Raw genomic sequence first — 72,089 nt, 5'->3', positions numbered from 1 at the left:
AAAAGACAGATCAAACATCTGACCAGGAGAACTGAAAAAAGCAAACAAAGCAGGCTTCCTTTTAACTAGACAGGGTCAAAATCTGCATGACACTTTTTTGGAATGGGAAAACATCCCAAACCCTTTGTTCATTTTCAAGGCACCTTTCCTAGCAAGTATAATTATCCTAGAAAGCCTCCCCCCCCCACCCACCCTTAACTCTGGCATGTATAAAAACTATCAGATCCGCATTGTGAGATTGAGCAAGTTTACAGGTTTTATAGCTCTCTTTTCTATGCCAGAGAATTTTATTGGTCTCTTGGTCCCTATGTTCTTAACTCAGCAACTTGTCTGAGCATCATAGATAAGAGACATATTAAAAGCTCTGGCAAGGAAGAAAATTTTAGATTTTAATTGCGCCATCAAAAATTGATCAAGGGTGTTTCTGTTGCAAGGTCTTCGTACGTGAACTCAGTAAACAACAACTTTATCTGGGACACTTATAAAGCCCCAGACTTTCTCCTATTGGACTCCATTTAAGTACAAAGATGAGCAAAACTAAAAGTATTTATTTCATTTTATAAGTTTGATACATCAGAATAATCTAATCTGGGTTTCACACCTGTGATCATTATTATTATTTCATAATTCTACTCCTGGCAGGATCAGTGCCCAATTTTCCTAGGTGCTGTACAACAGACACAGACGAAGACATTCCCTGTCTCAAAATACTTACAATGTAAGGACCCAGCCCCACAAGCACCTACACATGTGACTCGAATGAACAGTCCCATTGACTTCAATGTTACTCACCAGTCTGCAGAATCAGGCTGTAAAAATCCTGTGCCTTTGGGATGTGTTCCTATAGCTTACATATCATTCCCCGTATTGATTACAGGTCAGAGGACATGACTGCTCTGAGCAGAACAGTGCCGTCAGGGGGGGGCTCACTGAGGACAGCCACCCCAATCTCTAGGCTCTGTTGGGTTCTGTGGGAGGCCGTTCCAATTCCCACCTTATCTCAGTGCATTACAAACTCTAATTGCTTGTTCTTACATCTCAAGTGCTAAATTCAGGCTCCAAGTGCTCTAGACCCATGCACAGTAACATCAGCATTCATGCAGGCCCAGACCCTGACCAACCACCCCCAGGCAAACTACCAGGAACCATCCACACAGGCCACCATCCAGAGAGGCCCAGCTCACTGGAGACAGGGGGCTGTAGGTGCTCAGACACAGAGACGTGCTCCCAAATGCCTCTTGCAGGGCACAGGTCACAGAGGACCTGTCCAGTTTGTGGCCTCCACACACCAGAGAAGATGAGAGTGAGGCACACAAATTTTGCCCTGTAATTTCCCTTTATGGCCACAGCCTGTAATATTCGGATTTCTCTCAAATCTTCCCCCAAAAAGGTCTCACAAACTTTATACAGGGAGAATCTCATCAGGGCCGGCTCCAGGCACCAGCTTGCCAAGCAGGTGCTTGGGGCGGCCACTCCGGAGAGGGGTGGCAGGTCCAGCTATTTGGCGGCAATTCGGCGGACGGTCCCTCACTCCCGCTTGGAGCGAAGGACCTTCCGCTGAATTGCCGCTGCAGATCGCAATAGCGATCGCGGCTTTTTTTTTTTTTTTTTTTTTTTTTTCCGCTGCTTGGGGCAGCCAAAACCCTGGAGCCGGCCCTGAATCTCATGCACAATGAACCCTAGTGCTAACCTAAAGGCAGCTGATGGCAAAATGTTCACAGATTTCTGGGAATCAAAGCACTCAATAAGAATATTCATTTTCCATTGCAAAGATGATTCAGCATCAGGACATTTCCTAAATGTGAATGGTTTATGCCCCCCAAAGTATTTTTCCTGATGTATCAGATGGGCGGGTTTTCATAAAAGGCCTTTGTAAACAGCATCATCTTGTTCAGGCACTTTAGAGCCTTTACAGCTCATTGAGTGAACCTGGCTGCAGGATGGTTTTCTGCAGTTTTGGTTATAAAGCAAAAGGGCCCAGAGACGTCATAGGACTGTCTGCCATTGAGCTCAGCAGAAGCAGAACTGGGCCCTGCCCCAAGCAGAACTGCCTAGAACCTGAGACAGGAGGAGAGCCAGAGACTCAGCGGAGTCCACCAGGGACTTGTTGCCGATCTATTTAGCATCGTACACTAGCAGGTGGCAGCACAAACCCTCAGGGGAGACAGACACCGACAAAGCTGATTCTGACTGAAATCATTTGGATTCTTTACCCCAAGTTTTCCTCTTCCTCGGGGCACCCACCGAACACGGAACCCAACGTGTCAGCCAGAGGAGACTCTCCTGCATTGTCACAGGTCACAGATGTACCAGAAATGACTGAAGATTAAAACGAACAGACCCTCACACTTGGCTGTTTTCATCCTCCCGGCAACGATCAGTTCAGAACATGGCTCCTCTCATGCCACGTGCCCAGCACCCTACGGTGCCTCTGGCGGGCGAGGGGCAGCGGGACCCAGGAAGCAGCACAGGCTGCTCCTTCCCTGCTGCAAGTGCCACTAAAACGACAGAGGGTCCTGTGGCACCTTTGAGACTAACAGAAGTATTGGGAGCATAAGCTTTCGTGGGTAAGAACCTCACTTCTTCAGATTGCATCTGAATTGTAAAAACCACTAGCCACGCCAGGTCTAACTGTGATTTAAACTGTATATTATTAAACAAAGTGAGTGCATGCATATACCTGTAGTTGTAAATCTTTCTCAGTGGATTTGGTTATTGTGTAAAAGCAAATGGATATCTACTGTATACTTCTATGTAAGCTCATATACACCTCTACCCCGATATAATGCGACCCGATATAACACGAATTTGGATATAATGCGGTAAAGCAGTGCTCCGGGGGGGGGGGGGGGGGCGCACTCCAGCAGATCAAAGCAAGTTTGATATAACGCGGTTTCACCTATAACGTGGTAAGATTTTTTGGCTCCCGAAGACAGCGTTATATCGGGGTACAGGTGTAATAGCTTCTTATCAGGAACATGCACATAGGATGACCATAAAGCAAGCGTGAAAAATCGGGACACTTTTTTGGGGGGTGGGAGTGTGGCATAGTAGCATGTGTAAGACAAAGCCTATAATATCAGGATAGTCCCAATAATATCAGGACTTCTGGTCACCCTACATGCACATGACTCAATAGCTGGGCAAAAGACTATCATGTGGTCTGGTATCTTTCAAAATAGGAGACACCAAAATCTAGATGGAATTATTGGTTACATTTCAAAATTATCTGAATCTGGAATATGTATTTAGAACAGGGGTAATATGAAAACATATATTTAGATATATAAATTCACATTAACTATTCCAGGCGTGAAAAAGGCTAACACAGTTCTAGGATGCATCAGACGAGGTACTTCCAGTAGAGACGGGGAAGTGTTAGTACCATTGTACAAGGCACTGGTGAGATCTCACCTGGAATACTGTGTGCAGTTTTGGTCTCCCTTGTTGAAGAAAGATGAATTCAAACTGGAATAGGTGCAGAGAAGGGCTGCTAGGATGATCAGAAGAATGGAAAAGCCACCTTGTGAGACGAGACTCAAGGAGCTTGGCTTGTTTAGCCAAGCCAAAAGGCGGCTGAGGGGAGATATGATTGCGCTCTATAAATACATCAGAGGGATAAATACCAGGGAGGGAGAGGAGTTATTTAAGTTAAGCGCCAATGTGGACACAAGAACAAATGGATATAAACTGGCTATCAGGAAGTTTAGACTTGAAATTAGATGAAGGTTTCTAACCATCAGAGGAGTGAAGTTTTGGAATTGCCTTCCAAGGAGAGCAGTGGGGGCAAAAAAACCTATCTGGCTTCAAGGCTGAGATTGATAAGTTTATGCAGGGGATGTTATGAGAAGACTGCCTACAACGGCATGCAGCCGATCTGTGACTGCTAGCAGCCAATATCTCCAACAGCCGGAGAGGGGACACGAGATGGGGAGGGTTCTGAGTTGCTACAGAGAATTCTTTCCCAGGTGTCTGCCTGGAGGGTCTAGCCCACATGCTCCGGGTCTAACTGATTTCCATATTTGGGGTTGGGAAGCAATTTTCCCCCAGGTCAGATTGGCAGAGACCCTGGGGGGTTTCGTCTTCCTGTGCAGCACGGGGCACAGGTCACTTGCAGGTTTGAACTAGTGTAAAGGGTGGGTTCTCTGCAACTTGAAGTCTTTAAACCATGATTTGTGGATGTCACTGACTCAGCCAGAGGTTCGGGGTCTGTTACAGGAGCAGGTGGAGTCTGGGACCTGCAACGTGCAGGAGGTCAGATTAGATGATCACAATGTTCCCCTCTGACCATAAAGTCAATGAGTCTGTGAGACTCCAGGGAGTGGAAACCATCCCTAATCCTATAATTCATGGTATTGAGGGCCTGGCTACTGAGAAGCAGAACACCATTTACCATGTGCACGACTTTGCTACTCTGTCTAATCAAACACAAGTAAAAATTAACAAACTAGTTGCAGTAAAAAATATGAAGGCAAGCAAAAAACGGTTTCATAAAGAAATTATTTATACTGCTTATGGGAGTATAAATAATAATAATAATAAAGAACAAGTTAAAAATCACTTAGAAAAGTTAGATGCCTGCAAGTCACCAGGGCCTGATGAAATGCATCCTAGAATACTCAAGGAGCTAACAGAGGAGGTATCTGAGCCTCTAGCTATTATCTTTGGAAAATCATGGGAGACGGGAGAGATTCCAGAAGACTGGAAAAGGGCAAATATAGTGCCCATCTATAAAAAGGGAAATAAAAACAACACAGGAAACTACAGACCAGTTAGTTTAACTTCTGTGCCAGGGAAGATAATGGAGCAAGTAATTAAGGAAATCATCTGCAAACACTTGGAAGGTGGTAAGGTGATAGGGAACAGCCAGCATGGATTTGTAAAGAACAAATCATGTCAAACCAATCTGATAGCTTTCTTCGATAGGATAACGAGTCTTGTGGATAAGGGAGAAGCTGTGGATGTGGTATACCTAGACTTTAGTAAGGCATTTGATACGGTCTCGCATGATATTCTTATCGATAAACTAGGCAAATACAATTTAGATGGGGCTACTATAAGGTGGGTGCATAACTGGCTGGATAACCGTACTCAGAGAGTTGTTATTAATGGTTCCCAATCCTGCTGGAAAGGCATAACGAGGGGGGTTCCGCAGGGGTCTGTTTTGGGACCGGCTCTGTTCAATATCTTCATTAACGACTTAGATATTGGCATAGAAAGTACGCTTATTAAGTTTGCGGATGATACCAAACTGGGAGGGATTGCAACTGCTTTGGAAGACAGGGTCATAATTCAAAATGATCTGGACAAATTGGAGAAATGGTCTGAGTTAAACAGGATGAAGTTTAACAAAGACAAATGCAAAGTGCTCCACTTAGGAAGAAAAAATCAGTTTCACACATACAGAATGGGAAGAGACTGTCTAGGAAGGAGTACGGCAGAAAGGGATCTAGGGGTTATAGTGGACCACAAGCTAAATATGAGTCAACAGTGTGATGCTGTTGCAAAAAAAGCAAATGTGATTCTGGGATGTATTAACAGGTGTGTTGTGAGCAAGACACGAGAAGTCATTCTTCCGCTCTACTCTGCTCTGGTTAGGCCTCAGCTGGAGTATTGTGTCCAGTTCTGGGCACCGCATTTCAAAAAAGATGTGGAGAAATTGGAAAGGGTCCAGAGAAGAGCAACAAGAATGATTAAAGGTCTTGAGAACATGACCTATGAAGGAAGGCTGAAAGAATTGGGTTTGTTTAGTTTGGAAAAGAGAAGACTGAGAGGGGACATGATAGCAGTTTTCAGGTATCTAAAAGGGTGTCATAAGGAGGAGGGAGAAAACTTGTTCACCTTAGCCTCTAAGGATAGAACAAGAAGCAATGGGCTTAAACCGCAGCAAGGGAGGTCTAGGTTGGACATTAGGAAAAAGTTTCTAACTGTCAGGGTGGTTAAACACTGGAATAAATTGCCTAGGGAGGTTGTGGAATCTCCATCTCTGGAGATATTTAAGAGTAGGTTAGATAAATGTCTATCAGGGATGGTCTAGACAGTATTTGGTCCTGCCATGCGGGCAGGGGACTGGACTCGATGACCTCTCGAGGTCCCTTCCAGTCCTAGAATCTATGAATCTATGAATCTATGTTACATGGTAACTACCATAACCAACTCATTAGGAAACATAGAAAAAGGAAAATGGCTTGACCTTATTAGTGATGAACAGTTAGGGCAATACAAGTTAGCTGAGCATGTAACAAAAATATGGGTAACTGGCAACATATTGAAACTTGCAGACAAATTCCCTTTTAGTACCAGTCATAATTTGGGGCTAGTGACACCACATGCTAATCAAGGAATATGTTGTTAACAACAATCTTGCTCAGTATCTGGTTCCATGTACATTTCTTTTGTGGTATCACTACCAATACCGGATCGTGACACAGCAATATTTGATAAATTGGTTACTGTCCATTCGGTAGGTTATCTGGACAGCAGCATTTAGAAGAAAGAACTGGATCTATGTCAACTACCGGTGTATCACTCTGCAATGCAAACATGAAGAGCACCACACACAGCTTGTTATGCCAGGGATGTTTTTGATATCGCAATCCCAGTGTGTGGCCACAGTGGCTCAGCCTAGTACAATGAGACAGAGAAGCTAGCCGCTCTTGTCTCCTGCCCGGGAAAGCTTTCCAAATGGTGACAACCACCTATAAGGATGGACAGTACTGTGTAGTAACTAATTACAAGAAGTTTATATATGAGGCCTCACTTGTAATGCCATTACTCCAAATTTCTCTTTTACTCGTCGTGTATGGAGCACTATGGGGCACACGATAATAAAGCCAATCCCAGTTTTCCAAAATGGATCTATTACCCAAAGTGAGCCCCAATACCAGGATGAAGTTGAAACTTACCTACCAGTTTTAATCTGCATAATAATCACTTTACATTTTAAAACATCACTAGACAAAGGAGCAACACACTTTATTCAGATTAGCCGTGACATGCACAAGGCACAAAGAGCCTTGAATGACATTAGCCATGATGGGGATCTTGAAATAATAATTTCCCACCTTTGAATAAAAAATGCATTTAAGGCTTTGCTTGTCTTACAAGGTGTATTAGTTTTAGCTGTGTTAATTATGTATTGCCACTTACGCCGTTTGTTAACACACTTTAAATGGCATACAAAGGCCTTCATCACTAACTCATGCATTAATTTGGCAAAGGTATCACCTTGACTATAACAATCATCAAGGCGACAAGTGGGCGGGGGAGGACTGTTGACTAATATATGCTGGCTAGTACATAAATAGATATATTAATAATATGTATTATCCACGCCCTTAATATTAGTATGTATTAAGCACCAATAAACTTAAGCACAAATATTCTAACAGTGATATAGCCTAATCTGGCCTATCCCATCATCCTGTTCACTTCTGCTAATATCCCATAACCCCTTGCATTTGCTGAAGTGACCATTTGGCACAAGCAGAAAGGAAACTTGTTAAAATCAAGACCATGGTCAAGATACGTTTGTTCTAAATCTAAGCTAGGGAAATACCTTCACTGACCAGTACCTGGAATTCTAGTATCCAAACCAAAGATAAGGAGGAACACAACAGCAAGTTAGGGAACAGGGACAAACTGATGGGGTAACTTGTAAAATCATCATATAAGTAACACCAGCTGAAATGTGTATCTTGGGGAGCCCACCTCCTGCATAGGGTAAATGTAATATCGCTGTACAGGATGGCTCCATAGAGACCAGTATCATATTTTTTCCTGTACCATACTAATAAACCTGATTGACATCGCTTATTTGGTCTCTTGAGCATATTTCATAATGAACCAAAGTGTAGTGAAGCAGTTGACTGTAAAATTTATCAACACTAGCTTCTCAGACATGTGTGCTCTTCCAGTTTTGGTGCTACACTCACACACATTTGAAAACACATTTGAGCCCTATGTACCCTGAAAAGAAACTGTTATAGACAAAAGGAGAGAACACTGTATGATACATGTAATGATGTGTACTTGCAGCATAATATTCAGCCACTAGATGTCTTTATATGCCATGAAGAATTGCAAAAAGATTATGGTCCTTGGTGATCAATAGAGACAATGCTGGGACCCAAGCTATGTGGAAGCATGTTTCTATAGTTGTAGTTGTTTTCTAGAATAAACACAGGTGTTTAAGGGCTGTGATTCCAGATGTCATGAATCATAGAATCATAGAAGATTAGGGTTGGAAGAGACCTCAGGAAGTCATCTAGTCCAACTCCCTGCTCAACGCAGGACCAACCCCAATTAAATCATCCCAGCCAGGGCTTTGTCAAGCCAGGCCTTAAAAACCTCCAAAGATAGAGATTCCCATTCCAGTGCTTCACCACCCTCCTAGTGAAATAGTGTTTCCTAATATCCAACCTAGACCTCCTGCACTGCAACTTGAGACCATTACTCCTTGTTCTGTCATCTGCCACCACTGAGAACAGCCGAGCTCCATACTCTTTGGAACCCCCCTTCAGGTAGTTGAAGGCTGCTATCAAATCCCCCCTCACTCTTCTCTACTGCAGACTAAGCAAGACCAGTTCCCTCAGCCGCATCACATAAGTCATGTGCCCCAATCCCCTGATCATTTTCATTGCCCTCTGCTGGACTCTCTCCAATTTGTCCACATCCTTTCTGTAGTGTGGGGCCCAAAACTGGATGCAATACTCCAGATGTGGCCTCTCCAATGCCGAATAGAGGGGAATAATCACTTCCCTCGATCTGCTGGCAATGCTCCTACTAATGCTGCCCAATATACCGTTAGCCTTCTTGGCAACTAGGGCACACTGCTGACTCATATCCAACTTCTCATCCACTAATCCCCAGGTCCTTTTCTGCAGAACTGCCACTTATCCAGTCGGTCTCCAGCCTGTACCAGTGCATGGGATTCTTCCGTCCTAAGTGCAGGACTCTGCACTTGTCCTTGTTGAACCTCATCAGATTTCTTTTGGCCCAATCCTCCAATTTGTGTAGGTCACTATGGACCCGATTCCTACCCTCCAGCATATCTACCTCTCCCCCCAGTTTAGTGTCATCTGCGAACTTGCTGAAGGTGCAATTAATCCCATCATCCAGATCATTAATGAAGATATTGAACAAAACCAGCCCCAGGACCGACCCCTGGGGCACTCCGCTTGATACCAGCTGCCAACTAGACATCGAGCCATTGATCACTACCCGTTGAGCCCGACGATCTAGCCAGCTTTCTATCCACCTTGTAGTCCATTTGTCCAGCCCATACTTTTTAAACTTGCTGGCAAGAATACTACCACACAAGGACAAATGTATGTCTGTATATCTCAAATAGTTGACAAACCAAGTGTTCTTGGTTTGTTGTGGAGTTGCAATATAAGGATAATTTTAACAATGTCTCAGCCATTGTTTTAACACACAACATATCTTCATCATTCAAAATAGTAACAAAGAAAATACATACAATTTTTCAGGAGATATAATTTGAAGCTCATCAGTCTTAACAGGGTCACTCTTTGTTAACCCAGACATAAACTTTTTCCAGCTCCAAAATTCTTCCAAAATTGTGCATATAAAGCAGGTAGTTGTAAAATATTTTGCAGTCTGTGTCCCTTAGCATCTGGTGACATCAGTTGATCAGTGCAATATCAGATACTTAGGATTCCTGCCATTAAAATCTCCGAGCAGATCACTGGTTTATCTGCACCTTTGAGGATATTTTTTAATTGTTTCTTCCACTGAATATATTTTTGTATCATTTGCACTTATATTAATTCATATCAGCACAATAAAATAGCCCATTTTTCATAAAGGCAAAGGAATAATGTAACAGATGACAGTGCTTGTAGAAACAATAGACCAGACCCTCAGTTGACATAGATCAACATAGCTCCACTGAAGCCAATGTAGCTACATCAAATTACACTGACCGTAGGTTTCAGAAACCAACTGAGCTACTTCAGGGCCCCCCAAAATATCATATTTAAATATTTATGGCCCTTTTTTCATAACAAGGCTACTGCACATAGGAACGCACATGTGTGGGGATGGATCTGTACTTCACACCCTATCTACTTCACGCGGCAGCCTGGAGAAAAGGTTGTGGGGTAAGGAAGAGGCGGGTGTATCCCCTTCTTTGAGCAGTCAGGAAATGTACCTGACATGCCCGTAACACAGAGAGCAGCATATGCCAAGGATTTAGATTTACTCAGAGATTTCTCATTCTTTACTCTTGCAGCTCAGATTTTACTCAGATTTGCATGAGAGAGAGGGGGAAAAAGAAACCTGGGCTGTTTCTCCTTGTGAAATATGCATGGCTTCCTGCTCATGAATTAAATAGCAACAATTAACTGAACTTCAAAGGTCTGCCCGTTGGGGCGGGGAGGACTGGCACAGAAAGAGTTGCTGCAGTTCAGTTGGCTTACAGCTTTGCAGAGGTTAGCCGGGGGGTGGGACATGGAAAGAGGCTAGAATTCATTTTGGCATCGTTTATTGTCGGAAGACAGGATACTGGGCTAGATAGACCTTCGGTCTGACCCCGTATAGCCATTTTTTGTTGGGGGGGGATAGCTCAGTGGTTTAAGCATTGGCCTGCTAAACCCAGGGTTGGGAGATCAATCCTTGAGGGGGCCATTTAGGGATCTGGGGAAAAATCAGTACTTGGTCCTGCTAGTGAAGGCAGAGGGCTGGACTCAATGACCTTTCAAGGTCCCTTCCAGTTCTAGGAGATAGGATATCTCCATTAATGTATTATTATTTATTTATCTGTTTTTTCAAATAAGGTTCATAGCCCCTTGTGCTTGTCACCTAGCACTGTGCATCAGCCTACAAACATACCTGATCGACAGAGGTAAAAGTCTATAGGCCTCATTCATAAGGAAACCTACATGGTTAAACTCACATCTACACCAATTCCATGTTACCCAACCCTGCACTATCTTCATTTGCCACCACGCTGCCCTCAAAAAGGGCGGGGGGGGGGGGGGGGTTGGGAAGTAGGGGCTCTTGAGAGGAAGAACTGGCCAGTGGCAAGGGCCCACAGCGTAGGACTTTGGAGTCCTGGGGTCAGTTCCCTCCCCTGCTGGAGATTTCCAGTGTGACGTTAGGCAAGTCACTTAGTCCCTCAGTAAATAATATCCCTGCCCCACGGCAGCGTGAGAGGATAAATTCCTCATGATGAGGTGACCAGACACTATGGCAGGGGTTCTCAAACGGGGGGTCGGGACCCCTCGGGGGTCACGAGGTTATTACACGGGGGTCGCAAGCTGTCAGCCTCCACCCCAAACTCCGCTTTGCCTCCAGCATTTATAATGGTGTTAAATATATTAAAATATGTTTTTAATGTATAAGGGGGGGTCGCACCCAGAGGCTTGTTATGTGAAAGGGGTCACCTGTACAAAAGTTTGAGAACCGGTGGACTGTGGGGACAGCAGTTGTGTAAGTATCTAAGAGAGAACAATAAACATGCTGTCCGGCTCATCCAGGGGGCCTAGTCCTGCCTTTTGCTTTGCTAAATCTCTGTTTCGGTAGAAGGGGAGATGACAGAATCACCTGAAACAAGCCAGGCAGCTCAATAACCCTAGACTGCCCGGCCAATATGACCGTGGACTGGCATCCGAGATCAGCATTTTGACTGAGATGTGAAGCCAGCCAGACACAAGCTGATATCGAGCACGCCCAGGGGTTTTGTCTGTGTCTTTGTTGCATGCTTCCAGGCTGAATGATGTCCTCGTAGCACCTCATTGGCTGGTTCTTGAAAAGTCAACTTCGAGGGACAGTGGCCAAGGACACAGGGAAATGTATCTGGTTTTCACACATCAGCTGTTGTCCGCACAGCGAGCAGAACACGCCCAGGGAAACCTCGCCAGCACCCAAGGACAGGCTTTGCTGAAAGCGCTCTCTCTCTGTGCTGCCTTGTTTGCTAGGCACACACCCACAATGCCTGTGTGAGATGGGGGACGCGCCGTTTAGAGTAAAAGATCCAGCACACACATTGTTCTGGGAAAATACAGTCCTCACTTGCCAGCTGGGTACACTGCATGGGCTGCACAATGGAATCATGTCACAGCTCTGAAGAGTCAGGGCCGGAGAGACCAGCAGGTGCCTGCCCTGGGCGCTCTCGCTACCAGTGACGTGCATGCAGTGTGCTGAAAGCTGCCACAGGACCAGCCACAAAACTGACCCTGAAAAGCCACAGAATTCAAAGCACCGTCAGGAAAAAGTCCCTTCCAGAAATACAACTACAGAGCAGGTGTTCCTTGTTCACAGTGCTACAGCACCGTACACAGAGGTGCAAAGTTTCGCAGGTTTGCGACTGCAGTACTTTGGTTGATTACTACACAAATATGGCGATTTTCTGAAATATTACGGTGGTTGGTGCTTTTCTTTTACTGTACAAAAGGTAACAGAAAAAGCAGAATCAAGATCCCCCCCCTTAACGTCCTCCAACATTAGGGTTACCATTCGTCCGGATTCCCCCAGGCATGTCCGGCTTTTTGAGCTAAAAATAGCGTCGGGGGGAATTTGTAAATGTCCGGACTCCCACCCCCATGCAGAGCGCGCACGGCTAACAGGGCAGCCGGCCGGATGGTGCCACTTACATGGGGCTCCGACAGCCAGAGAGAGCCCCTCCTCCCCTGCAGCTGAGATCACTCCCTCCCTCCCTGCATTCGCAGATCGCCTCCGGCAGTCTGGAGCTCCTCCCCCGCTCCTCCTCCCCTGCTGCCCAGCCTGCCGGGACGAGCGGCAGGGTAAGGGGGCCAGGGGGTCGGAGAAGGGGCAGGGACGTTCTGGAGGGAGCAGTCAAGGGGGGGGTCGGGAATTCAGGGGGGGCTTTCTGGGGTGGGGTGGATAAGGTTTTGGGCAGTCAGGGTACAGGTAGGGGGTAGGGTCCTGGGGGGCAGTTAGGGTGGGGGGGTCTTAGGAGGGGGCAGTTAGGGGACAAGGAACAGGGAGGCTTAGGTAGGGGGTGGGGTTCTGGGGGGCAGTTAGGAGCAGGGGTCCCAGGAGGGGGCAGTCAGGGGACAAGGAGCGGGGGGAGGGTTGGGAGTTCTGAGGGGGGCGGGAAGTGGGAGGGAGTGGAAGGGGCAGGGGCGGGGCTAGGGCAGCATGGGGGCGGAGCTAGGGCGGGGCTCCTCCCGTCCTCTTTTTTGCTTGCTGAAATATGGTAACCCTATCCAACATCCCTCAACTGCTTTCTCACAGACTTTACTTTGGGTGGAACTGGAGCTGGGCACATTTTTGTCATTTGAAACTTTTTTTCCAATTAAATAATTGCCTTTTTTCAGAAACAAAAATGTTCATTTTTTCCAAGATCAATGAAGTGTGTTTTATTTTCTTTATTTTTCAATTGTCAGTTTGAGGTTTGTCTCCTTTTCTCCTCTTTATCCCCATCACCTCCCCCCTTTTACAGTAGGAAGGAAAAATACATTTTCAATTTCCAGTATTTTTCACCAAACAATTTGGAAAAAAAATGATTTTTAAAAAAAATATCTATTTTTAACCATCTCTAAAAGGCCCTTGGTAAAATATTCAAAAAAGTGCTCAAGTGATCACTGACCGTAAGAGTCTGTCTACACTGCAATATAAGCCCAGGGTTGGTAGAACTCAAGTTAGCAGACCCTAGGTTTGTTAACCTAGGGCTTGAGCGTCTACACTCATTTCTAACCCCAGATTAGGAATGGTTGAACCCTGATTCCCCACTTGGGGCTTAGCATTATGTAGGCCTGAGTCCAACCACCCATATCCTAGACGTCCTAGCATCCTCTTTAAATAAGATTGCTCTAGCCTTTTGTTCGTTGTGCAGTGTGGGGAAAACTTGACTGTCCACAGAACAAAGGAAGTCGGCCCATGGGACTGTGGGATACTTTTGGCTGACTCCCTGAGCAGGAGTCCAGTGGGGCTGTGTCTGCACTGCAAAGCAACAGGGCTTGAACCCTGGGTCCCAGCTTGACTCAGGCTCAGACCCTCCACCCCTGTGGGGCCCAGAGACCCTGGGTCCGAGCCCAGGGTTAGCGTGATTTGTGTGTAGATGAAAGGGGGGTTAGCCTTGAGCCTGACCTCGAACCCTGGGCTTACACTGCAGTGTAGACAAACCCTAAGTCCCACTGACTTTCGATGACGCTTAGGCTCCTAAGTTCCATTTTATAAATGAAACTGGGGCTCTTTGGACAGTTTTACTCCCTTTATTACATCAGAGACATGCTTTATGATCACTATATTGCTATTTGGTATATTTCTATTTTATTTATATAGGAGACCTTGCTATATGAGAGTCAATGAGCTCCCAATTATCTCATGTGCACCAGTCATTTGTTATAATAAAAATTACAAGAGCACTGATGGCCTTGTGGGCCAGGCCCAGGCTGTGGACTCAGGAGATCTAGGTTCAGTTCTAGGCTCAGTCACAAACTCCCCGGGCAGGTCAGTTAATTGCTCTGTGCCTCAGTTTCCCATCTGTTAAATGGGGATGAAAATCTGTTTTATCTATTATGGGCAGGGTGTGTCTCTCACTGTGTGTTTGTGGGGCCTCCGTCTCAATGAGATCTCTGGGTGTTACTGTAATAACTAATAATAAAAAGGAAACAATTGCTAGAGCCTTATAGCTCTGTGTCGCCCACTCTGAAAATAAGCATCCTGGAGAGGCTTATCCTCTGACAGCTCCTTTCCCAGTGACATTATTACTGAGTCAGTAACACTCCTTTATTATACAAATTTTTCCACTGCGGAAGATGGATTCTCCTTAGAGGAAAATCCCTTACAAGAGGCTTTTTCTGTGTTGGCAGCGTTTTGTGAAATAGAAGAGCTGACTATTTTCCCTGCACCAGAACAGAATCCCTCTCGACATATCTAACTTACATCTCCTGACATGTGAGATGGGGGAAAGCCAGAGCACATTCAGCACATCTACAGATCAGCTCGGCCTATTGGAGCCCCATTACATTAACACAATAAAACACTAATGTGCTAACATGAGCAACCTGCCAGTTAATATCGGAATTGTTTAGAAGCAGCCATTGACATTGGCCTTGCTACTGTAGAAATGAGATCACTTTCCACATTAGGACTCATTAGAAACAAGCTTAAAACTAACCGGAGAGACCAGAAGGTCAATTGCTACTGAAGGATCTGGCCCTTGTTACTGCTCAAAAGCTCGGAGACCTAATGCCCTGCACAGTGCTAGAGCATAACGACTTCTCCAGTGCCCCATCACCCCCGGGGCCTGCAGGGCATCCCACCAGTCTTGCCAGGGTGGAGAAGATGGTGTACGAGTTAGTGTCTGAGGGGAACACACACGTCCTTGAACTCCTTCGCGGTGCTGCTCTGAAATGATGAATCATCGGCCTTGTCTTACTTTAGCGCTCACCAAGCTCATTGCTTTTAAAGCTAGCAAGCAGGAGCGGCTAACAGGAGAGTTTTGCAAGGAAGTTTTGAGGGGCAGTGTGAGGGGTGGGAACATACACTAAACATTCCGTAAATTTCTTTAAACTTAAGCCAAAAAACACCCTTGATAAAAATAAAACAACACCAAAGGAACGAACTGCAGGAGTGAAAAGACAATGCAGGCAGAAGTCCAGCACAGAGTAGGCGCTACCCAGTTTATCGCACCCAATGCAGCACGTATGATTACCTGCCCTATGGGCAGGGGGCGTATGTGTGCATTCGGTGCAAGGAGCTCCTGGCCCTCAGAGACCGTGTACGGGCTTTGGAGACCAGAGTGGCTGAGCTGGAGGAGCTGAGGGAGACAGAGAGGTACATAGATGAGACTTTCCAGGACACAGTAGAACGGTCCCACCCCCGCTCTGACAGCCTCTGTGCTGCTGAGGAGGATGAAAGTATCAGGGAAGGAGAACATCCAACTGGACCAGAGGGAAACAATCCCATAGTCGGGACCCTCCTTCCAGATGATGTGGTATCCTCTCACACTGAGGATACCTCTCCGGGGGAGGGAACTCCAGTTATTAGGAAGAGACAGGTATTAGCAATGGGCAATTCAATCATTAGAAACACAGGTAGCTGGGTTTGTGATGACCGGGAGAACTGCATGGTGACTTGCCTGCCTGGTACGAAGGTTGCGGATCTCTCGAGACATCTAGATAGACTTATGTGTAATGCTGGGGAGGAGCCGGTGGTCGTGGTAAATGTAGGTACCAATGACATAGGGAGGGATAGGAGAGAGATCCTGGAGGCTAAATTTAGGCCGCTAGGTAAGAGATTGAAGTCCAGGACCTCTATGGTAGCATTCTCTGAAATGCTTCCAGTTCCATGAGCAGGGCCAGTTAGACAGGCAGAACTGCAGGGTCTCAATACATGGATGAGACGATTGTGTTGGGAGGAGGGGTTTAGATTTATTAGGAACTTGGGAACCTTTTGGGAAAGGGGGAGCCTATACAGGAAGGATGGGCTCCACCTAAACCAAAATGTAACCAGATTGCTGGCATTTAATATTAAAAAGGTCATAGAGCAGTTTTCAAACTAAGGGCTGGGGGAAAGCCAACAGATGCGGAGGAGCACATGGTTTGGACAGAGACATCCCTTAGGGGAGGATCTACTAATGGAGATTGTCTATGTCCTAGTAAGGAGGAGAAGACGGAAGAGGATAAAATACAGGTAGAATCTGATGAGAAACAGTCAAATGAAAAAAAGTCTCATTCAATTACATCATGTAATGGGAGACAGCTAAAAAGTGACAAGTTTTTAAAGTGCTTATATACCAATGCTAGAAGTCTAAATAATAAGATGGGTGAACTAGAATGCCTCATATTACATGAGGATATTAATATAATAGGCATCACAGAAACTTAGTGGAATGAGGATAATCAATGGGACACAGTAATACCAGGGTACAAAATATATCAGAAGGACAGAACAGGTCGTGCTGGTGGGGGAGTGGCACTTTATGTGAAAGAAAGCGTAGAATCAAATGAAGTAAAAATCTTAAATGAACCAAACTGTACCATAGAATCTCTATGGATAGTAATTCCATGCTCGAATAATAAGAATATAGCAGTAGGGATATATTACCGACCACCTGACCAGGATGGTGATAGTGACTGTGAAATGCTCAGGGAGGTTAGAGGGGTTATTAAAATAAAAAACTCAATAATAATAGGGGATTTCAAATCTCCCCATATTGACTGGGGACATATCCCCTCAGGACGAGGTGCAGAGATAAAGTTTCTTGACACCTTAAATGACTGCTTCTTGGAGCAGCTAGTCCTGGAACCCACAAGAGGAGAGGCAATTCTTGATTTAGTCCTAAGTGGAGCACAAGATCAGGATCAGATCAGAGGTGAATATAGCTGGGCCCCTTGGTAATAGTGACCATAATATAAATTAAATTTAACTTCCCTGGGGTGAGGAAAACACCACAGCAGCCCAACACTGTAGCATTTAATTTCAGAAAGGGGAACTACACAAAAATGAGGAGTTTAGTTAAAGAGAAATTAAAAGGTCCAGCACCAAAAGTGCAATCCCTGCAAGCTGCATGGAAACATTTTAAAGACACCATAATAGAGGCTCAATTTAAATGTATCCCCCAAATTAAAAAACATTGTAAGAGAATCAAAAAAGAGCCATCGTAGCTAAACAACAATGTAAAAGAAGCAGTGAGAGGCAAAAAGGCTTCCTTTAAAAAGTGGAAGTTGAATCCTAGTGAGGAAAATAGAAAGGAGCATAAACTGTAGCCAATGAAGTGTAAAAATATAATTAGGAAGGGCAAAAAAGAATTTGAAGAACAGCTAGCCAAAGACTCCAAAGTAATAGCAAAAAAATGTTTAAGTACATGAGAAGCAGGAAGCTGCTAAACAACCAATGGGGCTCCTGAACGATCGAGATGCGGAAGAAGCACTCAAGGACGATAAGGCCATTGTGGAGAAACTAAATTCATTCTTTGCAGCGGTCTTCATGGTTGAGGATGTTAGGGAGATTCCCAAACCTGAGCTATTCTTTTTAGGTGACAAATCTGAACAACTGTCCCAGATTGAGGTGTCATTAGAGGAGGTTTTGGAACAAACTGATAAACTAAACAGTAATAAGTCACCAGGACCAGATGGGATTCACCCAAGAGTTCTGACGGGAGGCACCAGACCTTGCAGGGAAATCACTTCATGTTAAAAATGCTCTATTCACAGCTGACTCTTCATACAGTGAAGGATAGAGTGCCCTTTACCATCCCCCAACTATTCACAATGTACCGCCCAGCTCCCTGCACTGCCGCCGGGTACCATTGCCTAGAACCCTCACATAACCCACTGCAGCATCCTCTCTTTGCATCCTGCTAAATTATCAGGGGAGGCCACCTCCGTTCTTGCCTTTGGGACATTTACAACTTTTGCTGTAACCTATGTATGTAACCTATTCATTTAAATCAGCTTCTGTACCAGATGACTGGAGGATAGCTAATGTGATGCCAATTTTTAAAAAAGGTTCCAGAGGTGATCCCGGCAATTACAGGCTGGTAAACCTGACTTCAGTACTGAGCAAACTCATTGAAACTACAGTAAAGAACAGAATTGTCAGACACATAGATGAACATGATTTGTTGGAGAAGATTCAACATGGTTTTTGTAAAGGGAAATCATGCCTCGTCAATCTACTAGAATTCTTTAAAGGGGTCAACAAACATGTGGACCTGGGCTATCCAGTGGATATAGCGTATTTAGATTTTCAGAAAGCCTTTGACAAGGACCCTCATCAAAAGCTTTTAAGCAAAGGAAGCTGTCATGGGATAAGAGGGAAGGTCCTCTCATGAATCGATAACTGGTTAAAAGACAGGAAACAAAGGGTAGGAATAAATGATCAGTTTTCAGAATGGAGAGAGGTAAATAGTGGTGTCCCTCAGGGATCTATTCTGGGACCAGTCCTGTTCAACATATTTATGAATGATCTGGAAAAAAGGGTAAACAGTGAGGTGGCAAAATTTTCAGATGATACAAAACTACTCAAGATAGTTAAGTCCAAAGCAGACTGAAGAAGAACTACAAAGGGATCTCACAAAACTGGGTGACTGGGCAACAAAATGCCAGATGAAATTCAATGTTGATAAATGCAAAGTAAGGCACACTGGAAAACATAATCTCAACTATACATATAAAATGATGGGGTCTAAATTAGCTGTTCCCCCCTCAAGAAAGAGATCTTGGAGTCACTGTGGATAGTTCTCTGAAAACATCCACCCAATGTGCAGCAGCCCTACTCATGGAACTGGAAGCATGTCAGAGACTGCTACCATGGAGGTCCTGGACTTCAATCTCTTGCCTAGTGGCCTACATTTAGCCTCCGGGATCTCTCTGCTATCCTTCCCTATGTCACTGGTACCTACGTGTACCATGACCACCGGCTCCTCCCCAGCTACCAATACAAGGGGAAGTGACCTTTACCCTCAAATCTCCCAACAATCCCTGACACTGGCAGAATCCCCCAGCATTCCTGCCTCTCCTAGCCCACGTGAGAACCCTGTTAATTCGTCTCTCAAAGCAATTCAGCGGCAGGACCCACCCCACTTTCTCAGGCAGCTGCTCCCAGCAGCAGAGAGGCTTGAAATTAGCCCTTTTGCCATTCGGCTACTTGCATTCCTATTGCTGGTCCCTGCGCCTCAAACCCCTGTCTCCCCACACCACCATCCCCAGGCCACCTTCCCTGGTGGTGGAGCCCCAGGCCCCTGAGGCAGAGGAATGAGGCAGCAGGCAGTGCTGCTAGTAGCACCAATTTCTCCAGAATAACTTCCCTACCAGATTTCCAGAGAAATACGGCTTCCTTGGGCCCAGCGTCCCGAGGCTACAGCCCTCTTGGAAGGAAGAGCTCTGTGTCTCTTTCCTCTCTCTCTCTCTCTCATTTGCACATGCCCAAACAGTGCAAGGGCAGAGGGGCACGATGGGAATTGGAGGAGTGGGGGAGAAGGGGAGGACAAGTGAAAGGTGAGGAGTGAGTGGTGACAGAGAATGCGGGGCCTGCAATGAAGGAGGAGGGATTGTGACTGATGTGGAAGGGAGGAGAGAGAAGGAGTGAATGGAAGGGTACAAAACACAGGGAGGATGAGGAGTGGGAGAGGGTCAGACTAACTTGAGCTTTGGGAATCATTTGTTCTGCTTACCGGAGAAAGAAAGAAAGAAAGAAAGAAAGAAAGAAAGAAAGAAAGAAAGAAAGAAAGAAAGAAAGAAAGAAAGAAAGAAAGAAAGAAAAGGTATATTGGCTGCCATCAAGTATCCAGAGCTTTCTGAGTGGGACATGACAAGAGAAGCAATGACCTACTTAAAGGCCAGGCTGGTGAAATATTACTGCTCAAGAAGAATGATATCTAGAGCCCAACCCTGAGATAATGGAGGCAGTGACAGCATATGGAAATCACAGAGCTCTTGCTCATGTGGACAGAGCTCTAGACTAAGGAAATAGCACTCCTCATCAGGTAATGGTTTTACAGTGGGACAAGCTCATTTATACCATTTTCCGAATGTTCTATCATCATCGAAATTGCTTTTTTAACCTGATAAAATGTGCAAATATTGTATTTTATTTCTAATCAATTGGCCTGAGGTTCTTATAAAAGACTGGACTGCCCAGAATTAGTGGCATTAGAACCAATTGAGAACAGGCAGTGTCTGTGTCTGTCTGAACTATGGCAACACACCACACACAGTGCTGGGGCCACAAAAATCCCTCACAACAGCGCAGCAGAAATATCCCCTGGCAGGTACACCCTCCACATGTCATTTATGTGCCTCGGAAGCCTAGTAATGACGCCACCACCTCCAAGGCAGATCCTAGGTATGAACACAAACACACGCAGATCTCACACACACACACACACACACGCACGCAGATGACACACATACACACGCACACAGATCACACACACGCACATACATGCAGATGACACACACGCACGCGGATAGATGACACAAATGCACGCAGATGACACAAACGCACGCACACAGCAGAAAATGTGAAGTGCTGTCAGCACATATTGCTGTAGTTGCTCATTTTGGACGCACATTAACTTTTTAGGTGGCCCGTGGGAAATGTATTTCGTACAAGACGGGGAAGTTAGACCGACACAATACAATGGGTAGCTGAGCATTTATCTGCTTACACATCTGAGAGAGGGGAAGGAGCTATTTTGCTATTTGGAATCAATATATTCTGCATCTCACTGGTTTCCAAAGCTGTCTTTCCTCTCAACGCGTAGCTGCTCTCAGCACATGCACTCCACCACCGCCCGTGGGAAATATACCGGAAACGACTGTTTTTAACACAAGTGATTTCCCTGCGAGGTCTGGTGCCTCTCAGTAACCAAACCCAAGGAAATAAGGAAGAGGGCCACCTGGATCGTAGGAAGCCTCAGCTGTCAGGTCTGACCTGCACAATGACACACTGTAACCGATCGATGCAATGTGCACAATCTGCATTACTAGGGAAATAAACATAATCACTCAAGCAAAAGCAATAAAAAGTCATTTACTGACAAATTACAACGCGGCCTGGGAGAATGTGCTGACCTGAGCTGTCAGACGCAGCCATCCTGGCTGGAACGTGGGCACTTGGCAATTGCACTGATGATGGGATTGCTGACATCAGACACAGCCCGGATACTAATGCTGGGCTTATTACCCTCCTCACCCCCAGCCCAAATATGCACCCTGGCCTGATCTACCCCACTTCCAAAACCATCAGTCTAACCAATGCGTGAGAGACAACCACCTGGATTTAAAGTATTACTAAGAAGAATATCCTGGGAAGAGAATGTATTGGTGTGGCCCAAGGGTTTCGCTGGCCCTCATTTGGGACATTACATTATTCAGGAGCGGTGAAGCCGGGACAGTCTGAGTCTGGGGATTTTCTAAAGGCTTTATGACAACTCTCTATTCTCCAAGTTTAGTGCCCTAAGGGGAGGAGTCTGGCAGTGTGGAGCAGTGGGCAGGGCCCTAGGCTCGGAGACCAGGGTTCCGCTCCTGCCTTTGCAACTGACCGGCAGCGGGCAAGTCACATTCTCTCTCTGCACCTGTTTCCCCTCTCACCCTGTGTCTGCCTTGTCTAGCTCCCCATGAGCTCTTCGGGGCAGGCACTGTCTCCCACTAGGAGTCTGTACAGCACCCAGTGCCTGATCTCAGCTGGGACCTCGCCGAACGAGATGTGTGCACCTTCCTCCCTCTCCCACGGGGAGGAGACCTGCACCGCAGACTCCCTGCAGAGCCAGAGAAGGGACGAGGTCGGAGTGCGCTCAGCAGATATATCCGACATTTTGTCCTGAAATTCTGTGGATTTCTCTCCATGCCACTAATTTCAGCAGGGGCCATTGATCCCTGTGGAAAGATGCCGTGTTATTACCCTGTGCTTTGTGTGTGCAGCATACTGCAGGCGGGATGGGACAGCCTGGGTGCAGAGAGTGACCCCACAGCAACACGCAGCAGCTGACAGACACCCAGGTTAGCTGCCACTGTCCTCAGTCCAGCCCTGCCTCTGGGAGCCGCTCTTTAGTACGGCCAAAGGGCTTGCTGCACCTCTGACCCAGGAGCTCATCAGGAGGATGAGAAGCTGAAATTCTGAACAGCTGAGAGGGGAGGAGACTGCCCCAGACATGTGCAGGGCACCCGCTGGTGATTCTGGAGTTCTGGCTGCTGGAAAACATATGCCAACATAACCCCGTCTGACAGGAGGAAAGTCAGGGCAGGGTGCAGCCTTCCTGAGCGAGCCCCAAGCTCTGCGACTCCCTGCAGCTGAGCCCTCTCCCCCTCCCGCTCCCCTTTTTCTCTCCCCCTCCCTGTCCTCCCCCAGCGACCAGCTGAGCCGGACAGCACAGGGCAGGGACAGGCAAGGCAGCTGCTGGCTGGGGGAAGCAGGCAGGAAGGTGCCTGCTCAGGCTCTAATGAAATAGAACTGGAGTGTGTTGGACCTTTGGGCTTTTTCCCTTGGCTGCGCTGTGTGAATCGGGATGAGGGGCCACGCAGGGATAATCTCTGGGGCAAGAGACCCTCCCGGCCCTGTCGGACACTCAGCAGCACTCACACACACACGTTATCGCTCTAGCCGGTGTGCGGGGAGTCTGTAGGCACTAGGTCAGTTCTCCCGCTGTGTGCGCCTCTCCCTTCTGCCAGAGGAGATCAGAACGGCTCAGGTGGGCATGCTCATGCTGCAGCATTGGGCGGGCTGATAGGATACCGTACTAGCCTCTGGAGGGCCTGGCGTTTTCCCCAGGAGTTGAAACGAGGGGGGGTGTTTGAATTGACACAGTTGTAATGGGCTGTAGGGAATGCTGGCACATGGAACAACCTCACCGTGGGTGTCTCCTCTGTAATCAAATACCCACAGCTGGCCTGTGCCAGCTGACTCGGGCTCGCAGGGCTCGGGCAACGGAGCAGTAAAACTTCGGTGTAGATGTTCAGTCTTGGGCTGGACCCTGAGCTGGGGGCCACCATGACGGGGGAGGGTCCCAGAACCCCGGCTGCAGCCCGAGCACGAATGTCTACACAGCAATTGTACATCCCTGCAGCCAGAGCCCCGCAATCCCAAATCAGCTGAGCTGGGCCAGCTGCAGGTGTTTGATTGCAGTGTAGCCTGACCCAGATACCCAGGTATTTATTAGTAGTACTGTAGTGCCAGGGGAATGCCCATTGTGCGGGGCACAACACAGACCCATGACAGAACAGTCCATGGCCTGAAGATCCAGGTCTGTTAGTGCCGACACGGGCTTAGTGCCCTACACACAAGGAACACTCATTAGCTGCAAGAAGCCAGGAGCGGTCAGAGCCTTTTAGTGCGAGCATTTTGGAAAACCTGCTTTAGAGCACAAGGCCTTTCTAAACGCATCTGTGGCATATTCTCATCCAATCCCCTGGAACCCAAACACCCAGTCTTTTGCCATTTTCTGTTTCTGGGTGTTTAAACAATACGTACCAATGTAATACTGTAAAATCTATTGCTACATTCCTTAACGCTTCCTAGATGCACATCTCTCATGGAGAACAGCCAAATAAGAATCATAAATTACCCACCTGTATCTATGGCGCTGCCTTTTAAAACCTGTCTCTCTCTGTATTTTTTCTGAAGTCTAATCAATCCTTCTAGCACTATTGCACGTGCCTGAGTATAACGCGATCACATGCACATCACGCTGCTGTGATGGTGACTGAATAAAGGTGACAGTAAGAACATGATGGCATCAGTCAATTAATAGCAAAACCCGTAAACGTGATTTGCTTTTATGCAGAAATGTATTCCAACTCGGCCACGAATCCTGGAAATCAAAAATGACCTGCTGGGCCCAGGCACAATCTCAACAGTATAGTCATGATGGCTTGTTACTGCCTCATTTCAGATAATAAGGGAGGAGCTTTCATGTTCCCATTGGCAGAGCTGCTGGAATTATGAATAATTTATCCAGCCAGCGCAGCCCTTTTCTGTTCGGGAAATGCTCAGGAATGGAACGTGATTTTCACTGATTCGGTCACTATTCACAGAGGTTTAACTGACAATTTCTAGAAATCCATTTTAGCTACAGCTTGTTTGCACACTGGTGGCTATGAGTATTTGCTACAGCATATTCATGCCATCAGAATGGTCACCTAAATCACATGCCATTGCTTCTGTTCCCTGATTGGATGACCTAAGACTTTATTCCAGTGTTTAACCACCCTGACAGTTAGGAACTTTTTCCTAATGTCCAACCTAAACCTCCCTTGCTGCAGTTTACACCCATTGCTTCTTGTTCTATCCTCAGAGGCTAAGGTGAACAAGTTTTCTCCTTCCTCCTTATGACACCCTTTTAGACACCTGAAAACTGCTATCATGTCCCCTCTCAGTCTTCTCTTTTCCAAACTAAACAAACCAAATTCTTTCAGCCTTCCTTCACAGGTCATGTTCTCAAGACCTTTAATCATTCTTGTTGCTCTTCTCTGGACCCTCTCCAATTTCTCCACATCTTTCTTGAAATGCGGTGCCCAAAACTGGACACAATACTCCAGCTGAGGCCTAACCAGAGCAGAGTAGAGCGGAAGAATGACTTCTCGTGTCTTGCTCACAACACACCTGTTAATACATCCCAGAATCACATTTGCTTTTTTTGCAACAGCATCACACTGTTGACTCATATTTAGCTTGTGGTCCACTATAACCCCTAGATCCCTTTCTGCCGTACTCCTTCCTAGACAGTCTCTTCCCATTCTGTATGTGTGAAACTGATTGTTCCTTCCTAAGTGAAGCACTTTGCATTTGTCTTTGTTAAACTTCATCCTGTTTACCTCAGACCATTTCTCCAATTTGTCCAGATCATTTTGAATTATGACCCTATCCTCAAAAGCAGTTGCAATCCCTCCCAGCCTTGGTATCATCTGCAAACTTAATAAGAGTACTTTCTATGCCAATATCTAAGTAGTTGATGAAGATATTGAACAGAGCCGGTCCCAAAACAGACCCCTGCGGAACCCCACTTGTTATACCTTTCCAGCAGGATTGGGAACCATTAATAACTACTCTCTGAGTACGGTTATCCAGCCAGTTATGCACCCACCTTATAGTAGCCCCATCTAAATTGTATTTGCCTAGTTTATCGATAAGAATATCATGCGAGACCATATCAAATGCCTTACTAAAGTCTAGGTATACCACATCCACAGCTTCTCCCTTATCCACAAGACTCGTTATCCTATCGAAGAAAGCTATCAGATTGGTTTGACATGATTTGTTCTTTACAAATCCATGCTGGCTATTCCCTATCACCTTACCACCTTCCAAGTGTTTGCAGTAACAGCCATTGTAGAACTACTGTTAATTCCACTTCTCCCCACCCTCATAAGAACATAAGAACGGCCATACTGGGTCAGACTAAAGGTCCATCTAGCCCGGTATCCTGTCTTCCGACAGCGGCCAATGCCAGGTGCCCCAGAGGGAATGAACAGAGCAGGTTCACTCACTCATTAATGGGCTGACTTTCCCTCCAACATTTATTTATTTTCCCCTTGATATATTTGTAAAGGGTCCTCTTGTTCCCCTCCGCCCCTTTGGCTGTCATGAACTCATTTGTGCAGTCCTTATCTTTTCCGTGCAAGCGTTAACTGATAACTGTGTGCATTACGGAGACTATTGTTCCAGGATGCCCAGAGGTGCTACACTTGCAATGAATTTCATGCTGGAACGGCTTCCCAGCACGAACACGGATCGACATCTTATAAGTTCTAGATACCATCTTACTGTAACATGATTTTATCGTATTCCCATCCAACCCACTTTACTAGAGTTACTGGGATCCCAAGGTTATGTACAGCATTAACTACCTGCACATATAAGAGCAATTATAGGGGAATGGGGAAGCAGAAAAATCAGAGGTGACTTTAAGCCACAAGAAGTGAGAAGGGAAAGGCCCACCAAAGATCAGTTATAGTTTGCTGCAGGTGTGTGATGCTCCACATCCAGCCTTTGAGCTGAGCTGGGCTGCTTAGTTGTGACTGGTCACACAAGTCCCATGCTATTGTTTCTGTTCCCTGACTGGATGAACATATTCCTATGCTGATAAGAAGGGCTGGAAGCAGCTGCTGGGGTGTGACGCGTCTCCAGGAGAGCGAGCAGAGAGGGACGCTGGCAAGGGGTCGAGAATATTTTAAACCTTCCGAGCCTCACAAGCCTAGTCCCCAACAGGACGGCCAGGGAAATGGGGCTGCTGTACCGTGTGCTGGCCAGGGGCCGAGTTCAGCTGACTCTCAGCTGGTGTAAATCGGCAAAGCTCCATCATCGCCAGTGTCACTTCACACCCGCTCATGAGCTGCCTCCGGCCTGTCTGCTCCCAATTCCGCTCCACGGACGTTAACAGGAGCTTTGCCATTGACTTCAGCAGGAGCTGGACTGAGACCGTTGTTGTCTCTCATCACCGCCACACAAAGCAACGCACACTGGTGTCCTCCTCGTCTGTTTCATTTAATTGCCTTGGGGCCAGGGCTCTGGCAAGGGGATTGGAGAAGTTTGTCCCCTCATTGCATCAGGGCTGCAATGTGCTACCCACCAGCATGTGAACAAGTCTGCTTTCTACAAGCATCCCCGAGCGCCTTCGCTGCAAGATTCCCCCGGCTGCCCACTGGAGTGTCCCAAACTTCGCTGCCACTGCCTGCCCCACGACCCCTAGGGAGGGGTCTATGCAGAGAGAGACGGGGAGCTCCTGGTGCACGGCAGCGTCTGGCTGCACCAAATTCATAGATTCATAGATTCTAGGACTGGAAGGGACCTCGAGAGGTCATCGAGTCCAGTCCCCTGCCCGCATGGCAGGACCAAATACTGTCTAGACCATCCCTGATAGACATTTATCTAACTTACTCTTAAATATCTCCAGAGATGGAGATTCCACAACCTCCCTAGGCAATTTATTCCAGTGTTTAACCACCCTGACAGTTAGGAACTTTTTCCTAATGTCCAACCTAGACCTCCCTTGCTGCAGTTTACACCCATTGCTTCTTGTTATATCCTCAGAGGCTAAGGTGAACAAGTTTTCTCCCTCCTCCTTATGACACCCTTTTAGATACCTGAAAACTGCTATCATGTCCCCTCTCAGTCTTCTCTTTTCCAAACTAAACAAACCCAATTCTTTCAGCCTTCCTTCATAGGTCATGTTCTCAAGACCTTTAATCATTCTTGTTGCTCTTCTCTGGATCCTCTCCAATTTCTCCACATCTTTCTTGAAATGCGGTGCCCAAAACTGGACACAATACTCCAGCTGAGGCCTAACCAGAGCAGAGTAGAGCGGAAGAATGACTTCTCGTGTCTTGCTCACAACACACCTGTTAATACATCCCAGAATCACATTTGCTTTTTTTGCAACAGCATCACACTGTTGACTCATATTTAGCTTGTGGTCCACTATAACCCCTAGATCCCTTTCTGCCGTACTCCTTCCTAGACAGTCTCTTCCCATTCTGTATGTGTGAAACTGATTGTTCCTTCCTAAGTGAAGCACTTTGCATTTGTCTTTGTTAAACTTCATCCTGTTTACCTCAGACCATTTCTCCAATTTGTCCAGATCATTTTGAATTATGACCCTATCCTCAAAAGCAGTTGCAATCCCTCCCAGCCTTGGTATCATCTGCAAACTTAATAAGAGTACTTTCTATGCCAATATCTAAGTCGTTGATGAAGATATTGAACAGAGCCGGTCCCAAAACAGACCCCTGCGGAACACCACTTGTTATACCTTTCCAGCAGGATTGGGAACCATTAATAACAACTCTCTGAGTACGGTTATCCAGCCAGTTATGCACCCACCTTATAGTAGCCCCATCTAAATTGTATTTGCCTAGTTTATCGATAAGAATATCATGCGAGACCGTATCAAATGCCTTACTAAAGTCTAGGTATACCACATCCACAGCTTCTCCCTTATCCACAAGACTCGTTATCCTATCGAAGAAAGCTATCAGATTGGTTTGACATGATTTGTTCTTTACAAATCCATGCTGGCTGTTCCCTATCACCTTACCACCTTCCAAGTGTTTGCAGATGATTTCCTTAATTACTTGCTCCATTATCTTCCCTGGCACAGAAGTTAAACTAACTGGTCTGTAGTTTCCTGGGTTGTTTTTATTTCCCTTTTTATAGATGGGCACTATATTTGCCCTTTTCCAGTCTTCTGGAATCTCTCCCGTCTCCCATGATTTCCCAAAGATAATAGCTAGAGGCTCAGATACCTCCTCTATTAGCTCCTTGAGTATTCTAGGATGCATTTCATCAGGCCCTGGTGACTTGCAGGCATCTAACTTTTCTAAGTGATTTTTAACTTGTTCTTTTTTTATTTTATCTGCAAAGCCTACCCCCTTCCCATTAGCATTCACTATGTTAGGCATTCCTTCAGACTTCTCGGTGAAGACCGAAACAAAGAAGTCATTAAACATCTCTGCCATTTCCAAGTTTCCTGTTACTGTTTCTCCCTCTTCACTAAGCAGTGGGCCTACCCTGTCTTTGGTCTTCACTGAAATCACCACCTGCATTTTGTGATCAGGTGACTTTGCCACATGCCTCAGGGCAGCTCTGCCATACAAGCTACTGATGCCAGGCTGTGCTGGCAGGAGCCTGCAATGGTGAGACTCCCCAGGAGGGAAGCTTGCCTGGCCGCCCAGACTGGGGCGACTAAAAGTCTCCTAACGCACCTGTCATGTTTTGCTCATGCCTCAGATTTCAGAAGAAAAGCCCATTTTAGAAACTTTTAGACTTTGAAAGAATGTTCCTGACACTGTTTTGTAACACTTTGCCTTTCATGCTTGGTTGCCTTAGTTACAACATAAAGGCCGCAGAGTAACTGAAATATTACAGCTAATAAATTTTCAAAAAATTTAAACATTTTCTGTCAGAGGCGTTTCGGGAAACCAATCTGCTGATTTCTAGATCCAGCATCTCACCGCCTGCTGGGGCGCAAAGGAAATGGTTTTCACCATTAACTGGAATCCCAGTTCTCAGACAGGAGTCAGCTTTCACTTCCAGCTATGGCGGCTTGTAACCGGACACTGGGCCAGGAATGAATGCAGCAATGCTTGCCTGGGGCAGCCAACAAAATGCGTTGTGATACGGCTGCATGCAAACATGTACATCTAGGAACAAAGAACGCAGGCCAGACCTGTAGGAAGGGGGGCTCTACCCTGGGAAACAGCGACTCTGAAAAAGATGTGGGGTCATGGTGGATAATCAGCAGAACATGGGCTCCCAATGCAACGCTGTGGTGGGAGACCTAAATTCAAGTGGCTGGTGAAGTTGGGTCTCCCCATCGCAGGTAAATGCCCTGACTACATGGCTATTATGGGATGGGCGGGCGTCCCCTTTTTTGTGAAAAATTCCAAAAGGTCCTGGTTTCATTCCGCACTGGAACAGAAACTAATTCCTAAACCCTGACAATCTTGGCAAAACAGAAATCTTGTTTTCCGGTAAGCTCCAGTCTGTATTGAAAACCTGGGACTGACCATGTGACTTAGAACTTGAAGACTTCTTGTGATACCACAGTCCTAACATTTGGGATCTAAGCATGGGGGACAGACATTTACCCCACGTTGGCATTTCAGCTCTGATATGCCCCCAGTCTGTAGTATGCTTCAGTTAACCACAGCGCATGCTGTGAAATACTGCAGTCCTCCCCCATTTTGTGCCAGTGGATTCCATTCTGTGGTGTCCCCTCATACACAGTGCTCTGAAACCATTTAATAAAAGGAATAACACGTTACCCTACTGTTACTCACACCTTCTTGTCAACTGTTGGAAATGGGCCATCCTGATTATCACTACAAATGTTTTTTTTTCTCCTGCTGATAATAGCCCACCTTAATTGATTAGTCTCATCATAGCTGGTATGGCAACACCCATTTTTTCATGTTCTCTGTGTATATATATCTTCCAACTGTATTTTCCACTGCATGCATCCAATGAAGTGGATTTTAGCCCACGAAAGCTTATGCCCAAATAAATTTGTTAGTCTTTAAGGTGCCACAAGTACTCCTCGTTCTTTTTACCTAGACTAGTAACTTCTAGTCAATATTGGGGTGTGGGAACAGAAATTTCAGAGCAGGACTTCAGGGGTGTTGTGACATCGGAAGTCAGATGCTGATCTGTCCCCCAGGACACAGCCAAACCCTGGAAAAGACAAATTTCCGTTCTCTGCCCTGCGCCCTTTTCCTCGATATGGAATTGGCCTTCGGGAGAATCACCGCTGCACAAGCACGTCTGGGGTATGTTGCTCCAGTAAGGGTCTCTAGCAGCAGGGAGCAGATGAGGCAACAGTGTGACATTGTTGCAAAAAAAGCGAACATCATTCTGGGATGTATTAGCAGGAGCGTTGTAAGCAAGGCACGATTAGTAATTCTTCTGCTCTACTCTGCACTGATTAGGCCTCAACTCGAGAATTGTGTCCAGATCTGGGCACCACATTTCAGGAAAGATGTGGAAAAATTGAAGAAAGTCCAGAGAAGAGCAACAAAAATTATTAAAGGTCTAGAAAACATGACCTATGAGGGAAGATTGAAAAAATTAGGTTTGTTTAGTCTGGAGAAGAGAAGACTGAGAGGGCACATAACAGTTTTCAAGTACATAAAAGATTGTTACAAGGAGGAGGGAGAAAAAATTGTTCTCCTTAACCTCTGAGGATAGAACAAGAAGCAATGGGCGGTTTAGGTTGGACATTAGGAAAAACTTCCTAACTGTCAGGGGGGTTAAGCACTGGAATAAATTGCCTAGGGAGGTTGTGGAATCTCCATCATTGGGGATTTTTAAGAGCAGGTTGGACAAACACCTGTCAGGGATGGTCAAGATAATACTTAGTCCTGCCATGAGTGCAGGGGGCTGGACTAGATGACCTCTCAAGGTCCCTCCCAGCCCTACGACTCTGTGATTCCATGTGTGTGTTGGGTGGGTGAGCACTCAGGCCAGCTACCACTCTGGAGTAACCTGGGGGGAGGGGGTTAGAGGTGGTAGTAGAAAGATCTTGTTACTACAACCGCTAAACAAAGCAAGTGGGAGAACAGCCGCCTGTCACCCCCTAAAGAGCCCCCAGGAGCTTGGAGGCCTGTGGTCCCTCCTTACAGAAGCCGGCAGCCCCTGAGCTGGGGTGCTGGAGGGCAGAAGGGGAGGCCAGAATCATGGTCCTCTCCCAGGATGAGCTGTTCTCTGGAGATTTCCACCATTTTGCTTCAGATGCCAAAAGCAAATCAGGATCTGTCCACCTGGCTGGGGTTGGGTCGAAAGCAGAGCTCAGGACTCCGATCTGGCTGGGTTCTGCATCCTGACACCACCAGGTCATGTCAGCCTGTCGCTAATTGAATTATAGTGGGATTACTTAACGAACAGAGAATTCTCTCCAGGCTCTATTGGTGTAATCCGTTAGTGGGTTTAGCAGCACAAAGTCCCCCAGCGAGTGTCCAGCGGGATGCCCCAGAGCACCGGATTTGTGAGCTGGAAAGAGGAGAAAAGTCACATGAAAACAGTCAATGCCCCATTGATTATGCATCTGGGCAGACTCATGTGCACTAATGATCTCATCAAACACAATGGAATATGTTTTTTCATGTGAGGTATGCCAGTGATAAGCTAGCCTCAGACTGGAGTATGCAAACAACTGGTGCCGAGGCATTAAAAAAAGAAATGCCACTTTTGGTCTTATTCCATTTGGAGGAATCTTCTAGCAGAAGCATGTTAGATCTGAGTAACTGACTTAAGAGTAACACATTTTATGAAGGACAAAAGTGTCTAAATAGTTTTGGACAGAGGCTGCAGATAGCAGAGACTCGTAGGTTACTCCACTTTTTGATGCTCTGAATGTACGGCTTTGAGATCACAATCAAGCCATTGATACTAAATATGCTTCTGCATCTGGGTATTCAAATGTAACCTCTAGTCTTTGCACTCCAGGTAAAATCAAGAGTAAAAGAGAGCACAGTGTGTGACAGTAGGGGAATGCATGTTTTCAGCCCACAGCATTTGCTGTTCTTGTGGGACAGCACATGGACATAATCTGCTCACTGGATGACACACGGATTCCTCTACTGAGCTGTTTTTGTTTAGTTTCACTGATGTCTAACAACACAGGAGAAATACACTGCACTTCCAAGGTATGACTTATGTGATAACTCTCATGCTTTGGCCCTTCACTCCCATCCTTCATCCTTCACCTGTCTGAACATTTTCAACATAAATCAAGGAAGCATTATTGAATATCAGGGAACCATTTGAATATCTGATTTCATGTATACACAGCTTGGCAATGAGTCTAGTTTTTACATTGCATTTTGGGAGTCTTGACAGCATTTAACTGGCCAGGATTTAACTTCTGGTTTTTTTCTGCCGGTTATCTTAACGGACCAGATTCATTTCAAATACAGTAGAACTGTATGTATATGGGGTTTTCATTGCTACCTACAAGGAGTTCTGTTTACTTAGTCCAGCTGTTTGTATCCATCAACGAGAACTTAGCCGATAGTAACAAATATAAAGTAGTACATTAAATAATGTGAAGGTTGTGACACAAACGAAGAGAGCTAATGCTGACAATGCAGCCTGACTGATAGCTCTATAAACAAACAGTAATGTGTCGTATACGTGAGCTGTCTATTTTTGGTCAGTGCAGGGTACTATTTTCATAGAAAAGCTATTTCAAAATATTTGTTTAATGAATTTTCTTGGAAATGGTTAACATTTTATGGATATTTACAAAATATCTGTCATTTTTAAGAGTGACCTGAACTTCAGCCTGCAAACAGAATATTTTAACAGAAGACACAGCTAAAAAAAATAGCATACAGGTCTATTAATCAGCAGCCATAGGCGTGCACAGCACATTTCCTTAGGGTGTGCACCCAGGGAGCCCCTCCCCCACCCTGTCCTAGCCCCGCCCTGCCCCCATCCACTCCCTCCTACTTCCCACCCCCTGACTGCCCCCCTCAGAACTCCCAACCCCCCCTGCTCCTTGTCCCCTGACTACCCCCTTCTCGGACCCCTGCCCCTAACTGCCCCCCAGGATCCCACCCCCTATCTAAGCCTCCCTGCTCCTTATCCCCTGACTGCCCCCCTAGGACCCTACCCCCTACCTGTCCCCTGACTACTCCGACCCTTATCCACACCCCGCCCCCAGACAGACCCCCAGGAGTCCCACGCCTATCCAACCGCTCCCCGCCCCCTGACAGGACCCCCAGAACTCCCAACCCATACAACCCCCCCCTGCTCTCTGCCTACCCCAACCCCTCTCCACACCCCTGCCTCCTGACAGGCCCCCGCCAGAACTCCTGACTCATCCAACCCCCGCCCAGCTCCTTGTCCCCTGACCACCCCCTCCAGAGACCCCCCCCCACCCTAACTGCCCCCCAGGACCCTCCTTGCTCCCTGTCTCCTGATTGCCCTGACCCCTATCCACCCCCCGCCCCCTGACAGACCCCAGGACTCCCATGCCCCATTCAACCCCCCCTGCTCCCTGACTGCCCCCTCCAGAGACCCCCCCCGTCCCTAATCACCCCCCCCGGGATCCGACCCCCTATCCAACCCACCCTGCTCCCTGTCCCCTGACTGCCCCCACCCCTTATCCAACCCCCCCGGCCCCGGACCCCTTACCATGAGGCTCCTAGCAGCATGTTTGGCTCCGCGCAGAGCCAGACACGCTGCCCCGTGGGAGCAGGCAGCCCCGCCCCTCAGAATGCTGCACGCGCAGCGGCATGGCTCCGGATGAGCGGGGAGCATGTCTGCCTCCCCGCGGAGCCAAACACTGCCCCGCGGGAGTGCACAGCCCCAACCCCCAGAGTGCTGCGCGCGCGGCGGCATGGCTCCAAGGGAGGGGGAGGGGCCGGCGACTTGCTGTGCTCGGCTGGGCGCTCCGGCCCGGGAGCGCGGACCCCGCGGCTTGCTGCACCGGGAGAGTGGGGCCATTTTCCCACCCCTGCATTAGGGTGTGCCTGGGCACACCCGGCACTCCCTGTGCGCACGCCTATGTCAGCAGCCGTTTCTGAGCAGGAAATTCATTTAAAGAAAAATAAATAAATGAATAAAGCTTGTATTATGAAGCTGCTTCAGCAAAACTGTTTTGTAATTCAAAATCCCTATATACCACATTTCTAGCCATTGTGATTTCGTATTACCTGTCACTAAACCCTTGAAAGCCAACGCTTTGTGGGATGTCTTACTTGTTATTTTTAAAGGATTCTCAATAGAGCTGCTTTGGAAAATAAGCTTTCGTGCCTCAGTTCCTCTCTAGGTCAACCCTTTCAGCACACACCAGTGCTCTGATACCCTGCATTCACACTGGTCCGTTGTGTTCATTATAACGAAAAATCTTTCACCCAAGCCCTGGCCCTGCAAACTCTTACGAACACGTATTGCATTGAAGCCATCGGCACTACTCACACGGGTAAAGTTAGGCATGCGCATATGTGTTTGCAGGAACAAGGCCTAAGGATGCAGACACAATAGGGCTTTGAGCCAAAGAACGCTTAAGCATATGATACTTTTCAGCTTGTGCATAGGCCCCTGGACTGCAACGGGTTTATTGATGTGTTTAATGTTAAGTATGTGCTTAAGTGCTTTGCTGGATCAGGGCCTAACCCATCAGCGAAGCCAGGAATTCAATGAGGATCCAGTCCCAGAATGCAATGAGACAAAGGGCCGTATTCGGCTCCCACTTACATAAATGTAATTTTGAAATAGCTCCAGCGGAATTACTGCAGCTTTACACAGCGGGAATTGAGAAAAGCACCCAGAGGTGCTAAGCTCTCCCAGGGAGATAAAAAGAGATAGCTAAAAAAAGAACTGCCTTTGTATTCTGCATACACTTGCCCTTAAGATTTAAATCAAGAAAACAATCACAGATACATCTGGCTCTAACTGCAGCTAATAGCGCCAGTGCTGCTGTTCACTGAAGAAAGGGGAAATATCACAAGCGTTGCCGACTACTAGCTAGTTTCCGCACCTAAAAACAAATGTAAATATCCTTCTCCTGTTCCAAATACGAACAATTCGCATTGGCCATTCTCAATGCACATGCCACTGGATTCGTTCCACGGCTTATTTGTAATCAAAACCAGCCCCCCAGCGAGGGATTCCCCGTGCTTGGAGGCCCACGTGTGTGAGGGTGTAGGTGGGTGCGGGGCGCTCAGATCCCACACAGATCCTAAGGCAGATTCATTCACAGGTGAAATTCATACCACCTGCCTAGAGCATGAATCCTGGGGCTCTAAGCAAGGGGAGCACAGAGCAGCTGGGGAAGCGAATCAACCCTGGGAGTGGAAGCTAGACCAATGCAGACTGGCAATAAGGCGAACATTTGTAATGGTGCGAGTCATTAGCCATTGGAATAATTTACCCAGGGTCACGGTGGAGTCTTCATCAGTGACAATTTAAAATCAAGGCTGGATGTTTTTCTGAGGGATCTGCTGTAGCAATTCTTTAGGGGTCATTCTCTGGCCTGTGCTAGATGATCACAATGGTCCCTCCTGGCCTTGGAATCTATGACACTATGGAAAAAAAAAACCCCAAACCCCACAACCCAGAGCCAGCTTGCCAGGCTGCAACGGTAGCTCCACAGCATGCCGGGTACCGGGGCTACTGCATCCCTGCCTGCGCAGCCAGGCCTAGCCCCAGCCTCCCTGCACGAGGGTCTTGTGCACCGGATATGCACAACCAGTACGGAGATCCCTGTGCAGCCGAACGCCAGCGCCGCCCCAGTGTGGGGCCTGAGTGGTGGGAGGAGCACAAGCTGCTCCTCACACCACACGTGACCAAAAGCAATCCAAGGCCACAATCCTGCATCCGGATGTGCCAGCAGAGACCCCTGTGCTGGCACAGAGTCCCACCGGGACCCCACACAGACTCGGGGGTCTGTGCTAATGTATAGGAAGGCGGGCCTGGGACCCAGATCAGGATCCATGTTTTCAGATGCTGCTCTCCTGGCCTGCAGCGTGAAACTCCTGCTTTGGGTTGGCTGGCTTTGGAGTGCTCCTTTGGGTCAGGGTGTTCAGAGTTCAGCCAGCTCCTCTGACCTTCAAAACACCACTTGCCTTCCCTGTGTCTGCAAATCAGCAGAGCCGGTTCAGAAAGTAGCCAGAGCACCACTGATCTGCTGCTTGGAGAGTACAAAAATCACCCACTTTGCAGCTTCACAAGCATAACACGGCAAAGCCACAGCCCAGTGGACCAGCGTCCATAGCGCGAGCCCTCAGATACACGCCGGTACCACTGACGTGAGCTACTCCGAGGGGCCCTGCGCTCGGCAGAAGGGAAGATGAAATTAAAACATTCTATTGAAGATTAACAGGCACTTCTGTAAGCCCAGGCACCAAACGCACAACGTGAGTCTGCTGCTTTGTGTGACGCTGGCAAGGTCTGAAGACACGGCCCCCAATCACTTCATTTGGGGACTAGCTTGTGATACTTGCCAACCAAATCCTGCAGACCTCACCTCGTCAAAACTGACCACGGGCAGAATGCGCCTCTTGCATCCCTGGGAAAATTCACCCAAAATTGGTCAAGTAAAGAACCTCTGGAAAATCTCAGTTCGCACACGCTCAGTAGACACTTGTTAGAGTTTGGCAACTAAATTTTCTAAAGGTTCCACCTGCACTGAGCATGCTCCAGCCCTTCCCCACTGACTGCACCACACATGCCATATCCCCACAGAGCAACTGAGCATGGTCCGGCCTGGGGCTAGGCAGGATGGCAGCTCGGAGCCACCCAGGGCCACTGTGGTGCCATGCCCCAGAACTGTCTCACCTGGGCTCGGAAAGCTCCCTCTGCTGGACCCAGGCAGCAAGGAAGAGGTGGAGGAGAAGGAAGATGTCTGATTCGAATGCAGAGAGGACAAGAGCCAGACCGGGGGCATAGGGTGAAAGGATGGGGGGAGGGAGTGGATTGGGACAACGAGCCTGTGGGGGGCGGGAGGCTGGGACTGGGCTATGTGTGTGGGGCAGACATATTGGATGAGGAGAGAGCCATGGGGCGGGCGAACTGAGAGTGGCTGGCAAGACACTAGGACAAGGAACCGGGTCAGGGTAGGGGAGACTGGGCTGAGGCGCCTGAGGGTAGGGACTAGCAGCTGGTGTGGGGACACAGCTGGGACATGGATGGAGAGCTCGGAGGGTGACAGTGGGATGGGCTGTGCAAGGAGACGGGATGAGAAGCCTGAGGAGGACTAGAGAGGGGCAGGACTGGGATGAAGAGCCAGGAGGGGAAGAGACAAGACTGGGGGGTGGGGCAGAAGAGGTCACACTTGTGGACAACAGAGACAGAAGGGTCTGTGCCCACTAAAGCATGCTCCCTTTACAATCTGGAGTGAAAGCAGGATTCCTGAGTCTCACCATTCCTCTGCTGCCAGCAAATATCAGTGAGATCCACTGGCAAAGTGTGTCCCATCCCCCTCTAGTGCTGATCCAAACAGAGGATGACAACCTACTACTGCTGTCAGTTACACCAGCAGCTCAAGTGGCTGATGTCTGTGCCCTGGATCTAAAGGGTCCAACCTGCTGATGAACCATGTGGGTGTCAACATGGTGCCACGTGATGGAATTGCTGTCTTTGCACTTTGCGTTTTTAAAAACCTCCAAACTTGCACACACACTACGTGTGTGTTCACATTACCCCAGCAGCAAACACAAGCACTCACAAGGTAGGGAATCCCAGAGTTAAGTTAGAAGTACAGAAAATAGGAGAAGGGCCCTCCTGGGTCCTCAAGTCCCATCCCTGCTACCGCAGACAGCCCCGTCAGAGCATCCCCTTCATAGACTTTTCATACTCTGTTTTCAGACTAGTTAATCGTCTGTCCCCACGGTTCTAGAACCGCATTGCTCTGAGGGATAGAAACCGTCTAATTTCCGGTCAACATTGATTCCTGGTCAGTTTATCCCCATGTGTTCTTGTGCCAACACCGTTGTTTACCTTCACCAGCTCTACTCCCTCCCTGGTGTTTCCTCCCCCACCGCCCCATGTATTCATAGACAGCCAGAGCTCCCCTCTCAGCCTGCGTTGGGCAAGACTACACAAGCCAAGTTCCTTGCGTCTCCTCTCCTGAGATTGGCTCTCCATCCTCTGAGCAGCCCACCAGCCCTGCTTGGCTGCAGGTTGCCTATGCAACCGTAATTTGCCCCCCTTGTGCATTATGATACAGTCTTTAACTACATGATCACAACTATTTTTTCCACAGGGAATGTGCCTCATTCAGTGCCCAGGACAGACTGTTGTGTAGGGTTGTGTAGTGAAGGAGCCTGTTGTCTGTAGGACCCCCGCCTCCATTGTTGCAGGGACTGAGGAAGAGAAAGGGCACTCTCAGACTTCCTGTGTGATGTTGGGCAAGTCACTTACATTAAAGTCTTTCATGGATGGCCACGAATTGTGCATTCCGGGCTTCCTCACTGCCTGGAGTCTGATTGGCAGAAGTGCTAAGTGCTCGCAGCTGCAATTGAAGCCAATGTGAGCTGCTCTTTGAACACAGAGAGTGCTATACAATGCAAAGGATTATGAAAAGGCAGGTCCTCGTGTAACAATGCGGTTCTGGCAGGACCCAACTGAGAGTGCCAATTCAGGAAAAATTGCTAAAACAGGGCAGTTACAGCCCTAGGCTGGGGTTTTTCCACCTCTAAGGCAAACCAAACCAGCCAGACAAAGAGGACTTTGGTCTCACCCCACTGGCTAACCACAAGTCACACAAGCAATTCCCTTAGACACTCCAGTTTCCCAGTATCACCACCAGTGCCACTCGTTATGGGGACAAATGGTTATGAAAACCAATACCCCATTAAAAGAAAAAAGGTTCTCTCGATTCCAAAGGACCAAGCCCCAGACCCAGGTCAATATACAAATCAGATCTTACCCACAAATCACGCTGTGGCCAACCCTTTAGAATCTAAAATCTAAAGGTTTATTCATAAAAGGAAAAAGATATAGATGAGAGCTAGAATTGGTTAAATAGAATCAATTACATACAGTAATGGCAAAGTTCTTGGTTCAGGCTTGTAGTAGTGATAGAATAAACTATAGGTTCAAATCAAGTCTCTGGAATACATCCCCAGCTGGGATGGGTCCTCAGTCCTTTGTTCAGAGATTCAGTTAGTAGCAAAGTCCCTCCAGAGGTAAGAAGCAGGATTGAAGACCCAATGGAGATGAGGCATCAGCCTTATATAGTCTTTTCCAGGTGTAAGAACACCTCTTTGTTCTTACTGTGGAAAATTACAGCAAAATAGAGTCTGGAGTCACATGGGCCAGTTCCTGCATACTTTGCTGAGTCTCAAGGCATATTTGCCTTCTCTCAATGGGTCCATTGTATAGCTGATGGTCCTTAATGGGCCATCAAGCAGGCTAGGCAGAGCTAACACCAGCTTGTCTGGGATGTCACCCAGAAGCAGAGCATAAGTTTGAAATACAGACAGTATAGAGCCAATATTCATAACTTCAACTACAAAATTGATACACACATATAGACAGCATAATCATAACCAGTAAACCATAACCTTGTCTTAGACACCCAATTTGACCCCCTTTATACAAGATTTGGGTGCCACTACAGGACCTTGGTTGCAACCATGTTCTATATGGTCCCAGATTATGTCAATAACGTCACACCTCACCATCTCAAACTGGGCACCCAAAAATGAGCAGACACTTCTGACTTTCCTCTTGCTGTTCCTCAGGTCCCTAGCTGTAAAATGGAGATAATGCCACCCTCATCTCTCACAGGCATGTTTGTGAAGCACTTGGAGACTAAGGGTACGTCTATACTTACCTCCGGGTCCGGCGGTAAGCAATCGATCTTCTGGGATCGATTTATCGCGTCTTGTCTAGACGCGATAAATCGATCCCGGAAGTGCTTGCCGTCGACGCCGGTACTCCTGCTCCACGAGAGGAGTACACGGAGTCGACGGGGGAGCCTGCCTGCCGCGTCTGGACCCGCGGTAAGTTCGAACTAAGGTACTTCGACTTCAGCTACGTTATTAACGTAGCTGAAGTTGCATATCTTAGTTCGAAGTGGGGGGTTAGTGTGGACGAGGCCTAAGTGATGAGTGCTACAGAGAAGCCCATGAGAAAATTAAGAATTGTGTCCTCAGCACAGGGTTTGAATAGTGCGCCTTCGATGCAGAGTGGGGCCACATATGAACTATGAGCAGAAAACAAAATATTGAAGAGCTGCTCATTAAATGAGTTCTGCTCATCCAGTGCAAGGAATGAGGCAAGGTCTTGTGGGGGGAAAATTGCATGTGATCAAGTAATTAAGGACTGTAGCATAAGGCATCCCCACAAGGGGGCTGAACTGTGGTTGTACAGACAACCTTAATACTTTCCTACCTTTGGAGGGCTTCCCTTTGCAACCGTAATAACATTCTTTAACATAGTTCTTGGTGTGTGTAATATATACATGGACTGAGTGGAGTTTTCATAGGGCAGCTTGCATTGGTGACAACTGGAACAGATAGGGGGCTTTCCCCAAGGGTTTTGCACTTGCTGAAAGATCCATAGGCCGTGGAGTGGGAGGGGCTTGGCCCACACTTTTAAGCTGTGGTCCTGTACTAAACCAGGGAAGTCTGGAGCATTGCAACCCAACACCACTGAAATCTGACCGCCGTCCACATGGAGGGGCAGCCAGGCCAAAGGCGCTGTGACCAGGCGCACGGGGAGTCTCTTCCTGTACGGCACAACACCACGGGCATGGGGGGAGGCGGCCTGCCAGGAATCTGCCTCCTCGTGACAATGGCTCATGCGCTGTGTGGATAAGAGAGATGGGGACATTCCCTGGCCAAGGGAGACCTGGGGTCCCTGGGCAGGGATAAGGGATGAGAACAGGATCCCTTCCGGGGTTGGGGGGGAGGGACCAGAATTCCCCCACTCCCAGGAAATATCTGAATTGGCTCAACTGACAAATTAACACCCAGTTGTAACTGAAAGCCAGTGGGAGCAGAGCAGCCATCTCCATGCCTGCCTTGGAAAATACCCCACTTACTTCATAACAAACAGTATTTCAAATGCAGGGCTTAGGCCTGCCTCCAACTGCACTGGGAATTCTGCCTGAGCCTTCAATACAGCTGCCATTACAAAGCATGTTTGGTAAATCTACCAAAGGACTTTTCACCCTGTATTACTTATTGCCTTGATTCGTTTGCAGTTACAGTATCCTACTGATTCTCCTGCTAAGCCAGGTGTACAGACGTCAGACTGCATTCCAGTATGTCACTGTGACAGGTTCCGTCTGACGTCTCCTACCTGCCGAATTATCTCCGCATTTATATTACGACCATAATGAGCACCTTAGCTGCATGGAGGTTTCTATCGAAGGTCAGCTGGCTTGAAAGTAGAAAGAAATATCCAAAGATCATCAGAAAAGTGGCCACAAAACACAGCTGAGGCAAAGTAAAAATGAAGAGCGTTTTATCTGTCACTAGTCCAAAAATATCTATCATTGCCACAGAGGAGACTGAACAGATCTTTCAAAAATAAAAACACACAAGTTGAAAGTTAGCGAATTATCTACTTATAAGAAAATGATTTGCTGATAAGCAGATGCCCTCTGAGTAACCTTGTAACTCACCAAAGAGCTTTACAAACCAAAGAATTGGGCATTGATTTGCTAGTGGCAGCATCTATGTCTAAGGCTTGGGGTTACAGTTGGTCACAGATTAGTCAATACATAATATATTCACTCAATGTTGCCATTATTTGATGAATACGTTATCTAGCAAATCATCTTTTGCATTATTCAGTCTATTGTTTAACCGGTCAAATACTGCTTTAGAATCATAGAATATCAGGGTTGGAAGGGACCTCAGGAGGTCATCTAGTCCAACCCCCTGATCTAAGCAGGACCAATCCCCAACTAAATCATCCCAGCCAGGGCTTTGTCAAGCCGGGCCTTAAAAACCTCTAAGGAAGGAGATTCCACCACCTCCCTAGGTAACGCATTCCAGTGCTTCACCACCCTCCTAGTGAAAAGTTTTTTCCTAATATCCAACCTAAACCTCCCCCACTGCAACTTGAAACCATTACTCCTTGTTCTGTCATTTGCTACCACTGAGAACAGCCGAGCTCCATCCTCTTTGGAACCCCCTTTCAGGTACTTGAAAGCAGCTATCAAATCCCCCCCCATTCTTCTCTTCTGCAGACTAAACAATCCCAGTTCCCTCAGCCTCTCCTCATAAGTCATGTGCTCCAACCCCCTAATCATTTCTGTTGCCCTCCGCTGGACTCTTTCCAATGTTTCCACATCCTTCTTGTAGTGTGGGGCCCAAAACTGGACACAGTACTCCAGATGAGGCCTCACCAATGTCGAATAGAGGGGAATGATCACGTCCCTCGATCTGCTCTCAATGCCCCTACTTATACAGCCCAAAATGCCATTAGCTTTCTTGGGAACAAGGGCACACTGTCGACTCATATCCAGCTTCTCATCCACTGTAACCCCTAGGTCCTTTTCTGCAGAACTGCTGCCTAGCCACTCGGTCCCTAGTCTGTAACAGTGAATGGGATTCTTCCGTCCTAAGTGCGGGACTCTGCACTTGTCCTTGTTGAGCCTCATCAGATTTCTTTTGGCCCAATCCTCCAATTTGTCTAGGTCCCTCTGTATCCTATCCCTACCCTCCAGCGTATCTACCACTCCTCCCAGTTTAGTGTCATCTGTTATTAAACATAGAACAGGAATAGTTGGCAATTAAATTATAGGGGGGAGGGATAGCTCAGTGGTTTGAGCATTGGCCTGCTAAACCCAGGGTTGTAAGCTCAATCCTTGAGGGGGCCCTCTGGGGCAAAAATCAGTACTTGGCCCTGCTAGTGAAGGCAGGGGGCTGGACTCAATGACCTTTCAAGGTCCCTTCCCGTTCTATGAGATAGGTATATCTCCATATATTATTATTACTCTTTTTATTAATTAGTATTATTATTATTCAGCTAAGGTTGGTAGAGCACAGAACCGGGAGCCGGACTCCCAGATCGTCTACCAGCCGACTGTGCCACCTTGGGAGATCATTGGGCCAACTAATTTGTGGAGGCCCAAATTGGGCCTAATGACCAGAGATGGTGAGTACCCTGAAGTCCCATTGACTTCAACCACAGTTGTGAGCACTAAGAACACCAGACCCAAATAACTCAAATCAGACACTGCAAAACTGGGCGATCTTAGACCAGTGGCCACTTCTGAAAATGAAGGCCATAACCTCTCCATACTCTCTTTCCTGGATCTGTGAATATTCATCCTGACATATCTCCCACAGTGCTGTGAGGCTTGTTTAGTGCCCCAAGATCCTCCAGTAAAAGATGTGGTAACAGAAGTGAAAATTATTATCAGTTTTATTCTGTAGGCCAATGAGACAGATGTTGATATTATGCATGTACCTCAGCTGGGGACAGCCGAGCCTGTTTTGGGACTGGTGAACATACCAGGGACCCTCTGCTCTTTTGAAAAGTCCCATGGGATCTATATCTGGTACCAGACAAATGCACCTTCCCACAGATGTAACAATTACTGACTCCTTTTGCAGAATAGATGTACTGAGACTGTGAATGCATGGGTATCATGACCCTATCTTTCACACCTGGGACAGGAAAGGCCGGCTTTCCAAGAAAAATACCTGAAAGTAATCATTGTTACTTTTATCTTGATAAGTGATCAGATTGCTTCTCAGAATTACATTCTTCAGGAGTAATTCATGGCAGTAGTTACTTTAACAATCCCATGCAGCATTCACAAAGGACTGTAGGGCAATAGACTGGTGCCTGAGCACTAAGATGGGCGTTTAACCCGTCGCTTTCTAGCTAAGAAGCAAAAGTGCTACGAACTTCCAGTTTATTCATCCAGGAAACAAACCTTGGTTTCTTGTAGTGTATATTCCTAGACACAGAGACTGTCTATTTTTATTTCAGAGCTCTGATGGCATCAGCCTTCACAGGACTTTCAGGTGAGCATCAGCAGGAACCCAGAGACTCTACGTTTGTTAAAGGTAAACGATGGGTCCCACTGCAACTGCATAAATGCAAGGTAGATGAGGGGTTAGCTCAAGGTTTGCCATTTTGTTTGCAAATTGGCCTTTAAAACTTAAGGGCATTAGAGACAAGATAGCAAATGAATGAGAAGCACAAATTTCTAAGTGTGAGTACACATTTAATTACTGAAAGGGAAGCTTCAGGGGACTTTGTTGTTGTTGTTTTAAAGATGGGTTTTTTGGGTTTGTTTATTACATAGATATTAAGGAAGATAATCCCTAGATCCAATGGAGAAGTTCAAATGTTCAAATCTGGATTTTTAGGCTTGGACCGATCTCTAGTTTTGTTTCTGATCAACTAATTTTCTCCTCTGCAATAGATTTGGACGAACATAGTGAAAACATGTGTTCATTTTCTAAGCATTTTGGAGAATTAAATTAAGATTAATTTGATGTAAAGCCACACTCATATCCTTTTGTCCAAAAAAATCATCAAATGGTCTCATCAGCGCATTTTACATATTAATGGGACAGCGCTTAAGAGTAATTTTAACCCCAGCTAGTAACAGGTCTCTGAGGACCATGTGGAATATAGTTAGACACGTATACATAGAACCGATTCAGTGATATCTGCTCAAAGTAGCACCAATTTTATCTAATGCATGGAACATGGTTTCCCTAAAATGCTACAATAGCAGTTAGACAAATTTTTCCTACTTGGCTCAGATTCTGCCTGGCCTGTTAATGGCAAAGCTCTTATAATGATTTTCTGGTCTGGATGTTTGTTCAGAGAGTAGTCAAAAGGTTGTTCTATAAAATTGAACCTGTTATCAAGCCTTAAAGCACAGAAAGTATTGATCATCTACGGAGGGCCATGAGCTCTTCATTGTTCTGCAGACCTTTCTAAACCCCTCTTGGGTGTGGGTGTGGGTTAAACTCTGCTAGCTTGGAAACATCTTCACCAGCTGGTCCGCTACCTCCATGTCAGCAGAGGACCCATTCAGCTTCCTTTGAGCTCAGTGGTTGAAAATTCTCACTCTCACCTCATTCCCCTGCCTGCTCACCTACAGTGGCTCTAGACCCCAGTAAAGCCGCTTTGAGGACCCCCCCCCCCCCCCCACACACACACACACATACACTTTCATTTGCCATTTGCTGTTCCTTCAGATGCTCTCTGGGAACCATGTTTAGCCAAAGTTCTCAGTCTACACTTCATGGGACGCCCAGTCTCTCCTCTTCTCTCCAAAGGCCTAATGACCTTGGCTCGTCAGTGACCGTGCACGTACTGAGAATTGTACCAACGTTCATTAAGACCACCACAGAAGTTAACAGCCTTGGGGGAAATGTTTTTCATTTGAAAATGAGCTTCTGCAAATCTATAATAAGACAAATACTCCAGTTCAGCTGGTACCAAAGAGTCCAGTCCATTCGTTCATCACAAATAGAACATCAGGTAACTGTCTTGCTATATCGCCACTCACAAGACTTTGAGCTCTGTCTGACTTGATTATGACTGAACTAAGTAGTAATTTTGAATCCACTCCAGTAACAGCTGACTTTTTCAGGAAACTATGCAATACGTGGACTGTTCTAACAAAATACAGTTATTACAACTTGGAAATAGTGTACTCGGTACATGAATGATCCAAGATCTACTTAACATTGTATTTGTTGCCATAAAATAATTGACAACTATTGGTGACATATGAACAAAAGGATTATGGCTGAAGTGAGGCTCCTCTCTAAATAAGGGAATGTAGGATCTGGTCCTGAGTGGATAGATCTTACACCACAGATTGTTGATATAGCTATTGAGTTGGCATTTAAAACAAACATGTTATTCCCGAGTGCAACATTTTAAAGTGTGTGAATTGGATTCCATTATTATAACTAATAAAGGGTCAGCCTCCAACACCTTTACTCCTGGTGAATAGAACCTGACTCCACACATCGTTCCCCTGAAGGCAATGATAGGCCTTGTGCAGTAAGGTGCCACCACTGTGAGTACATAAGGATATCAGAATCCCACCCAAAGTGATTAATAATCTTAATATAACCTATCTATGCCCTTCTATGGCCCTACCCTGGTAGTATCTGAGCACTGTCGTACAACCAAAGAAGTGTCCGCACACAAATTCCAGACAACCATTGCTCCTCCCATGGGGGTTAGACCCTAAGTCTGCAGTCCTTACTCATGGCGAGTAACACTTACTCACAAGAATAGTTCCAATGAAGATAATGGGAGTGTGTAAGTGCTACTCAATGAGCGTAACAGTTGCACAACTGGGCCTTTCACTGGTGTTTCTCATCCACGCAGCTGGCCATCCTCAGCTCGCATCTCCTCCCAAGGGAACTCACTGGATCGTCTCCCTGTTCCTGTTGCTCTGAGGAACAACGGGGTGTTCTGTGCGCCTCAAGTCAACTGGCTGTAACTTTCCCAGTCGCTATTCCCCAGCTCTGATGCCCTTGTTACCAAGGCCTGAGCCTGTTTTCAATGGAAATACACACGAAAAGCAAGAGGCCTGCCAGGGGGACACTACCCCAGCAGAGACTCACCGACCAACCCTTCCAAGCCTGGGACCCGGGGTGGCTTCTTTCTTTTGAAACAAAACACAAAATGGCTCCTCTGTTCTCTGGAGGAGAGTGGCTCAGGGACCCTTTGCAAAGAGGGACGGGGCTGCTGGGGGGAGAGGCCGGCAGAGGCCAAAGGCAAGAGACAGGCGGGAGAAGAGGGTTCCCCGCCCCGCAGTTTGATCTCTGTAGGGGCTCCAGCTCGTTCACTTTCACCCCCCAGCCGGGAGGCGGGCGGCAAATACCGCCCGGGGCTGCAATGAATGCGGTGGGCTTTGCTGGTGTAACCTCAGCTCCCCCGGCTGGGATCTGCGCCTCCGTCCCTCCCCAGCCTTCCGCAAGGACCCACTGCAGCCGCCCGAGCCAAGCCCTTCCCTGGGGCGAGCTCCGGTCCAGCCTGAAGCGCTTCCCATCGGCACCGGCCCAAGCCACCTGCCTGCAGCCCGGCCTCCAGTCTCGCTGCCCCGCCGCCGGCGCCCAGGGGCGGGGAGTCACACGCAGCCCCCTCTGGAACAGATGAGGCTAAACTTTGCTCTGACTCGGTCCCAGGGGCGCAGCCCGGCCGCAGGGACCCGGGAGCTGCCCCTCCCTGCACTCGGCCCCTGTGGGCCCCCTTCCCCGCCCGGGCCAGCGGCGGCCAGAACCTCTCCCCGCCTCCATCGCCAGCCTAGCGCACGGGAAAACTCTGCGCAGCTACAAAACCGGAGCCGGCCCGGCCGAGGCGCCTCGCCGCGGCTCCTGGAGAGCGGGAAAAGGGGGGGGGTTTAGCGCCCGGGCACCCCCCGGCGAGTCCCCGCCCTCCAGCAGGGCCATCCCTGGGGACCCGACAGCTCGGGCCAAGGCGAGCCGAACCCCGGCCGCTACGGGCTCTGGCCGGCTCGCACCACGGGGTTCACACCCGCAGCGTCTCTGCCAAGCCCCAGCTACGGGCCCCGAGGGGAGCCGCAGGCAGGTGGCGCCGGGCTTGGGGACCCAGAGCCCCGGCCGCACGCAGCCCCCAAATCCCCTCCTGCCGCGGGGTTCACAGCCGGGGTAACCTGGCCACAGCCTGGGGCAGGCGCGGAGCGCACGGCCCCCCCCGGCTCGGCCGGTCCCTCCCCGCGCCCCGGGAGCGGTGCGCAGCGGCTCGGTGGCATCCCCGGCTGCGAGCGTCGGAGCGCGGGTTGCACCTGCCATCGCCTGGAGAGCGGCAGAAACGCAGCCGCCAGGGCGCGGGGAAAGCCGGGGCCGTGGCGGGCTGGGGCCGGGCAGCATCTGGCCTCTCCCCCCACCGCCAGCCGGGAAGAGGGAGCCGCAGGCGCAGCGCCCAGCTGAACTCAGCCCGGCTTCACTACTGAATGAACCATGGATAGGCTCGTCGGGCCAGGGCGCTGTCCGAGGCCGGGGAGCCGCCCCGCGCCAGCCCCCGGTTCAGCCCCAGCCCGCGGGTCCCGTCCCTGCCCGGCGGCCCCGCCATGCCAAGCGGACAGTCCGGATCCAGCTCCCGGCTGGCAGGACAGCGGCTGTGCGCGGCTGTGCGCGGCTGCTCCGCTCCCCGCGATCTCAGTCCGCCCGCGCCCCTTTCCGCACTGGCGCCCCGGGGTGCGCGCCCCTGCCCCGCCGGAGCCCAGCCCAGGCGAGGAGCCCAGCCCCGGCCCGAGGGGGAGCGAGCCCCGGGCAGGCACCAGCGCAGAGCGGTGCCCCGGGCAGCGCGGGGAGTCTGGCCCGGGTCCGGAGAAGCTCCAACCCCAGCGGCCCCCACACGGAGGAAAGCTCCTGCTCAGAGCCCCCGCCGGGCTGGGCCCGCTCCGCTGCCGGGGGGTGTCCCTGCCCTGGGCTGGGGGGACAGTCATCCCCCTCCCCCCGCAGCAGGGACTGTGGCGCCTCCCGGAGCGGCGCCCGCGGCTCCCCCCAGCCCGCAATGCAGCGCAGCGCCCGGCCCGGGGAGGGTCGCGTTACCTGGCGCCGCTAGTCGGGAAAGACGGGGCCGGAGCACTGTGCCCGGCAGGTCCAGCTGCGGCGCGGCGGCTTCGGGCTGGCTTCACGGGCTGGCGGCGGGCTGGCCGGTCCCTGCTCCGCCCGGGGCCATCGCTCCGCTCGCGCATCCTCCGGCAGCAGGCGGCGGCGGCGCCCGCGGGTCCGGCTGGGGGGGGTCGCCGCGCGGCTCGCCCGGTGCAAAGCGGCGGCTCAGCTCCTGGGGAGCGGGCAGAGGCAGGCGGCTGCACAGGCGCGCACGGCGCCAGGCGGGGGGAGACGGGAGGGTGGGAGGGAGCGAGCCGCGCGGTCCCCCCAGCGCACACCAGGCAGGGGCGCAGCCCGCCGCCAGCGCCCCTCCGCCGCCCCCACCCCGGACCCCGCAGCCGCGCCCCGCTGACCTTGCAGCGTGTACCTGCGCCAGGGTAATCCGAGCCCCGCCGGGCTTCGCCGAGCCTCCTCGCTCGCTCACCTAACGCCGCGCCGGGCGCCGGGTAATCCTGCGCTGAGCCCCGCGCTCCGCCTCTGGCCAGCCCGGCTCCGCCGCCCAGCAGCCCCAGCTCAGGCACCGGCCGGAACGCCGCGGGCCGGGGACGCGCTGCCCATGGCCCCGGCAGGCGGGCGCTCTTCCTGCGCTCGGGGAGCTACAGCCGAGCTGCGCGGCCGGGCTCCGTCCTCGGGCTTCTCCCGCCAGCTGTCCGCGGCGCAGCCATGCACACCCCCGCCGAGGGACACCGAGCCGCCGGGCGCGGCGCTCCGAGAGCCGGGCGGTCTCAGGCGGAGCAGCCGGAGCCCCGGGCGCTGCAGAGGGGCGCAGCTGGCGGCACTGGGTCCTTGCGCGTTTCCTCCACGGCTGCTGCTGGCTCCATCCTCCCCGCGGCGCGCTCCGGCGGCTGCCGCCCGGCCCCCGGGAGCCGCGGCGCTCGCTGCAGCATGAAGCCGGCTTGGCAGCCTGGTGCCAGCCCGAGCCGCCGCCTGCTCCGCAGCGAGAAGAGCGATGGCGCGGCGCAGCCGGGAAAGGCAGCTCCAGCCGCAGCGGGCGGACGCAGAGCGGCGCCGGGCGCCCACAGCTCCGCTAATCCGGAGACGTGTCTGCGAGCCCCGGAAGCCAAGGGCAGGGGCGCGCTGGGCAGCTCGCCAGCGCCGGCGGGGACAGGGCTAGCGCTGCCCAGCCGGTGCGCGGCGAGCCGGGGCCGCCGGGACCGGGGGAAGCCGGGAGAGCGTGTGAGCAGCGGCTGCGCCCTGGCGCGGGGAGGCGCTGCTGGCGCAGGAGTGGGCAGGGAGGGGGCGTGTCGCTGCGCCCTTCCCTGCCCGGCCGGAGGAACTGGCAGCCGCGGGCAGGGCTAGACCCACATCCCTGGGCCGGGCAGAGCGGGGGCGCAGCAGCTGTCTCCGGCAGGTCACTCCCCCGGCCTGGAGAGCTGGCCGGGGACGCCTCCCGCTCCGGGGCTGGCGCGGGGAGTCCGACCCTGGGGCTGGGCAGCGGCTGTAGCCCGAAAGCCGCGCTGGGAGCGGGGGCAGGGGCAGGGGCCACTGGCTGCCGGCTCTGCCCGGGCGTTGGGGGCGCTAGCTGGGCAGGAGACTGGCAGGGCGCGCCGGGGTTACGGCGCACAGGGGCTGCTCCCCGCCCTCACTTCGGAGCGCACGTGGGTCTCCCCGGGGCATCTGGAGGGACTCGCTCTCCTCTGCCTGCCCTGGGGCCCAGGGGCTGCCGCGGGCTCCGCGGCTCAGGGCCAGCCCCCGTCCCGGGTGCGCTCAGGGGCGGGGAGCAGAGAGGCCGCGGAGGTACCTGCGCCGGCGGTGGGTCCCCCTCCCAGCCCCGCTCGGGGTTGGCTCGGGGGTGGGGGCTGGGGCGCGCCGAGACGAGGGAGCCAATCAGTTAAGCAGCCTTTGCTCAAAACCGGGGAGGGGGCGAGGCGGAGCCGGAGTGAGCGCGGTGGCGGCGGAGCCGGTGGCTGCGAGGTGCCGTGCGCGCTGGCGCGGGGTCCCGGCGGAGGCTCCTGGCGCAGCGGGCTGGGTCCCTGTATCTTCACAGCTCTCGGGGCTGGCGGGCAGCAGCCTCGGCTGCCTCTCCGGGGCTCTCTGCTCCTCTCGGGGCAGCCCGCCCAGAGCGCCGCGCGGGGGCTGCCGGAGCCGGGGAGAGAACAGGGCTCTGCGGTCCCGCGAGGAGGTGCCGCTGACCCCGCCGCGCTGTCCGGGGAGCGGAGAGGGGCCGCTCGCCTGTCCTGGGAAGCCGCCCCCTTGTCTCGGACCCTCCTGGTGCCATGACGTGGATACGGCTGGAAACCGGCGCCTGGGACCTGAGGCAGCTTTCGGGACCGTGGCGGGCGCTGGTGGCTCCGGGCAGACACAGCTGGGGCTCAGGGAGCAGACTTGGAGCCTGGCTTTGGGGATCGTGTCTCACCTTCCGACCGGGCGCTCTCAGGGGGTGTGAGTGTGATGGGCCCGGTGTGGCTCCGTGCCTGGCTCTCCCGCTGCCCCCTGTCCCGCTCCTGCGCCGAGCCCCGGGCCAGGGGCTGCTTTGTATGGCGGAGACAGACCGATCCTGCAGCTGACCCGCACCAGTAGGGTGACCAGATGTCCCGATTGTATAGGGACAGTCCTGATTTTGGGGTCTTTTTCTTATATAGGCTCCTATTACCCCCTCACCCCAGTCCCGATTTTTCACACTTGCTGTCTGGTCACCCTACGCACCAGTGACCCCCATGGCCTAGGCCCTGTGAGCCGGGGGCTCCTGTCTTTGTCCCTTCGGATCCTTTAGAGAAGCTCTGAGCGGAGCTGGAGGAAGCAGGGGGCATGGAAGAGAGTGGCCAGGGCAGACAGGCTGGCTCCCTGGGCTGGGCTGGGCTGGGCAAGGCAAGGGGACTTCACCAACCACAGAGGTCCCTCAGCAAACCCTGTCCCTCTTCCTGAGGGTGCCCTCTGCCAGCAGGGAGCAGCTGGCTGGGTTGGGAGCAGGGCTCCCGGGGGCGGGGAGTCACACGCTGCTGGGTGTGAATGTCTCACTCCTGCCAGAAGTGACAAGGAGTGTTCCTGGGAGGTGCTGTGAGCTGTGCTGCCAGATTTCTCCTGGGGAGCACAAGGTGTCCAGACAAGCCAGAGGCCTGTGGTTTGGGTTGTGGTAGGGAATCCCATAGACAAAGCACGGAGCTCTGGCACCGTTCAGGGGGCTAGAATCTACCCAGTGGAGTGACTCGCTCTCTGTCCCCCATGGCCTAGACGTCAGGGCTGCGGTCCAGGCAAGAGGCTTTGTGCTCATCTCGCCATCCTCCGGAGTGTGGCACAACAGTGCTGAGGGCAAAGTCCCACCCAGGGGGCCTGGGTGGCTGATTGGGTGAGCGGGATTTCAGTGTGAGGATGTTTCTTGTACTCTGCATCCTGAGGTGAAACCCTGTGCTGGAGCCTACAGAAATCCCAGCTGTAGCTGGCTGCAAATACAGATGCCCCATGGCGAAGATAATGCAATAACGAGCAGCAATGAGATCGCTACTCTGCCTTGCACCAGCGTCAGACCCATAGGTGTTCACATGACAAGGTGTGGGCCAGGTCTGCTGAAGTCATCGGAGGAAGAAATCGCAACCTTCACTAAGATAACTCATGAAGGATGATTTCTTTCTGAATTTAACAGCCTGATTCTGCTGTCCTTAAGCAGGGAACGTGTCCATGGGTATCACAGGCAGGCATGCCTGAGTTCACAAAGGGTCTGGATCTTGCTTTCCAAAAGTGACTGGTGGTTTGCTTGTGCCTTATTTGGATCCACAACTAGAGATGTCTTAAAGTGGCTTTTTTTCCTTCCAGCCCGTGCTGAGCCCCACCCTCTGAAAATCATTCAAGGGGTCGAGTTGCGGACCCAAAATTGCAAATCATGCTTGCCAAGGTAGGCCTCAGTTGTTAGCTGATAACCTAATACAGCAGCAAAGGAGAGTACCACCGACAGCCTCTAGATTCAAACGGCCAGACTTTGTATTGTTCATGGTCTAGCCTTAGTGCCATTCTGGGGGGAGGAAAAAGTAAACACAATTTCAAACTTTAGTGCTTTTGTTGGGGGGTGCACGCTCCCACAGCAGCATCAGGAACATGGAGGGCCCTATCCTGCATTCTCTTCTGACCCAGTCTGCCAGGGCTGGGTCAGGCCCATCTCTAACGAGTGGATGAGTAAATAAGTAAAGGATTGACAGCAGTAGCTTATGTCTGTTTATGTTGACCTCATTATTTATCCGACAAATGTACCTGTAGAATTAGCTTACAAAGTCACAAGCGTGAGAGGAATGACAAGGAGATATAAAGTGACAACAATGTAAACACTTCTAGAAAACCATTGCTGACCTGCATGACTGATTAATGTCTGTGCATGTAGTTTGCATAAGCAGGGCATCTTCCTGGGTCACTTTTCTCCATGATTGACAAGTCTGCTCCTCCTAAGGTCTGTCGAATGACCCTCGTAAAGAGCAGAATCGGAGATTCAGAGAGAGGACAATCATCTTAAACTCCTCTCTCTATTAAGACTAATAGGAAAAGTGATGGTTTGGAGTAGGCTCTGAGTTCCGTGGCAACCATCTGATACTTCAGTAACACTTTCTGGAGCTCTAACCGTTTTGAGTGTGTGTGTGTAGGTTGTATTTAGATTTAATCTCAGCAAACTTTGGAGTAACATTAGTTTGAGCTGCATGGCTGTACCCCTCTTATAGTCTAGCAAGTAGTTGTACTTTAGACTTGGCAGAATTCATCACTGTTGTTAGACTTCCATAGCTCGGCTCTAAACAAAGTAAGTGTAAAACTTTGTAGGGTTGTATCTGACAAAGTGACTTTAATTGTAGAAAAATGTAAAAATATTTATTTCTAAGTGGTTTTATCTTTGCTGACTCTTAAATGATGCATGCTTCAGCATTATGAGAACTAAACAGAAAACACACACACACACACACACACACCAGCAATAGTCTCCTGAAAACACCAACATCTTTTCCTCCCCATACTGTGTTGCTAGACTCGGGAAAACGGACAGTTCTTTCTCCAGACATTTTAAGTGAAAACCTAAAACTTGTGGCTGAAAACAACCAAAGAACTCTGTTCGATAGTGATTTTTTTTAGTGGAAATAGACACCATGTGCAAAAAGTTTTGTTTCCTCAAAAGCACCATTTCCCCTCCGAGGTGTGTGAGATCTTTCCCCAGCCTCGCACTCACACCACCTACTCCCCTCTTGGTGCCGCTTGAGGGCCAAGGACACACCCTGGGCCTGCCCGGGGCAGGGCAGGACCTTGACCTGCTCCCCAGATCTGAGAAGAGGGATGGGAGAGGGGTGATTGCTGCTGTAGGGGTAGGGGGCAGCAGCTCCCCAGCCGTGGCAGAGTGCTCCATGGAGGGAAGAGGCGAACTCCTCAGAAGTGGAGGGCAGAGGCAGGGCCTGGTCTATGCAGCTGCTCTGACTGGCTTCCTTTCCCCAGCTGGAGGGATTTCTTGTGGGGGAGTGGGACACCCCAGTTCTGATGAGGAGGGAGGGGAAGGCAGATGGGCTGAGCCCTGCACTGGCACAAATGAGGGAAGATTGTGGCCCCTGATGTCACATTTCTACACATCCCCAGGAGAGATTTTGCTCTGTGCTGGAAAATGCCCCAGCCGCAGCCCTTTGGCACGGGTCAGGGCAAACGCTTGTGACCTGTTGGTGTGTTCTCCCCCCACCCCCCACCCCGTGTCCCTCCAGTCGAGTTATGCTGTAAGTGCCTCAGGGCGGGGACCTCTGCGGTTGTACAGCGCCTAGCACACAGGGGCCCAGTGCTTGGTTGATGCTTTGGCACTACCATACTACTATGGATAATAGTAATGTCATGCTGAGATCCGCTTTCCAGCTCTGAAATCAATCCCCTTCCTTCTCAACGTACATCCCTGAACGCTGGCACCCGGCTTTGGCTCTGTTCCGTTCACCGAGGTTTGTGTGTTTTGGGTTTTTCAAATACAATGTTCCCCATCAAAAAGTGACCGTCATCTCTGTAGGTGGGACAGTGCCGGGGGCAGTTGTGTGGTCTCAGTGGGCACCTGGCCACCGGGGGGGGGGGGGCACCTGCTGCTACCCTGCCCCCACCCTTGGTGCATGCATGGGGAGCAGGCTGGGCTGTGGCTAGTGCAGGTGGGGAGGCCCACAGGCAGGGGTGTGTATTTGTGGGGCTGGAAGGGAGGCAGTGGGGAATCAAAGTGCTGGAGATGGCAGAGAGGGAAACAGAAAAGCCCGTTAGCACATCAGTGACCATGTCCAATATTCACTCCCCCAGAATCCTACTGCCAGTTACTTAGCATCAGAGACAATTCTTACCTTGCTCTTCTACTTCCTGGTAACAAATGGCTGGGTCAGGCGCTGGCCTGGGTTAGTGCTGTCAGAGTTTGCCCAAAGCAGTTTTCTGACCTCCTGCTCAGCCTCTTCTAAATGCAAAGGTCACGGCCTCCCTGAATTATTAGAAAAATGACACTGAGTTTGTGCCCGGAGAACAAGCTGTGGGACAGGCAGAACTAACCTGAAACCCTTCCCAGACCCCGCACTGGAACTGCTACTGACTTGAAGGACCCCCCAGATGAGAGTCACCCTGTTCCTGCCCTGCGCACACCCTGACAAACGTGGCATGCAGGGAGCCATGTGTGTGTGTTGGGGATGGAATCAACCCCCAGCCTGGAGGTGGGTCGGCCCTCGTTGGCTGTTCTTCCAGCCTCGTGCCTAGAATAAAGGCCGGGACCCCTGTGTGCTCACTACCCCACCTCCCCCAGCCAATGGCCAATATCATCCCCTGTGGCTGGAGTGCGCAGCCCCCGTGTGACTGTCCATGGGCACTGGCCCCCATGGGCATCCAGCCAGCTGGGATCTCTGGGGCTCCTAATTGGCTGGGTGGGTCTCACAAGAAGGTCAGGTCTCCAGCAAAGACAATAGGCCCTGGAAAGATGGGACCATGCACCCCACTGCTGCTTCCCGGGCTGCTGCAGCCCTTCCCAGCATGCTGGGGGGTTGTCTGGCATCCTACTGCCCACAGCCTGACCCTTCCCTCCACATCCCCTCTCTGCTCACTGGCTGGGGAGGCCAGTGGAAAAGGTGCATGGGACACCCATGGCAGGGGGCCCTGCACCCCCTGGGAGGTCGCTCTGAGCCTCTGCCCCAAACATTCAGGATTCGTCGAGGCCCTTCTTGGGTGGCAGGGTTTGGCCATTCGCATGCATTAAATGTGGCGCATGTCCAGCCGCTTGGTTACCAGGGCTGGCAGCTCCCCTGTGAATCCAGGTTCCCCAGACATGGCCGCAGCCCTTCTCAGGCCTGGGGGCTGAGGCCAGACTGGCTAGCCAGGCACAAAGAGTAACTGTGGTTGTTTGGGGGGTTGGGCACTCGATTTCCCACTGAGGTCCCTTGCTTTGAGTTAAAGGATCGATCCAGCAAGCCCTGAAAGGAAAAAGGAAACCACTCCCCTCCTCCCCCCACCATCACATACTCTCCCACTTGGCGGCCACCCTCCCCTCACTTCTAGCCCCTCCCCCCCCCCCCCCCCACACACACACTGCTGTATAAGCCATAGGCGCATGGAACTACAAAGGGGGGAGGAAGGGAAAGAGAGAGCGAGAGGAGACGAGAAGAGCTGTTAGGAGCTTCCTGTCCCCCTGGGATCTCTGCCCACACCCGGCAAGTGCAGCTGGCAGCCCCTGTGCCAGCCGTGAGCCCTTAACACCGTTCTATGCAGCTAGGACTCCTCACGCCCACTAGTCACCATCCCACGTTTGTCCAGATTCCAGGCTGATCTTCACCCATGCTCCCAGCCTGTCCTGGAACAGGTTTTTCTGTATTTCCTGTATTGCTCTTCTCTTTTTACCTGTGCCAGCCTGCTAGGCCGAGCGGCAGCGCAACAGGTAGCTAAGGTGTGCTCTGCTATCCACAGGGGAGCTGTTCCAGGTTGGGACGAGCCAGAATGCTGCTGCAAGCAGACGTCTGTCATGGTGTGGATCGCTTCCTGCGAGCACAGTAAAGCGCCCCGAGCAGAGGCAGCACCTTGGATTCAACGCTGCTCAACAAGTCACAGAAGTCAGTGCAAAACAGTACATCAGGCACTGGGTTCCCCTTCCAGGGTCCCAGCACCGCCATGTAAGCCCAGGGTCAGAGGGACTTGACCCATGTTAGGGAACCCTGGGCTTGAGCATCTACATTGTATTCAACCCCTGCATTCATACTTTTCTAACCCATGTGCGAAGCTAGGACTCTGACGTCCACACTGCAGTGTGCAGTCCCGAGTCAAAGTAAACATATCCCAGAAGCCCTAGCGCCCCCTCACCCTGCCAATTGGCCACTCTAGCCCTAGAACCGTGGTGCACAGTGGGGAAAATGTACTGGCTGCCCTGCATGTAACAGGAAGTTTGAACAGCCTGCCAACCCGTTTTCAACAGAGTGGATTGCAGATTGTTGGGGTAGAGTGGACTGAGGAAGTATTCCATGGAATTGTGGGATATTTCTGGATGTCTGCTGGGACCAGAGTCAAGCGCAGCTGGAACTACACTGCAAAGCACTAGGGTTTGGACCCTGGGTCCTGGCTAGACTTGAACTCGGACCCTCCAGCCCTGCAGGGTCCTAGCGCTGGGTTGGCAGAATTGCAGTGTAGACCCAATGTGGGAGTTAGGCTTGAACCCAGGCCCAACCACAGGCTTATGCTGCAGTGTAGACATACCCTTAGAGACACTGAGGGTCTGTTGAGATACAAACAGCGCTTTACATCAGCACAAGTACACAGTTGGGACATTTCTCCACCACATCCTTAGGCAAGTTGTTCCAGTGGTTAATTACCCTCACTGTTAAAATAACTGCATGTCATTTCTAGTCTGAACTTGTCTAGTTTCAGCTTCGACACACAGGATCCTGGTCTACCTTTTATTGTTAGATTAAGGAAACCCTGAATATCAGAAATTCTTTCCCATGTAGCTATTTCTTGGCCATGCTCAAGTTACCTCTCACCTATCTCTTGGATAAACTGAATAGATTGTGCCTCATACAGCTTTCACGGTAAGGCTTTTCTTCCAGATGTCATGTCAATCCTGTGCCTCTTCTCTGAACCCTTCGCCGTTTTCAACATGCTTTCTGAACTGGCGACAGCAAAACCGGACACTGTATCCAGTAGTGGTCTCACTAATACAGAGGTAATACCACCTCGCTGCTATTACTTGAACTTATACCTCCAAGACTCGTGTTTGCCCTCTTAGCTACAAGGTCACATGGGGATCTTGTGTTCAGCTGGTTATCAACCATTGCCCCTAAGGCCGCATCAGCGACTTTGCATTTCAGGTTTGTCTCTCACCTTGTAAGTGTGACCTAGATTTTTTCTTCCTAGCTGTATGACCTTGCCCCACGGAGGGACACTGTGGTCCAGATGATACAGCCCCGATGAGCAAGGGGAGCAGAATTTGGCCCGTCTTTTTTTCTTTTTGTCCCATGAATAACAAACTATTATTATTTACTATGGACACGGCAGTAGCAGTTGGAGCCCCAGACATGGGAGAGGGGCACAGTGTGCTAGGCATGACAAACTGTAACAAATCTGCGTAAATTAGAAGCTTAATGAAGAATCCTCATCTCTCCACCCCCCCATTGCCTACCACAGCGTGAGGTTTGGAGACAAGTTTATTTCCTCTCCTGGGCCCTTCGTCTGCCTTGTCTCTTTAGAGTGTGCGTCAGGACAGAGCTGGCTCTTTGGGCTTGTCTGCACAGCCCCAGTGACATGTGCCAGAGGGGTGTGTTACGCCCTTACTGCGCCAGGTACCCCCTGCTGACGCGCTCAGAAAGGAACCGAGTTCTCATTCACTAGGGACCCGGTAGAGCACCTGGCAGGCGGTACTCGGGGTAGTTCGAGCACAGCGCGCTCGTGTGCTTTACAAAGCATACCCCTCTGGTGCGCTTTGCCGCGCCGTGTAGACAAGCCCTTCCTCTGGCACAATGGGGCCTGTGTCTGAGTCGGTACCTCCGGCGCTAGGGTAGTAGCCATAATTAATCACAGTGATAGTGCATGCTGACAGTGGGAGTATCACACGCCGAAATTCCTGCGAGAGAGAGAATCCATTCCAAAGCCTGAACACAAGCAGTGGGTACATGTAATTTTCTTCATAATACACTGCTGAACCTCATCGAAAAATACTGGGAAACCACAGCATTTACTCATCCTTGCAAGAAGCACATTCAATCCCCTAATCATCAAAATGCCAACCACACTAGTCTGCAGAGGGGGTGGGATTTTGGTTTCCGGTGGTTGTTTTTTTCTTTTCTCCCAAAGTGGTAAGCTGGGAATCGTAAAACATTTCTGGCACAGCCAGCCTAGTGATTCTCTTTCTCTAAAATAAAAGCAGTTAAACATGTTGAGTTCCTCCAGTATTTTCCCATGGAAGTTTTTTCCCCACTTTAAATTCTTCCTTCTGTAAGATGGGGGAGCTGTTGCATTGTACAAAAGCGAAAACTGTGGCTGGATCATACTAGTTCCTAAGTACTATATTTTCATTAAACCTGTTTGCGGTATGAAGTAGGTGTAAACCCTTTCAGAGTGTATCACATGACACTGTAACTAGTGTATGCTTCTCTATGAAATGAAGTTTATCCACATTACGGCCTCCATTTATTACAGTTATCAGCCAAGGAGGAATTGCTGGAAGTGTAGACCTAAATTCCAGCTCTGACAGACAGCTTTCTAGATGAGAAACCCCTTCCGCAGAGTCACTCTTCTGACTTTATTTTAGGCAACTTTATATATCAAATTACTCATCTGGGCTACATTTGTCTAATGTTAATACATCACCATCACAGCTTGATTTCACTCTCCTATCCAGGGTGTTGCCTATGGCACTATTTATGACTGACCAATCATGTTAATGTATCAGTAGATTGCACTGGGGATACAAAATGTTGATGAGGTTGCACCAGGGATGAATTTGGCCTTACACACTTTTGCTTTTAAGTGCAACTGAAACTGAAAGCTGGTAATGTTTGAAAGCAGATGCTTTACATCTGAAGTGCACCCCTGTACTTGTCAGAGTTAGTCCTTATTTTAAAATACAATGTAATCTGTATGTCTAAGCTTCTTTTGAACTACATGTGTTACAAATTCATGACTGGAAGAATTTGTACAGTTTCTACTTGAAAATGAGGATATTCCAGATGTAGTTGTTTGTGAGAAACAATCCTTTGAATGAAATAAAATACCTGTGTATCCATGTTTCTAGACACCAGAATTGTACTGACATACTCAGATAATGAGTATTTGGAAATTTCTGTTCATCTTTCCTGAGCCTTCTACAAAATACATTTTCTTAGCTCTCTTTCAGGTTTTGTTAATTGTTAGACATAAGCTTAGAAACTAATCAAATTAGTGCTAGGTTTCTATGAATAATAAATATCACATTCATTATGATTTCATTTTATATGGAAGATAGTGAAATTGCACTGATTATATGGCAGTAAACATTTGTATTTTTCTAGTTACTAAATGGCTACCTTTCTTAATATTAATGTTGTTTTAAACTCTTTTTTTTTTAAATCCCTTTATTAGGTTAAAACTTTTTTGGACAATTATTAATTTAGGAAACTGAGACAATTCTCATTAATAAATGATGAAAGCTTTTGCTTAAAATAACTTTCATATAAATGACTCACCCAAAAGTATTTTGAAAAGTGAACAATGTTGGCTTGGCAGCCTGGGTAAAAGTGGCTTAGACTCAGCTGTGCCATAGACCAACTTCCTGTCCTAAGGGAAACCTCAGCACACTCATTCTGAATGGCAGCATGTGCTGTCATGGGCTCAGACACTCTCATACCGTGATGACTTTATTCTCACTTTGAACAAAAGTATCAAAATTCTCCTCCTCCTCGCCATTACTCCCACATCAGCTCTGTCTATGTTGCTTGTGATGCATTTGCAGCCTTAGGGAGGGATGGTCCAGTTTAGAAAAGTTTGATCTGAGGTTAGTCTAAGACTCGCTATGACCCTTTCTCCCTCCTCAGCGCCACAGTGGCTCTGATGAAATCCCATCTCCCAAAGAGAATAAAAAAACATAAATAAATAAAGATATCCTATCTCTTAGAACTGGAAGGGACCTTGAAAGGTCATCAAGTCCAGCCCCCTGCCTTCACTAGCAGGACCAAGTGCTAATTCTTCCCCAGATCCCTAAGTAGCCCCCTCAAGGATTGAACTCACAACCCTGGGTTTAGCAGGCCAATGCTCAAACCACTGAGCTATCCCTCCCCCCATAACAACAGCTCTGAGGTGGGCTTAGTGTAGCAATGATCGGGGACTGTGATTCCCCTCGCCATTACCTCCACATACTTGGCTTGTGTTCCAGGCTGGGGGATGCTGTTTACCAGGGCTGGTTTTCTGGTCCCTGCATCCATGCAGTTTGGCTCCCAGGGGAGGCCATTCATATCCAAGACTCAAGCAGGTTGAGTCCTAGGTAGGAGGATTAGAAGAAGGAAGGAGATGGCAGAAGGAAACCATGCGGCCAAGCTAGGCAGAAAGTGACTCATTGGCATAGCAGTGAGCACTTCAGTATGACTGATGGATTTATGTAGCGTTTGCGCATTGGCCGAGCCAATCAATAGCATTCTTAGCAGCCGAGTGGAGCTCTCAGAGTCCGCCGCTGAATTGGGTTAGCGGGCAACCCTCGACAATGTGTGTCATTGTTGGAGCCGCAGCTGCAGCTTGGATTGTCTCGAAGAATCCAACGGTGCTGGTTGGCTGCACAGAGGCCTGGCCCAGTCCGGAATCGGTTCAGAAGGGCCCACTGACAATGTGGCAGGTTGAAGCCGGGTGGCGAGCAGCAGGCTCTGTGACCAGGAACTAATTGGTGGTTGGCGTTAAGCACCAGTCTTCCCGCCACAGGGGCACCGCTGTCACACGCTGGGGTGGCAGCTTCGACAACAGTGGGTGTCGTGATGAAAGACGTGTGGCTGGTGGGATAAAAAGGTCATTGAACAAGGGCAAGCGTGGGTTGGCATGTACCTTCCCAAGCAGCTTGCCAGCTGCGATCTCCCTCCTGAGGTAAGGGGGAGCCATGTGGCTCAGAACTGGAAGCCATGGAAGATGAGTCGGTCAGAGAGTTTCTGTGAGGATGCGCATTGTTGAATTGAGTTGTACGTCAACAGGTTTGGTGTGTGCTGACCGACTCCACACTGGTGCACAATACTCTGCTACTGAGTACGAGGTGGCAAGGGCTGAGGTCCTTAGGGTTGGAGCAGCCGCTCCCCATAAAGATGGTGAAACCTAGAATCATTACAGGAATAATCTGCATAGACAACAACTTCCTACACCCACATTCTACTGCTGCGTTCAGACCAAAAGACAAAGGTTGCTAATAAAATAATGAACCAATAATAATAACAAAACAAGTGTAACATAAAGGGACAACTTAGAAACTGCCCCTGGCTGCAGAGAAGTTGCACAGGGTGGTGTGTAAGCTGGGGCAGAATTTGACCATAAAGGGGGGTGGGGGGAGGAGACCAAAACCTTTCTTGAATTCCAAAACAACAATACAAAACAAAACAACACACACCAATGTTACCAAGGGAACCCACCAACCAATCCGATAACTGTTTCACAATTTGATAATAACTTTTCCTAGCCACACCTCAATCAAACCAGTACATGCATCCACAGGAAGGAGAGTTTTCAAAAAGTACAAGTGACCCTCAAACCAGGGACCTGGTGCGTGAATGCAATAATGTTTCGGCAAAATAACTACCCTCCTCCTCCTAATATACAGAGGGTGGCTAATACTTAGATGAAAATGCTAAGATTTGTATTCAGCCTGCACCTTGAAACTAATAGCACAGGAGAGGGGCCATCAGTGGTCCAGCTTTCATGCTTGTACCCCTGTTAGACCTCACAATCTCACGGGATAAGCCAGTGATCGGTAAATCTTTGGGCAAGCGGATTATACAATGTCGTTCTGGGCTCTCATTGCCTCAGACCTGCCAGGATGTGAGGCTGCTCATTCGGGGTTGTCCACCAGTCCTGTGTGGTGTGCGTTTCTACCTAGGTCCCCATTCATTGACAGGGATGTGGACAGCTATCATACAATGGTAAGCGCTGTGCCAGGGCCACCAGTGGCACATTGACTGCAACTCGCCCTCCTGCTATAGACAAAAAGGGGTTAGTGCCAAGTCAGAACGCACAGGGCCTCTTTCCTGCCTTCCTCCTCTCATTTAACAGCCCAGCCCTGCCCCCGGGAACCCTGAGCCCATGGCTCTTTTCCTTTCTAAAGCCAGGACACAACTTGTTTTTGAGGGTCCTTCCACTTGGCTGCTAGTGACCGAGCGGTTGTGTGACCGAGTGGTTGTGTGACCGAGCGGTTGTGTGCACCTGTGGCCAGCGGACTCCCACCACCACTGCTGGGACATGGCCAGTAAGATCATGAAAGACTGTTCAGCCCGCACCATTTCTACCTGTACATCTCAAGAACCGAAACATACGGCTCACCTTCCCCCCGCCCCACACTGTGCCGCTGCACCGGTAGATGCACACCAGCCTAGCCCAGCAGAAAGAAGCAGGTTGTGTCCCTCAGGCCTGGCGCTCACAGAGGGGTGTGTGGAAGAAATGCCCGTTGTCATTCAGGCCCCTGTAATAAGCTGGTGTCTGGGCCCTCCGGCAGCCTGCACATCATCCCACCAGTGGAGTCTTCTCATCACTTAGCTCAGCGACAGTCTGAGTCAGCTGGTGGGCAGGGACAATGGACAGCACTCCAGTCATGTGAGTTATCCCACCAAGTCTCTGTTATTCCAATCACATCATAGTTCCCTGACTGTGCCAGGACTTCCAGTTCTCCCTGCTTGTTTCCCAGGCTTCTTGCATTTGTGTATAGGCACTTAAGATAACTCATCGATCGTCCCTCTTTCTCAGTCTGAGACAGGAGTCCTCCGCTCTTGCCCTCTCCTGCTCATGCTTCCTCCCGGTATCCCATTTCCCCACTTACCTCAGGGCTTTGGTCCCCTTCCCCCGGTGAACCTAGTTTAAAGCCCTCCTCACTAGGTTATCCAGCCTGCTGGCGAAGATGCGCTTCCCTCTCTTCGTTAGGGGGAGCCCATCTCTGCCTAGCACTCCTTCTTCTTGGAACGCCATCCCATGGTCGAAGAATCCAAAGCCTTCTCTCCGACACCACCTGCGTAGCCATTCATTGACTTCCACAATTCGACAGTCTCTACCCAGGCCTTTTCCTTGCACAGGGAGGGTGGACGAGAACACCACTTGCACCTCAAACTCCTTTAGGGCAACCAGACAGCAAGTGTGAAAAATCGGGATGGGGGTGGGGGTAATAGGAGCCTATATAAGAAAAAGCCTCAAATATTGGGACTGTCCCTATAAAATTGGGACATCTGCTCACTCTAAACTCCTTTATCCTTCTTCCCCAAGCCACATAGTCTGTAGTGATCCGCTCAAGGTCATTCTTGGCAGTATCATTGGTGCCCATGTGGAGAAGCAGGAAGGGGTAGCGATCCGAGGGCTTGATGAGTCTCGGCAGTCTCTCCGTCACATCTTGTATCCTAGCTCCTGGCAAGCAGCAGACCTCTCGGTTTTCCCGGTCGGGGCGGCAGATAGATGACTCAGTCCTCCTGAGGAGGAAGTCCCCGACCACCACCACCCTCCTCCTCCTCTTGGGAGCGGTGGCCGTGGAACCCCCATCCCTAGGACAGTGCATCTCATGCCTTCCAATCGGTGGAGTCTCCTTCTGCTCCCTTCCCTCAGATGTATCATCTACTCCACTCTCCGCATTAGTACCTGTGGAGAAAACATGAAAACGGTTGCTCATCTGTATCTCCATTGCTGGTACATGGACGCTCCACTTTCTTCTTCTGGAGGTCACATGCTGCCAAATTTCTTCACCGTCCTCCTGTCCCCACTGCACAGCCTGCTCTGATTCTTCAGAATGTTGTGCCCGCAGAAGCATATCCTGACGTCTGTCCAGGAAATCTTCATTTTCTCTTATGCAACACAGGGTCGATACTTGTTTCTCCAGACCTCAAACCTTCTCTTCCAATGTGGAGACCAGCTTGCACTTTGTACAGACAAAGTCGCTTCTGTCCTGTGGAAGAAAGACAAACATGGCACATCCTGTGCAGGTCACAACAGCCGATCACTCACCGTCCATATCACCTTCCTTCTAAGAGCTTCCTCATCTGCTACAGGAACTACTCAGAGGAGCCTGCAAGATGAAAGCTTCAGTGGGCTGTCCCCAGGGAACTCCCAGGCAAACACCCGCTGTTAGCCTCTGCTGTTCGCCGCTCAGCTGGTTTGCAGCTGACTGGCTTTTTATAACAGTCAGGCCCACTGAAGGCCCACCTGGAACAAAGCACTCCCAATTGACACTTTTCAAACAAACAAGCACACAGTCAGACTGACAAACTGACAAACTGTCCCCGCAACAGGCACTCAGATACTCACTATGTCGTCTTTGTACCCTCTATTCCTCCTGTAGCTGCTGAGACGACATCTCAGTGTAATAAAAGATAGCTGAATCCGCGCTGCCAGACAGCGCCATGTCCATTGGCCTGGTCATCGCTGTGAAAAAGCTGCTTGTAGGGTACCTTCCCTTTATGCTCTGGAAGGCCGCTGAATGTTCTGAGAGTCTCCAAACGAACTATTCATAGTGGGACAGTTTTGGTCCTTCCTGCTGGGTTCCCCATATCTGCACACTGAAGATTCTTCCTTTTCAGGGTCCTTCTCCTCTCTGCAAGAGTAAATGACCTGAAGTGCACATTTCACAATTCAGTTCTGACCTCCTGCATAGCCTAGGCCAGAGGGTTTCACCAGTGGACATGGCTACACATGGAGGGGGTGTGATTTGGTCTCTGATGGGAACGTACCCTAGGCGTTTAGCTCAAGATGCCGCTCCCACCACAGATACAGTCTGGTTTTAGCAAGGTAGCTCAATGAGAGCTAGCATGAGTCTGGAGCTGGGTACCACAGCTCCAGTGCCAAGTGTAGATGTACCCAATAATTCCTGCATTGAGCCCAAAGTTTATGTCTGAGCTACAGCCTATCTTTAGAAAATAAGACACTGTCTTGGGTTAGAGACTGCGAGTGGTGGAGAATCCAGCACACTTCTTATGAGTTGTGCCAATGGTTAGTTATTCTCACTGTTATATGTTTCCTTATTTCTAGTCCGAATTTGTTCAGCTTCACCTTTCAACACTAGGTTTTGTTTTGTCCTTGTTTGGTAGATTAAAGAGCCATCTTTAATGGCTTTAACACGGGGGACTGTTTGCTCACCATGTGGGTGCTGAGCCTAGTGGCCTTCTAGGCAAGGTTGAGAGCTGGGAGCTTCTTAATGAGGCTTTGATCCAAAAGCTCTTTAGCCCCCATCAACCCTTAACCAGGGGGCGGGGCTACTCAGGAAGACCAGGGCTTTAAAAAGCTCACTCCTAAGCGACCAGAGGAGCTAGCAAACAGGAGCGGCCAACAGGGGAGTTTTGAGAGGGAGTTTACAGGAGGACTGTGAGGGGGGCTAGACACACTTACCATTTCTTAAGGTGCTTTAAACTTAAGCCAAAAAACACCCCCGATAAAAACAAAACTTCAACAAAGGAACGAGCTGCAGGAGTGAAAAGACAATGCAGGCAGAAGTCCAGCGCAGAGTGGGGGCTATCCAGTTTATTGCACCCAATGCAGCACGTATGATTACCTGCCCTATGGGCAGGTGGCGTGTGTGTGCATTCGGTGCAAGGAGCTCCTGGCCCTCAGAGACGGCGTACGGGCTTTGGAGACCAGAGTGGCTGAGCTGGAGGAGCTGAGGGAGACAGAGAGGTACATAGATGAGACTTTCCGGGACACAGTAGAACGGTCCCACCCCCGCTCTGACAGTCTCTGTGCTGCTGAGGAGGATGAAAGTATCAGGGAAGGAGAACATCCAACTGGACCAGAGGGAAACGATCCCATAGTTGGGACCCTCCTTCCAGATGATGTTGTGGTATCCTCTCGCATTGAGGATACCTCTCCGGGGAGGGAACTCCAGTTATTAGGAAGAGACAGGTATTAGCAATGGGGGATTCGATCATTAGAAACATAGATAGCTGGGTTTGTGATGACCGGGAGAACTGCATGGTGACTTGCCTGTCTGGTGTGAAGGTTGTGGATCTCCCGAGACATCTAGACAGACTTATGTGTAGTGCTGGGGAGGAGCCGGTGGTCGTGGTACATGTAGGTACCAACGACATAGGGAAGGGTAGGAGAGAGGTCCTGGAGGCCAAATTTAGGCTGCTAGGTAAGAGATTGAAGTCCAGGACCTCCATGGTAGCAGTGTCTGATAGAGTCTCTGAAATGCTTCCAGTTCCATGAGCAGGGCCAGGTAGACAGGCAGAACTGCAGCGTCTCAATACATGGATGAGACGATGGTGTAGGGAGGAGGGGTTTAGATTTATTAGGAACAAGGGAACGTTTTGGGAAAGGAGGAGCCTATACAGGAAGGATGGGCTCCACCTAAACCAAAATGGAACCAGATTGCTGGCATTTAATATTAAAAAGGTCATAGAGCAGTTTTTAAACTAAGGGCTGGGGGAAAGCCGACAGGTGCGGAGGAGCACGTGGTTTGGACAGAGACATCCCTTAGGGGAGCATCTGTTAATGGAGATTGTCTATGTCCTAGTAAGGAGGAGATGATGGAAGATGATAAAATACAGGTAGGATCTGAAAAGAAACAGTCAAATGAAAAAAAGTCTCATTCAATTACATCATGTAATGGGAGACAGCTAAAAAGTGACAAGTTTTTAAAGTGCTTATATACCAATGCTAGAAGTCTAAATAATAAGATGGGTGAACTAGAATGCCTCATATTACATGAGGATATTAATATAATAGGCATCACAGAAACTTAGTGGAATGAGGATAATCAATGGGACACAGTAATACCAGGGTACAAAATATATCGTAAGGACAGAACAGGTCGTGCTGGTCGGGGAGGGGCACTTTATGTGAAAGAAAGCATAGAATCAAATGAAGTAAAAATCTTAAATGAACCAAACTGTACCATAGAATATCTATGGATAGTAATTCTATGCTCGAATAATAAGAATATAGCAGTAGGGATATACTACCGACCACCGGACCAGGATGGTGCTAGTGACTGTGAAATGCTCAGGGAGGTTAGAGAGGTTATTAAAATAAAAAACTCAACAATAATGGGGGATTTCAACTATCCCCATAGTGACTGGGTACATGTCACCTCAGGATGGGGTGCAGAGAAAACGTTTCTTGACACCTTAAATGACTGCTTCTTGGAGCAGCTAGTCCTGGAACCCACAAGAGGAGAGGCAATTCTTGATTTAGTCCTAAGTGGAGCACGGGATCAGGTCCAAGAAGTGAATATAGTTGGACTGCTTGGTAATAGTGACCATAATATAATTAAATTTAACATCCTGGTAGCAGGGAAAACACCACAGCGGCCCAACACTAGCATTTAATTTCAGAAAGGGGAACTGCACAAAAATGAGGAGGTTAAACAGAAATTAAAAGGTCCAGTGCCAAAAGTGAAATCCCTGCAAGCTGCATGGAAACTTTTTAAAGACACCATAATAGAGGCTCAACTTAAATGTATACCCCAAATTAAAAAACATAGAAAGAGAACCAAAAAAGTGCCACTGTGGCTAAACAACGAAGTAAAAGAAGCAGTGAGAGGCAAAAAGGTATCCTTTAAAAAGTGGAAGTTAAATCCTAGTGGGGAATATAGAAAGGAGCATAAACTCTGGCAAATGAAGTGTAAAAATATAATTAGGAAGGCGAAAAAAGAATTTGAAGAACAGCTAGCCAAAGACTGAAAAAGTAATAGAAATTTTTTTTTTAAGTACATCAGAAGCAGGAAGCCTACTAAAAAACCAGTGGGGCCACTGGACAATCGAGATGCTAAAGGAGCTCTCAAGGACGATAAAGCCACTGCAGAGAAACTAAATGAATTCTTTGCATCCGTCTTCATGGCTGAGGATGTGAGGGAGATTCTCTAACCTGAGCCATTCTTGTTAGGGGACAAATCTGAGGAACTTTCCCAGATTGAGGTGTAATTAGAGGAGGTTTTGGAACAAATTGATAAATTAAACAGCAATAAGTCATCAGGACCAGATGGTATTCACCCAAGAGTTCTGAAGGAACTCAAATGTGAAATTGCAGGACTACTAACTGTAGTCTGTAACCTATCATTTAAATCAGCTTCTGTACCAGATGACTGGAGAATAGCTAATGTGATGCCGATTTTAAAAAAGGGCTCCAGAGGTGACCCCAGCAATTATAGGCTGGTAAGCCTGACTTCATTACTGGGCAAACTGATTGAAACTGTAGTAAAGAACAAAATTGTCAGACATAGAGATGAACATAATTTGTTGGGCAAGAGTCAACATGTTTTTTGTAAAGGGAAGTCATGCCTCACTAATCTACTAGAATTTTTTCAGGGGGTCAACAGGCATGTGGACAAGGTGGATCCAGTGGATGTAGTGTACTTAGATTTTCAGAAAACCTTTGACAAGGTCCCTCACCAAAGGCTCTTAAGCAAAGTAAGCTGTCATAGGATAAGAGGGAAAGTCCTCTCATGGATTGGTAACTGGTTAAAAGATAGGAAACAAAGGGTAGGAATAAATGGTCAGTTTTTAGAATGGAGAGAGGTAAATAGTGGTGTCCCCCAGGAGTCTGTACTGGGCCCAGTCCTATTCAACATATTCATAAATGATCTGGAAAAAGGGGTAAACAGTGAGGTGGCAACATTTGCAGATGATGCAAAACTACCCAAGATAGTTAAGACCAAAGCAGACTGCAAAGAGCTATAAAAGGATCTCTCAGAACTGGGTGACTGGGCAACAAAATGGCAGATGAAATTCAATGTTGATAAATGCAAAGTAATACACATTGGAAAACATCATCCCAACTATACATATAAAATGATGGGGTCAAAATTAGCTGTTACCACTCAAGAAAGAGATCTTGGAGTCACTGTGGATAGTTCTCTGAAATCATCCACTCAATGTGCAGCGGCAGTCAAAAACCAAAGAGAATGTTGGGAATCATTAAGAAAGGGATAGTGGCATTGTCGGAAGACAGGAGACTGGGCTAGATGGACCTTGTTCTGATCCAGTGTGGCCCTTCTTATGTTCTCCGATTAGAAATGTTTTCCTCTTATAGGTACTTGTAGACTGCAATCAAATTGCATCTTAAACTTCTTTTGGATAAAACAAATCGATTGAGCGTCTTTAATCTCTCACCAGGAGTCAGATTTGCTAGCCCTTGAATCATTCTTGTAGCTCTTTTCTGAACGCTTTCCCATTTTTCAAAATCCTTTTTGAAGTATGGGCACTGGAGCTGGACATCTCCCTTCCACTTGCTAGTCCCCTGCTTATACAGCCAGGGGTTATCGTTGCGCTATTAGCTACAGTGTCACATTAGGAGCTCGTGTTCAGTGGGCAATGGCATGATGATGATGACAGCTCCCCGCTGTGCTTGTACACACGTACAATAAAAGAGAGTCACTGCCCCAGAAGACCTTGCAGCCTATCCAATCTCCTATAGGAGAGAAATCAGATGGGTGGTGTGGGGCAGAGATAATGAGAGAGACGGAAAGAGAAGAAACACAAACTTTGGGATCTCATGGAAAACTTACTGTTCATGCCCTTTGAGCAATGATTTGATACAGTGGCTCAAATTTACCCTGGAGTAACTCCATTAAAACCAATGGGTTCCAATAGGAATTAATTTGGCTTAATACTCCCATAGGAAAATTGTACTCTTACTTGCATTCAGGAGCTGATTTTTAGCAGGTATCTTGTTCAGCAAAAATGGAATGTGCATTCCTTTGGAAGGGGGGAATGGAAAGGGAAGAGGCTTAGAAGCCACTAACCAGACAACCACCTCATCGATGTGGGAAGTTTCTAGTTTGGAAAAAAAAAAATGGAAAAGGAGGCTAGTAATAACGACCCTGCACAAGAGAGATTTGGACCAAATCTGGTAAGGGCTCCCTCTGTTCCTGAACAGCTCCAATTCGAGCCAACAAACTCAATTTTCTTTCACTTCTCTTGCTAGTGCAGCATTCCCCAAAGGAATATTAAATGATTGATGTGCATGTGGAAGCAGCAGGTCAGATGAAAGTACAAAGTGAGATGGGTTTTGGATGTTTGCACAGATCTTTTGGAGGAAAAATATTTCAGCAAGCCCGGAATCAGGCATCCTACAATGGCAGAGAGAAGAGCTATGGAAGAAACTTAATAAAAAGGCTGAATAATTCCTGGTCAGTACTGAATTGCTTGATCGAGCAGTGGCAAGCTATTCTACTTGGTTCTGGAGCCCTTATTCCTGTGAGTGGTCACTAGGACTACTGGTGTGAAAGATACTTGTGTTGCACACCCTTCTAATGCCATATCTGTGCAAGTTGAGCCACTTTCCCATGTACATCCCTGTTCCCATCAACTCATAACTAATGTGTAGTGTCACTGTGGAATTGGCCCCTGGTTCAGCAGGTGCCTGCACACTCCTAAGTGAGGAGATAAGACAAATATCTTACTATATGTCTTCCGACATGGAGGTAAAGAAAATCCATATCTATGCCCCACAGACACAATTACTGGTGCAGCAGGTGACTTGCAAGAGCCAACTGCTCTTGAAACTATTACTCCTGACGAGGGGTCCTACACAAACACAGCTTTTGATCTCGATTCTGCACTCCTCCAATAACTTGTCACATGTGAAGAGGCAGAGAAGGGAACTCAGACGTCCAGTAATGAGACTTTCCTCTTGCTTTGGACACAGCTTTATGTTGTTCAAGCCACGAAGGAGAACCAGCAGGGAACCACCTACCTCTGTTCAAAGGAAAGCATCTTTGCGAGTAGCACATTTGAAAAGCGATTCAGGACCAACCCTCCAGCCATGTATGCACATGGCACCTGCAGGGACATCGGTGCCCTTCACAGACAGCATTTTCTTTCACAAGTGTTGCCACTACAATGGTCTCCAGCTCGGGGTGCCTCGGAGCATGCAGCATTGGTTTGTGGGCGTAACCTGTTCTGAAAGGTTCTTAAATTCTGCATTTGTGATGCCACACACCTCAGTCACCCAGGATTATTTATCACTCCCCTTCCCTCCCCCTTTGCCACCTTCCCACGTGCTCATATGCACCAGTGCATCAGAGCACGGCTCCGACCTGCAGGTGTGATCCATGGCCAT

This window comes from Emys orbicularis, chromosome 4, assembly GCF_028017835.1.
Source record: "Emys orbicularis isolate rEmyOrb1 chromosome 4, rEmyOrb1.hap1, whole genome shotgun sequence".
Classification (NCBI taxonomy): Eukaryota; Metazoa; Chordata; order Testudines; family Emydidae; genus Emys; species Emys orbicularis.
Note: the sequence above shows the minus strand (reverse complement) of the source record.